This window comes from Ciconia boyciana, chromosome 18 (assembly GCF_034638445.1).
Source record: "Ciconia boyciana chromosome 18, ASM3463844v1, whole genome shotgun sequence".
In the NCBI taxonomy this organism is placed as follows: domain Eukaryota; kingdom Metazoa; phylum Chordata; class Aves; order Ciconiiformes; family Ciconiidae; genus Ciconia; species Ciconia boyciana.
Window position 1 is genome coordinate 10192370 of NC_132951.1, and position 59245 is coordinate 10251614.

Below are 59245 nucleotides of genomic sequence, written 5' to 3' on the forward strand. Positions count from 1 at the left end.
TAGCTGCAGAGCCTCTGGGCTTGCCAAGGTAGCAAGGGTTGCACTGCCCTCGCTTCAGCATTGGTCATCAGCTGAAAAGTAGTCACAACAGCTAGTGTGGATGATCTTTGTTCAACTTGATGTTGCTTTAGTTTAAGTAAATTTAATTAAACCTCAACTAAATTAATCAAACCCAAGTAAGCCGTGCACCAGTTTGAAACAGGAGGGACAACTGACTCCATTGAAGCAGCTGGAAATTTCAGATGTCTGGAAACATTCAGAGCACCTGTAAAGGTGGCTGTAGGGGCTGGTTAACAAACTCGTCTAAAGAAAACAAATGCAAGTTCAGGAGGGACATGCTGAGTGGGGCATCATGAGAAGGCAGTACCAACTCCTGAGAGAAATCCCATACTAGGGGGGAAATCCCATACAGGACAACCGCAGCATGGTCCCGAGGGGCAAGGAGGAGATGTTCCTTACCAAAGTGAAGCTCTCCAGTTTCTATCCTCTCTCTAAACTAATTAATCTGGACACAGATACACTATGGTAGCTACATGGGGCTATTATTTCCCACAGTATTTTGCACTGGTGTATCTGGTGCTTACTCCTGGCTTATGTGAGATAAAGTTATTTAGATCAGACCTGTGCTAGTCCCAAAAGTTCCTCTGTGTTTCTCCCAAGCCATTGCCAAGCCCTCCTGCAGGTGCTCAAGACAAGGCAGCTATAGGAGCCATCCAACCTTTGCATCTGCTCAGCCTCCTGCTGAGAGGATGATCTGAGATCAAAGATTGATCCTAATTACCAGGACATCTGGGAACAGAGAGGCAACAAACCAGTTCGGATTTCTTCCAGGAAAGAGCAGTAGGGACAGCTGGGAATGAAAGAGGCAAATCACATGCAGCCCTGGAACCATTTAGGTTCATTCATCAAATGCCAGAAAATGCATGAACCCCTCCCATCCACATTGCAGACTGTTGAGGAGATGTGTGCAGACATGACGAATGTGTTCAGGTGAAATATGCCTGAATTTGTATCAGTTTTACTCTGCAAACACGCCAGGGGCAGCTGTTTGGCCAGGCGTGTTCTTGTGCAGTGCAATGTGCAGCGTGGAGGAAACTCCCAGTGCCCCTTGCCAACCATTCACAAAACACTCAGATTAATTTTTTCAGTGTTTCCCTGAATGACCCTTTGGGGAACTTAGCTTTAGATTTTATATTTACTTGTAATATAAATAGGTAATATCATGTCATAAAGGAGAAGAATAACCTCAGCTAACTGCCAGCTGCTTGTGTGAGAGTAAATCCTTGTCCTTGATGATTAAAACTTCCATATTGCTATCAGCAGTGGTATCTCTCTAGTCTTGACAGTCGTAGCACTAACATTAGGTTTCCAGCATGACAGCAAGGTGGGCAGACACCTCGCACAAGCTCACCTTAAAAAATCTTTAAAAAAAAAAAATCCTTTCTTTGCTCAGCTGTCCAGTTCCCTGGTGGAAGAAAACCCTTTCTGCTTCTCCTTAGGTGATCAAAATAGTCTGGCTCATTTTTAAACAGTAAAAATGTAGAAGGAAGCCAGCATTTGGAGTGCAAAGTCCAGCTTGTGGACACCAAATGCCTGAAACGCTGACCTGAGACCCTGAGAAAATCTGCTTCACACCTTGTTCTTGTTCAACTGACAAAATCAGCCACTGAGCTTAAAAGCGAAAGAATCAGCGCTCACACTTGTTTTTGTGGGTGAGAAGGGAAAACTAAGCAGTTAACCGTACCAACCATGCAATGGCCTTAGGAGCTCATGCTCCAGCACCTGCTGATGTGTGAATAGTCTCCATGTCCGCACCCGTCCTCACCACAGAGCAAGAAACCACTGTGCAAAGATCTCCCGAGCCTGACTGAGAGCCTCACTGGGTTTCCTGTCATCACTTCATTCACCGCTGGTTGAGTGAGAAGGTAGTGGAACACTCCAGGATCGGGGCTATGAGAACACAGCTCTGCTCATTTACCAGCCTGGAGGGAGAAGTGGAGATAACCCCTGAAGAGATGTCTTCAGAAAGGAAGGCAAGATGCTGAAGGGCTGATTATAGAAACAGAGATCCAGTCCTGAAGACCTTCACTCTGTCTACGCAGCAGCAGGGGAAACCACGTAAGGAGACTGCAGTGGTATTTCTGTTCTCATTTATCTAATGGGTTTTATGGAAGCAGGGCTGGCTAAACTTTTTACTGTCAAGAACTGAGGCTGGTTTTGCACCGCTGCATACCCTTTGGAAGAAATGCATCTGTGCAAAACAAGTGTGAAATGGTACTAAATCAGAGCTTCCCACTTCCACTGGTGGGAGTGTTTTGCATGCACTTTCTGCCCATGCTATTCATGGCAGATGGGCAAAGCATTAAATTCAGGCTTAATTTTCATTTTGGGATCAATAAGTCACCTCCAAACTTGTCTAGATCTCAGCTAGCCTGTTCCCAACAGAGACCTGCTATTTGTGTGGTGTGGATAGCTGTGTGAATAAGTGTTTCTGCACCCTGAATAAATGATTGAAACCATGTAAGAAAGCTGAAATAGATGAGAGAATAGTTACTTGTGCTAATATTTGTAAAGTGTTTCCAAATCTGTAGGAGCACGCAGCTGTACTGCAGGAATCCCTATGCCCTGTCACAGCAAACTGGTGTTTTCATTTCTGACAAGGCAGGTAGAGTTTGTGTAGTTCAAGATTATTGCATGTTCTTTCTAAGCATGGCAAGGAGACTGTCATGGGACCCAAGAAATTAACTTCATTTTATTCTGTGCGGAAAAGTGTATTTCAAGGAAAGGCGTTAGCAAACCTTCCCTCCACCCTCCTGTTCTACAGCGTGGGATTTGCAAACTGTGAGCTGTTCAGTGTAACTGTTTGAAGGGATTGTCTTTCCTTCAGAAGAAAATTGGAAGATGTATTTCTATATATTCTAGAGAGACAGAGCACCCAGTAAGTAAAAACAGAGATGTCTTTCCTTGGAGATATATAGGTATGTCCCAGTAAATGGAAACAATAAGAACAGGGAATCTTGTGAAAGCTGGACAATGCAGCCTAGGGCTTTGTAGTTTTATACTTTGCTTACACTGCAAATTGCATTTCCAAATGCCTGTTTCCACTCAATAACCAGGATCTCCTTTGCCCATCTGAGATAGTTGCATCTATCAGGGTTCAACCTCAATGGCTCTCCAAGTGCCAGCTGGAGAGGAGGATCAACTGTAGGATGGCAAACCCTCAACATAAAACATCACCAGAAGCATCCTGAGACAGTCAGGGAAAGCTTTGTCAGTGGCATCCACACCTGCTTTTTTGAAGCTACCACCCTCCGTGTGCACGACAACTGCCTGCACAGAGCAGTCACGCCAGCAGCTTTGTTTTCAGTTGCCAGGACTGCAGAAAGGTTACCACCAACTGTACTTTTCGGAGTGACTTTGAAGTTGTTTTTACAAAGAAAAGAAAAAACAAACCAGCTTCACCAGGAACAGGCACAGCAAGATGTGACAGTGTGGGAGGCCAAGCCAAACCCAGCAGAGAGGGCAGCACCAGCACCGCACAGCTCTCACTGGGACTGAGCTGGTCCCATTGCTGTGCGATACCAGGAAACGACCTTGGTCTTGTTCTCTGGGCTGGGAGAGGCTCTGGCATCAGCACCTTTTGCCCAGGCTCTGCAGAGATCAGCTAACAGCAGGGCTTACAGAATATGGGGAAGCAGAAATGGTTAAAATATGGGAAGAAAATGCAGGTAGGGCTGATTGGCTGAAGCCAGCAACACTGGGCTTTACAGCTAAAGGGGAGGGCGAGAAGGAAAACAGTCAGAAAAAGTTTGGCCAAAGTTCAGAGTAATGAAGCTGAATGTTGGGCTAGTAGCTTTATCCCAGCACAACCCCAGTTCCCTTTCGGATGGCCACCACAGAGGTAGTACAGGAACATAACTGGTGACTTTGGAGCTGTAGAGCAAGAAAGCAGCATCTCGACCTCAGGCATGTCTACCAGCATGTGGAGGAGGGTGTCCCCAGGACAGTCTAGCACAGAGGATGGAAGAAGCTGTTACTCTGGCAGAGAAGTAGCTGAAGGAGCAGGTGGGGGAAAGAAACCAAGAGAACTATGGGTTTGATTCTGCTTCTGTTGGTATTGGTGTAAATCAGGGGCAGGTCCATAGTGCAAGAGCAGCAGAAGACCAACAAGCTCTCAATCATGGTGGAGATCTCAAAAAAAAAAAAAAGAAAAAAAAAGGTAAAAGAAAAATTCAAGAACTTAATAAAAAGTTTTGAGACTTATTAGGATGGGCTTTTTTCTTTGCATCCTGCTATGTGGTACCACCTGGATCATCACAGCAAAAGAGGCAATGGTTGACAGGGATGCTCAATGAAGTAGCAAATGCTCAAGCTAGTCACTGCCAGATCTGGTTGCAAGCCACCAAGTCAGCAGAAGACCAAAGCAGCCTTGTTGCTGCCTACAAACAGCATCCCAACTGACATTTCACTGCCCACAGCCTCTGGGCATCTCAGCTCCAAAATTAAACCTTCGTTAGAGGATGTTTGCAAAGTGGGGCATGGCCACTTGGATTAAAAGAGTTCTGAGTCAAGTGAACGGTGGGTGCATCTTGTAATGGAAATGCTATTTCTCTAATTGAGAGAGTTTCCTGGCTCTGATGTAACTGGGAGAATTATTTCTCAATGCGTCAGCTTTACTGTCAAGCCACAGCCACATGCTCACTGTAAAGGCTCAAACTCGTCTTGCTTACGCCATAAGCATGACAGTTATTTATAGATGGCATTTACACAGCTGCCACTCCCAGAGTACCTGACACCTTCCCAACTGGATGGTGTTCCTGCATCCTCTGTCAGGGACGCAGCCGAGGGATGGAGGGACACAGAGGCTCGGACTCAGCCCCTCACCCAGACTGTGACAAATTTGTTATTTTCATGACAGCCACCTAAATCCTAAATGAATGCCTTAGCCTTTCATCTCTCTTTGCTGTGGCTAAAGGTAGACAGAGGTGATGGGAAACGATGAAGAGGTACAAAGTTTTGGGCACTTTGCATGTTTACCTGAGCAGCAGAATCTTCTAGAGTTTGCAAAACGAGTCCAGAAATTGCTCAATTACAAAATTTCTACTGCTTTCTACTTCCAGTCAGGCTAAAAATAAAATAAAATCTTGTGCCAGGCTCATTTCTGCTGCAACCGCACTCGTCTTAGCAGAGTTAAATGGGGGTGAGAATGGGCCTTTACCATGTTATTTTTCAGCAGCGCAACTTCCAGTCACGGCCAGAACAGGGGAACGGAAACCAGTGATGAGCTGGCTGGCCCCAGCACCGCTCTGCCGTGCTCCTCACTGGCAGGTCTCCACATCCCCAAAACGCTCCCCATCTCCTCCTGCTCAGCACCAAGCAATTAGCATTAGCAATGTGTGTTTGAAAGACCTGAGGCAAGACCCCGTTTATTCCCACTCTTATAAGGTCCCGGCCTGGTGTTTAGGCAGGGGCTGGATGCACCTTGAGGTGGTTTGAAGTTGTTTTGTTTTTGCAGGGCTCTGTCCCACAGCCTTGCCCTTCCTAGTCTTCTACAAAGTTGGCATATTATTTTGGTTTTGTTTGCTTGGAGAGGATTCATTTCTCCTGGAAGTCCCATGCAGCATGTGCTGCAAAGGGAAGAAACTCTCTTGTTTCACCAAGGGTGAGAGGCAGTGTTGATCAACCTGCCAGACAAACTGCATGTGTTTCTGCCCCCAGCAGGTTTACAGCTGTAGGTGTAACAGAGCTAATGCTATTCATGGTATTCCTGACCATCATGAGTGGAGTTAGGAACGAGGGATACCAGCCAAGATACAGGGCTTCTGCCTAGATGCTCTTTTTCCAGGTATTTCTCAATTCAGATACAATGAGCTCTCCCACAGTGGTTTTTTTTTTTTTTTGGGGGGGTGGGGGGGGTTTGCACCTGAGATACCCATCCCAGTAGCCTCCCTCAGCAGAGCTCAGCGGGAACAGGCAAAGCCCACAGCACAGGGCTGTTTTGCTGCAACAGGTCCTGCAGGCATCAAGGGGAAGGAGACCTTCAACTCTGGTAGCCCTAACTCCTGCTGGGAACAAAACACAAGCAGCACAAGGACAGGCTGGCTGTCCCACTGGCTCCACATGGCAGCTGTGTGCACTACAGAAGGCCCTTAAGGGTCTCCTGAGAGAGTTTCGGTTGTGCTGAGAGCTGGCTGCATCACTGATGTAAGGGGAGAAGGGAATAGGTCCCAGCTTAGGCATTTTAGAAACTGGTGAGGCAAGTATCTTTGAGGAACAGCTTTGGTATGGCCATGAGCCAGGGCATGGCTCTTCATTTGGAGCATCCTGTGAACTCCTTCCTACCCCCACACTGCCTCCCCATCCTTCAATGACATATCCAAACATCTAAGGGATGTCAGAGAGCTACACTCAAACACAAAACCTTACAGAGTTACTTCAAAACAGACCTTTGAGAGCCCTCATGCTCTTGCTGCTTGCAGTAGAAGATGCTCCCATGGAGAAGCAAAGCCACTCCACTCCAGAATCAATTGACATCCACAGCATACCTCTGCAGCCACCACCATACTCACAGAAACATCCCTGAGCACTGCAAAAGAGAAACCTCTACCAGCATCATACCCCTCCAGCCTGTTTTGGCCTGTTTTGTACCCAATCCTCTCCACCCACCGCCAGGTGAGGGATAGGTTCAGCCAGGTGAAGGGTTTGGGTTTCCCTTTCCCAGCTGCTCCATATCAGCACAGCTCTGCCCAGGGCCAGCTGATGGGGCAGCTCAGGCAATCACCTATGGACCTTGTTGTGTTCCTGGAGGCTGCATGCTGAGCCTTTCCCGGGGCCAAGGGCAAACGTCTAATGTGACCTGGTCCAGCAAAAGAAATCAGCCGTTCACAATCTCTAACCCAGTGGCAACCTATTGCTGTAAACCTTAAATAACTGCAACCAGTCTTATCCAGGTTGGTGGAGGCACCTGCCTTCCCTCTGCTTTTAAAATATGGTGAAACCACCAACATTTTGGTGTTGGGGCTCTGCCAAGCTGGGTTTGATGGTTAGCGTGGTCCCAAAGTCAAGTCAAGCTCAGAAATAAAAGTAGTCCCACCAGACCGAGCGTACCTTAGTTTCTATTTTGGGTGTGGACTTTCTGCTCTAAGTTTAGCGCAAACAAGAGAGATGCACCTAACAGGATTGGACTTTCACTCTCTAATGAGCATTTTGCTGAGAGGTTATTGCTCTGCACTGTGTGACAGGAGAGCAAGAACTGAGTCAATTAAGTGACAAGCAAATTCCTAATAAATAAATGGGAACAGGTCTACGTGGACTGTGTTGTCAGCACACTGGAAGGAGATAAGGCTCAGCTCCCATTGCAGAGATTTCATGAGAATTGATAGTTTTAAATCAATGTCTAGCAGAGGTAATTATATTTCACACCTCAGATGAATAGAAAAGATTCTCCAATACATTATGGTGTTTCTGACGGGGTGAATACGGAGCTGTGTGTTCCCCTAGGACAGGACGTGCAGGTCACTGGTACAGAAAATATCGGATAAGGTTAGAATAACATGCCAATGCTGAAATTTCTCCAACTTTTACTTATTTTTCTAACCAGTTCTGAGCCGGGGAGGAAAAAAAGTTTTTAAAAAAATCAATCATTTGAAACAATGGGCTGGAAAGCTTACAAAATCAAAGCAGCTCAAGTCAGGCTCCTGCCTATGTTTTACTGAGACCGTTCTGCTGCCAGCTTGACTTTACAGCCCTTTGGGAAGTATCTCCACCGGCCAGCTGGCAGCAGGGCTGAGGTCTCTGTCCTTCCCCCTGCTGCAGAGGCTGCGCTGCTGCTTTCAGCGGCGGTGCCATTGCTGCCTTGAGACTTGCTGACACCAACAGCAGAGAGTTTGTGCCAGGCCCAGAATTTCTTGCATTTGGTCTCGTACCCACTTCCCAGATGTCTCGGCGCACATACAGTGGGCAAGGCTTTATATGTGGCACTGGGGGTATCAGTGCAAGGACACTTAATTTATGCATCCAAAATGATAGGGTCAGGACCTTGGGAGAGTCACATAATTGGACAATTTCTGAGTCTGACGCCTCTTACCCATTTACAGCAAATGACTTCAGCAGCCATTCATTAAATCATTTCAGAAAATGCATGGAAATACTAAGCAACAAAAAAAATTCCACCCCATCTTTCCATTCAGTCAGATATACATACACAAACATATTTTTGGCTGAAAAAAAGCAAATGACAAGTTAAAACGTCATTTGTACCTTTGCGGTCCCGGCAAAAGTCCCCCATCCCGTCTTCGGCTCTCTCAGTTGCAAGTTCACAGAGAACAGGTACAGAGGCCAAAGCTTAATCAGGAAATAAAAAATTAGATAGAGGGGAAATTCAACAAACAATGCATGATTGTTGTTCTGAGGTTAGGTTCACTGCTGAGGCTTGGGACCACTTCCCAGCACATCGCGCTGTTGTGACCTTCAAGATAACCGCATGGGAAAGGGCTTTTCAGCACTCTGAATCCTGAAATGACTGACTCTGCTTACTCAGGCAGCATCCTCCTGGGCAAATTACTCACTTTGTCACTTGTTCTGGTTTCTTTGCTTTCTCGTTCTCTCTGCAGCGTGACACTGGAAGGCACCTCTGGGTCAGGCCCTGTCGTATCTTCATCACCATCATGCTGCTCTCTGCTCAAAGGGCACGTTAGTCACTTGGGTACAGAAAGAATTAAGCCCAAGACTCTGCAGGACAGTTTTGTGCATCCTGGTCTGTGTTTGCTCATATGGGGGATTTCTGTAAAGAGGCTTTATTTTCCCAGCTATCCTTAGCAGCTCTTACCATTCACCCTTTCCCAGAAATCCACCTGATCAGAGAAATACCCACAGGCCTTGCAATAATTGCTAATAAATTTATCTCTTCCACACCTCTGTAAAGCATCAGTCTCTCTGACATGGAAAAGGAAGACCAGGGTTTAGTGGCAGAGGAGTGGGATGCAAGAGCAGAAATGAGCCTTTTACCAGACATCCCACCCAGCCCATCCTTGGCATTGACCCAAAACTGCTTCATGGATCTCACCTGGGACCCACCAGGACACTGCGGGGAAGCTCCCCCGCCACAGCCTGAAGTGAGCTCCCAGCTGTTGGGCACATCTGGGTTTTGACATGGATGTTGCTCTCACGCCACTGGGAGCCGCAGAGCTTCAGGGCACGGACATCCCTTGCGTGCCAGAGACAAAGAAGAAGGCTTCTGTCACCGAGCTCCCTCACCATGGGAGCCCTCAGTGCCATCCCTTGCTCTGGCACATTCAGTGCTCCACTGGCCCATCCCTAAAGCCCTTCTCCTGATACCTCCCTTCCACATGGCCAATGTTCAGCCCTGGGATGCTTCCAGCCGGCATCTTCATTCCAGGAAGCTGAGCAATAGTTTCCAGTCAACCACCCATGATGGCTTCATTAAATGATTCTTATCCCTTCAAAAATGGCAGGCCTGAACCTTTTCTTTGGGTTCGTGTTTTTCGTCTTATCACTGCTCTGCCATGACTGAGCTTGCTGCTGGAGGGTTTCAGAAAGGTGGAAATGCATTTTTAAAGATGTATCTGAAAAGTTGTGTTCCCGCAGGTGTCCCATGGTAACCTCTTGGCAAAATTATGTACAAACCAGTAATTAATTTATGCTGCCCTTGAGCCAGCACTGTAGTGAGAGTCCTGCAGCCCTCAATTTTCCTCTCACTCAACTTTTAAGCTCTTAAACAAATTGTCTGAATTCAGCACTGAGCCCAAGAGAGATGTCCTGTCTCCCAAAACAGCACCTCTGGAGAAATGCATCCCCTGAAGAGCTCTGCAGACCCCCCTCCACCAGCCCTCCCCGCTCCCGTGCCTACACAGGGCTGCCTGGAGGAGGCTCCTGCCCCACACGTGGGCAGGGATGTGACCCCCAGATCAGACCCCCATGGGGGGGAAATACCTATTTGCTAGTAGGTATTTCAGCTCCACCCCTAGTCCATGTTATCGCCATGCTGGACTAACATCACATAAAAACCCTATCAGCTCACACCAGATTAAATCTACCTTGAACCTTGACTTTCCTCAAGCGTCTCTCATAGCCAAGGCTACAGGGAGGGACCTGCACAAATCTGCCCGTTCAAACTCAGCAGCAGCCACAGAAACCTTGTGCTCTTTTCCCTCTTTTACAGTAATACAGTTTTGCAAGTAGAAAGGGCTGGTCAGGATGGTCTAGTCAGTTTACCTCATCAGCCACAAGATTTTCCTAATTTGGCTGAGATTTGAAACCACCCCAAGAAAGCTGATATACTATTTTGTTTGGCTCTCGGTGCTGGCTCAGATTCTCTAATCAACTGCCTGCTTTAACATGAGCCAGAGGTGTCTGAATGTTTGCACATGAGATACCTGGAAAGGCTGATACACAAACAATTACTAATCTCAACTGCGAGATATAAATTACGCCTGTGTGCTTTGCTACTTGACAGTGGCAACTCTATTCATCAGCAGATCAATTATGCTAATAATGCTCATAAATAACTTTCCTGTTTATTATAATTAGATATTGGTGTGAATGTGACTTGTCTAACATGTGCAAGACCATTCACACAGTGTGAACTTGGGTAGAGCTCTTAAACCTGATTTTTAACCTTTAGCTGGTATAAATCAGGGATAATTTTTTCATCCATTTGCCTCTATTGTTCTGCATCTGTTGTAAGTTTTGAGAAACTTTATGACTGCCTTTTCTTTCCTATCCATTTTGGTCTTTTCCCCATCCCCAAATACTGCCATATCATGCGGGACTCGCATTAGCACCCAGGCACCGCTTGTTTGCCCCCAGAAAACCTATTTGAAAAGCACAGTTGGTCTAAAATACTACATCTCACTGAGGATGAGGACTGAACTCCTGCTTTCATCACCAGTTTCCTCCGTGAGCATAAACCTGTCACTCGCTCTTGGTATGCCTTGCTTTACACACAGCTGTGAGAAGGAGGTGACGAATTTTTCTCACTTTGGTGATTCACATGTGATGAATCCTCTTGGGGCAGGGACCTCTGCTTGCTGACAGGGCACCGTCGACTCATCCAACCCAGCCTGTGACCTGTGTGCCTGCGATGGGGAGCATGGCTGCCTGCACTCCCTCCTGACTCAGAGGGAATCTTACCACCTCCGGCGGGTGAACAGGGTTGCAGAGCACCGGACTCACCCCTCGCTCTGCCCTACACCCCAGGAGGGCTACGGTCCTGCCTTCAACTTCCCCTTTAGTGCTAAGAGTTCAGGGCCATGGAATTGGGAAGGCAATCAGCTCAAAAGAAAGACCCTGATAACAGCCTAGGGTGGCTAATTGAAGTTGATTGACTTGTGTGCAAACAGCACCGAGGAGACAGCAGGCTGAGTTTTAACTTGAATCAGCATCACCAAACCACCCCATGGGAGATATGGTACCCGCAGTGCCCTGAGCAGCCAGACTGGGCCCCGGCTGCTCGCAGAAGTCCTGGAGACGTGGCAGTGCCTCCAGGCAAAAAGCTTTTCTGTGCTTGGAGTACATCCCAGCAGCTGTACATAACAAAAAGAAGAAACTGCACATCCTCCTTTTGGATTTTAAAGGTGTCAAACAGTCTGTTTGGAAGTGCTGGTTTCTTCTCACCTCTGCTCTCAGTCATGAAATAAATATCACCAGCACCACCAAGCAGCCTTTGTGCTAAAATTCAAAGCTAACCCTCTGGGATGGAGGCAAGTCTCTGCTCTTAACTGTACCCTTGCAGATACACATCTGGCCACTTCACTGAGTGTTTTTCTGCAGTATTCGTAAGGTGACTTGCAAAGGCTTGATAGGATCTGCTGGCATCCCGTACCGGTGATATTTTGTGTGACAACTTTGCACAGAGGTAACACACCATTCTCCCACTGCACCCACAGTATCTGTCTTTTCCCTGCAACCCCCCGACGTCCCATCCTTTCCCAAATAGGCTGATTTTTTGCATACCCAGCTCCTCTGGAGAAGTGCTATAGACCTATGCAGAGAAGGGGGATTTTTTCTCTTCCTCCTGCCTCCTAATGGTGCAGCCTTATCAGCACTGTCTTACAGTAGTCCTGACCTGTATAATACACCCAGACACGAATGTGTCAGCAATGCTCAGTGCACTAACGATAAGGCTCATCATAGATACCTCATGGGCTAAAGACACAGGGATGCGTTTATTAGCCATTTCCTACAGATAAGGACCTGAAACACGGATAAACCTGGCGTGCCCTGGAAGTCCCACGTGCATCACCTGCCACCGCACATGTGGCTTGTTCTGTTTGAGGAGTGACTCCACACGGCAACTTACTTTTTTGAAAGCATCTGTATGACTCGTTGAGCGCATCCCTGAGCATTATGCCCATCGCCGATCAATGGAGGCACATTTCTTTTCCATTCATCCCTCAGGGCCAAGGCCTGAGGAAAACAATGTTAAAAAGGATAGCTTTGCCCTTGGCGTCCTGAAAGACGAGCGCCTCATCTCTGATGCAGGGCATGCAGCCTGCTTACACGAGCAGACCTGGAACAGACCTCTGCTCCTGCAGGACTTGTTTTGCCTTCAGGACTCTCTCCTGGCTGCATCGTTAACCTGGGATTTCTGCTAAAGCACAAAAGCTATATGAAACTCAGCTTATTTGCTTTTCAACCTAATAAATAAACCTAATTTCTCAGATTGATGTTTTGATTAGCCAAGTGGAAGCTGGTGTTTGAACAGTAAGGTGCTTATCTGAAAACATAAAGCTCTTGAATAAGCGATTCCAGAGTGGTGAGCTCAGATCCGGTAGCCTGGGCTATTTTTAAGTGTCTGTTTTACTTAATGCAGCTAAATTTTCACGCTAGCCCAGGAACTTGGTGCTGGATCCGGGATATAAATAGAAATTAGTCTAGCAGGCTCTGAAAATAAACCAGTTTGAGATGCCTGGTTCCAGCTATCTGTCTATAGCCCTCGCTCTTGGCACCTGGACAAGCAGCCAGTTGGGAGGAAGGACTCGAACGTCACTGCTAACGTGGCCATCTGCTCTGCCGCTTGGCTTTGCTCACCATAAGCAAACTGTCTCTGAAGAGGTCACCTGCTTATAAGGAAAAAATATCTTACCCAGACCAAAAAGAAGCTTGGAAACTCATCCCCCACATAGCTGGGTCCCCGCTTTGGGAAGAAAGGGCCCATGCTTACACCAAAGTCTGCTCCATTTCTGCTGCAAGCTTCTTTGGTTTCCCAATGTCCCAATGAGAGGGACTGGGGTACACAGAGAAAAGGATGGTGGGAGCAAATAAAATCCAAAAGCTAAAGCAAAGCATAGGGAAGAAAATATTATATGAGCATGGGACCAACAGCTACAAGAAAATTGCCAAATTTCATCAGCTTCCCAAAAGGCCTGGCTATTTCAGCAGACATGGCTGCTCAGAGGATTAGTTTCCCTTTTCCAAAATTAGAATAAACAAGGGAACCTGGAGATCCAGGGAAAATTCTCCACGGGGACACATCCACCCAGCAGCATCCTCCAAAACAGCTGTTTTCTGGAGCACATCATGGGAAACCACCACATCATGCATGTCTGGGTATGTCTCACCGGCAGCAGCCAAGCACATCTGCACCAGCCCTCGCCTGCGCTTCCCCAGAGCTCCCACCCGGCCCCAGGAAAGTGCTTTTAGGTGGGTTTGTATCAACAGTGGTCGGGTGCTCCTGGGTCACCTCCTTCTGCTACACCAGGATTAAGGTCGGGGGATGAAAGCAGCTCTGCTCCCTGCAGAAGGCACACAGCATGCACCGCTGGTTTGGTTCTCCTCCTTCTGGAACAAATTATTTGCACTTCCCAAAGACCAGCCTCTCCCTGTTCATTCTTTGAACTGGCATCCCCCAGCCCAGCCACAATTAGCTTTTGCCAAGGGGTTGGACAGAGAAGTAATTAAAAAAAGGGGGTCACTGCCTTAAATGCTTTGTAGGTGGGATCCAGTGGGGGAGGCAGCGTGCATGCTTCCACTTCAGAAACAGCAAATGGAGAAGAAGAAATTGTAGCCATGTCCCTGCAATCACCATGGGCAGAATACCAAAGCCCCCAGCTCCCACACAGTCCCAAAACACCAGGAGGATTTTCAGAGCGACTGGCTCCCCGTCACAGAGAAAGCCTGTGATAAAGCCTGGATGGAGCCCAAATTGCCCAAACCCTTGTAGCCACAGGGCTCTGCACTCCCTGACATCAGCGGCTTCAGATCTGCAGAGGGAAACCACACTGATGAGTTTTCTCTGCCTTTTGAGTGTGTTACAGTAACTTCTTGCCACAGTAATTTGTAATACAGATTTTCAATACTATCTAGGAGTTAATGCAACCCTGTCTCTAGTGCCAATGGACATGATACAGCAGAGCTGCTGGAATGGATTATGTACAGAGCTTTTTTACCAACAGAAATATGGATGAATGCAAATTTTAAAAACCCCTCTGTCTAGCAGCCTATCATAGGAAATGAATTCTCAAGCACCCTCCAAGAAAGTACAGTGTTGGCAAAATTCATAAGAAAAACATTTAATCTCCTTGGTATTTTGTCATTTTTGTATCCCATTTCTGAATTTCTTTTTGTTGGGTTCTTACAAAAGAAGAATAAGAACAATAATAGTGTAAGGTAGCCAAGGGAAAATATGAGCTAGCTGGGGTTATTTCTATGAACAACTATAGTAATGGGCTTGAACATACAGTGAAGGCAGATGAGACCATAATTCTTAATAGGTATATATTTAATAATCTAAAGTCTGGAAGGAGATGATTAATTGCCTTTGTAGGGAATTACTTACTAAGATTTATACCAAGGAGGAAATAACATTTTCCTGGAATCAATGCATCTTTACTAGTATGTTAAAAAAAAAAATTGTGTTAATAATTTGAGACCTCTCTTCTGACAAAGCCTATAAGAGCCCAAGCCACAACAGCCATTTAACTCCCAGCTGTGCCCTCTTTCCCTCTCCCATCTGCGTCCTGGCCTACCCATTGCCTCTTGCTAGCACCCAGGGCCCAGGAGGGGGGTTGCAGGGATGCAGGAGGAGCAGCAGCAGCACCCCAGGGCCTCGAGATCCTGGTGCCTGGGATCCTGCACAGGCACAGATGAAGACCTGTAGTGGGGTCCATGCCATAGGGCAGTGTGAGGCCACGTGCCCTGGGAGTGAGCTGCTCCTTGCACAACTGCCTCAGGCAAGAGCTGCAACGTGCTGCATTTTTTTATCCCATCAGCTTCCTCCAGCCTCTCTCACAGGGGCTGCCTTGCCCAAGCAAAATACAGCACGTTCCCTGCCCAGAGAATTGCATTACCTAATCAGATGTGAAGGAAATGGAGAAATGAAGCTGCTTGCGTAAGAGCACAGTGAGAGCAGAGCCAAGGAGTGGAGCTGGCATCTCCTGGCCTACCCTGGGCACCCAACTGTTGTGCCCATTTAGGAAACCTCCCACATGATTTCTCACATCCTCCGTGTCTGTCTTGTCTCATGGTGAAGGAGAAGAGGGAGGATGAGAAGGAAGGTCGGCTCTGCGGGGGTGCTGTGTGGCTCCACACAGAAGAGCTGAGCACAGACGGCAGGATGGCCTCAGGTTACCTGCAGAGCAGGTCAGGTACCAGACTGTGTCAGGTACCTGTGGCAGGTGGCAGAGGGATTTTGGCATTTCTTTACCCCATAAGACATCATCTGTCCCTTATAGGGGTGACTCCTGAAGATCTTTTATACTTGAACTCCCTCTTTCCTGTCCTGGGAAGTTGGTTCTGGGAAAACAATCTTTGACATGGAAATCAGATAGCAGAGAGGAGAGGCTGGATGAAAAACTTTGCCTGGGAAGCTGAATGAGCAGGCAGCAAGAGGAGTTATCCCGTGGTGATAAAGCACAGACCTGGGAAGGACCAAGTGCAGCCTAGCCTCAAACAGGACAGCACAGGCACATCTCACAACACAGACCTCAGTCTTTTCCTCAGGCAGGAATCTCTGCCTGATTTCTTCTCGTTACCCCTCAATAATTATTAATCCATTTTTCCTAGAAACACTTTACTCAGTGACACCAGGGGTAGATTTCAGGATCAGGCAGAAAGTCCTGGCCCAGAGACGGGATGGACATCATCAACTGCTGTTACCTGCAAAGGAACATTTCCTGCAGTGCAACAGGGAGAGCAAGAGCAGTCTCGAGCTGGCCCACGTACCAGCAGTTTTGACTCAGCAACTGCTTCTCAGTGATCTGGAACAGCAGCACTGCGTTCCCTGTACTTGCAACCAAGCACGACCGATGCATGCCTTGAGGTCTCACGTAATCCCGATTTCCTGCCCTGGTTCAGATAAGCAGAGCATGACTCTTGCTCAGCCCAACTTTTCTCACATAGCAAGAAGAGGTCCTGTTTTCTCAGGCATTGGGGTCAATCTCACACCACAAAGCTTCAGCTGAGACAAGCATCAAAAATCATTTTGACCATCCCTTTTGCAAGACCCATCGTCACCTCCATGTGCAGCACTGCACTCTCAGCATTTGCAAAGGGGTAAGTGACTGCACGCAGCACAGAGCAGGCAAGCATCAGGTCTCATCTCCATGGCCACATTTGGCACCATTGCTGCTTATCTGGGGTCTATCTGAAATCTCTGCAAAGCCCCCGAGTTGTGACTTTTTAAGCAAATTTTCAGCACTTCCCAATTCCGGTCAGGCAGAACATCTGACGAGAAGCAGCTTTCCTGCAGTCAGCCTTTTGGTTTCAGGCACTGCAGGATCCGCGGTGATGGGGATGACGGGGCTGAGAGTGGTCCTGTGCCCCGGGTGCCCTCCATGGTGCCACATTCTGAATCTGCATCTGGGTGGGATCAGCTTCTGCCCCACAGCTTTGCTCATGGACCCGTCTCCTACTGCCACATCCCTGTGCAAAAAGGGATGTTGATTTAGGCAACGTAATTTAGAAAGTGGTTTAATCGACTTGGCCTCCCTGTGCTAAGGCTAATGATCACTTGAAAGCAGCTTGCCTTAGAGGGGTTAATCAGACCTTTGGGATTTTCAAAGCCTCACAACCCACAACATGAGTCCACTGGAAGTCTGTTAACTGATTCTGAAAATCCCACTCTCCATCCACTCTGAGATTTCAGTATTGCAGAAGCTTTGGCTGGCTGGGCTCTTTGCAAAGACATTAATTTCACCCTTTAATAGGCACAGAAAACTTGATTTCAGCCCCACTTACAGTGCTGTAAATCCAGGCTAACCGTATTAAAGTCAAGGGAGCTGACACTGGAGACTTAAAACTACTATGAGTAAAAGTCACATCAGGACTATGCAGTCAACAGCCTGGCCTACAGCCACCCCGGGCTGATTTGTAAAGCAGCCCAGAGAAATTTTTCTATAAATGTTCCATTAATGTTAACAGCTAAATCCCTGGCCTGCTCTAAAAAGCTCACTCCCATCTAAGTTAGTAACAACCATTCTGATTTAATTTGCTCCCAAAGCTGACAGACCACACCATCAGTGGCTGAAAGCTGATGTAGTTCCTTCCTGTCACTAGCAGGAATATAGTTAGTACCCTGGCTAAGGACCAAGTTTTTGTACCATCCCCTTTCAAGGTACTGAAAAAAATCTGATCAGAAAATACCAAAGACCTTAGTGCTATGACTTCTCCCTCTATTTTTCATCTAAACTTCACCTAGTGGAAAATTCCCCATGAGTGTGAATTTTGGTGGGTTATTTTCTTCTTCAACAAAAGACTTTTGAGGCTTTCTAGTATTCTCCCACCACGAGAAAGATTTTTAAGTAAAGCACACCCTGAAGCTGATGCATCGGTCCCTGCGTTATGCCCAGCACACCAGGTATGCTGGGCAATATTCACCAAACAGTGCGACTTATTAATAGGAAGAAAGTGGCCTTTTTTTTCTGAGCTAAAAAGCAGCAACTGAGCCAACAGCCGAGCACAGCCCTGGTCCATCCTGCACTTAATAAATCCTTTGGCACCAATTTCCCTGTGGTGCTTTGTGATGGTGGAGGGAGCCCGGGGTGCTCAGAGATGCCAGGGCAGGGTGAGGCAGGGCTCAGCAAGGCGCAGTTCACTCCACACCACTTAAATCTTTCCCAGTCCCTGACTAACCACATCCCAAACTTGACTAATACCCAAAGCAATGGTTTCATTCAGGTGAGAAGGAAGAATTAAATACGATTTCATGTAAATAATAAATGGCTTTTTAAACAAGACATTTCAACCCAGAGGGAATTTCTTGCCTCGCCAAGAATGCCCTGGCATTTCCTATTTGCAGCCCAGAGGATCCTTGACTCCTGTCTCACCTGCCCTGTGCCCTAACCACCAGACCGCATTGCCCCGGGTGTAAAAATAACCCAGGAGCTTCAGATGCTCAAAGGAAGAGTGCAGCCATTCATTACTGCTATCACTGATGGCTCCTGATGCAGCTTTCTCATTTTTTCAGCCTGAAAAAAAAAAAATCTGTGGTCCAACCACACAACAACATACAGTGTCATCAGGCGAGACACTTCCCTCTCCATCCTGCTGCTGTAGTCTCTCTTTTATTACTGGAAGCTCTACTGTGCGTTATGAGACACGGTTTATCATTGGGAATGAATCTGGGGTCACAAAAAACCAGAAGTTAGAATACTCAGTCAAGAGCCAAATGTCCTTTTCTCATTTGGCTGCCCTACAGCATTGTAGCATGATTTAACCGCAGCTGCAATTCCTTCCTAATAAATAACTGCATCACATGAAACCCATTACAAACATAGCAGTAATACCCAAGGATTGCGGATAAATACTTTCTGCTTGAATATTTAAGGATCCTGATACTACTTTTGGCTTCAGTCAAAAATAGTTCATCTCTTGGAGTCAGGAGCTCTCATTCTTGGTGATAGGGGAAACCGGATGCCGGCAGGGAGGGAGGAAGAGCATCTGCATCACACTCTGCCATGGCGTGCTCCAGGCAGCGCCTGCCGACCCGACTGACGGACGGACAGCCGGCTCCCTCACTCTCCCACATCCTGATAAATCTAGCCTGCGGACTGGTGCATACTGGTGTGGTTGCACTGATGCCCACGCCAAGTGAAAAACACAACCACAGCTTTTTAGAGAGAAGGCAAATTTACACTTCTAAATTGTTTCAGATCATGTGAACAGTCAGTTTTAGTTTTAGTTCATAATGTGAACTGACTGAGAACCTGAAACTGGAAAGTAATCAAAGAGAAGCGGAAGAGTGGGCAGCTCGTAAAAGAAAAATAAAGGCACAATAGCAAACCATCCCCATGCAGAAAAATAGAAAGTGTTATGAAGAACCAGCATAGTTGCAACAAGAAGTCTTTCAGAAAATCAGAATGAGCAATACAACACCTAGAAATGAAGATATATGGGTAAATACTGTGTAAGAGAGTGGCACAAATATTTAGTGATAAACTCAAATGCTGAGATGCAAACTGAGATGTAGAAAGGAAGGGTTAGGAGAGACACCAAAAAAAGCTTTTCTGCATTCATCAGATCTAAGAGGAGAAGAAAAGGAAACACTGAGAGCCACAGGGAAAGCTACAGTATTAGATACCATTCTTATTTCAATCTTCAGAGAAAAAAACCAAGCTTAATTCTCCCCAGCTGCCTAGCAATGAGGCAGGAATACAGCAAAAAATAAGAGCTGTATACATTAAAAAAACCATCAAATATTCAGTAGTATTGAATGCTCTGGTATTTAATGGATGAAAGGCTCTGAAGCGCTAACAGCCATCCCAAAAACTCCTTGCAGACAGTGGTGACCTGGGGCCCAGAGGAAGGGGAGAGATGAGCTGGTCACCCAGAAATGCAGAGAAAAGAGAAGAGTGGATGGTCAGGAAGATGCAACATCAAAAGGCTGAACAGTCTCTACATGAGCCCTCTGAGGACACCACAACAGCAAGAGACAACCAAATAGCATTTTTCAAGAGAAAATTGGGTCCCATAACAGCCTTTCTGACAGATAACTGGCTGGGTGGACAAGAAGGAAGCAGATATATCCAGTTTCAGCAGGGCTTTGAGCACTGTTTTACATGTATGCCTTGTTTGTATATGTTTTTAAGGCTGCCCTACACGAGAGCAGGCTGCTGAAGAAGACACACACAAGTCCTTGCAGCTCTGACTTGCATGTTCACTCATTTATGTGCATCCGGAGAAGAGGCAGAGGAGAGTGATCTTTATCTTCTGCTTTGTGGGCAAATCATCTCACAGTACTGTTCCTTCAGAGGTTGCCAGTAATCGCTAGAAACGCCCAGCCACGAATGACAACTGCAGCAAGGCCCGGCCAGGTGATGGCTCCCATGCCAATGATTAGCAAACAGCAGGAGATGAAATACACCCCAAGGGATATCCTCCTTTGGCTCTGTTGCCAGTGTTTGCTCAGAGTGCCTGAGGATGAGCCAAGCCGGGCTGGCATTGCTGCCACCCATCTGCTCTTGCTGCATGGACAATCAAATCTGCCATCTGTCCCTGGGGCTCTTACAACCCTTCCACCCTCCTGAAACCCTTCCCACGATGGCTGGGCACTTTCCATGTCACGGTTATCAGTTTCTGAGTTGTGTTGGTGTCTCTTTTCCCCCTCAGTAAGGATGTCACCTTGCCAAGGGCTGGGAAAGGCACAGGTAAACAATTTTGCAGGTGTTTTGCCATGGAAGTCTTGCAGTCACCTTCGTCTCATCAGACTTGCAAATGCCAGGACCAATTATTCAGAAATATGCTTTTTGCAATGACTGCATCCAGGCTGGAGAGGAAGAGCTGGGCTGGGCCAGTGGCATGTGCCCGCCAGCAGAAATGAGCACCATGCCACAGCAAAGAGGTCACCAAGGTGACAAGAGCCAATCCCACCTGAGGAATATTTGATTCAACAGGAATTCCCCAGCACCTATGCCAAGAACAAAGCATCCGGAAAAACACCATGCCAACTTTGGGGCCAAAATAACTTTCCCTGTCTTGTTATCCATAGTCATGAATAATTGCCATTGCAAGAGTCTCACTGGCTCCTGTGCACCAAGACCCCCTCCAACCCTGTGTGCCGGACCTCTGGAGGAAAGCCTTGATTGGACTTGCTGACATTTTGCTTACACCTTGACTCCTCCTGGCGCCGATGAGGTCTTCTGACACAGCACATCAGTCTGCCTGTGGTTGTTTTTCAGCACTTAAGTAAACAGCAGCAGCACCATATTTACAGAAGCGCATTTTGCCTCCTTGCTGCCCCGCAGCCCCCTGAGCTGCTCCGGAGCAGCAGCCACAATGCTTGGCTGCCTTGCAGTGACCCAGCCCCCTGGGTGCTAAATGTCACCCTTCCTTTCTTCTGAACTGGACCAGACCCCTAAACCCTTCTCTCCCAGCTTATTTCCTCCTAAGCAAGCAGGTATTCAAAGAAAAAGTGCAACTATGGAGCTAAGCTGAAGTACTGGGAGAAGGGCAGCTGCAGCAATGCTGAGGGTAAAATCCACCAACAAAACTGGGAAAATAGTGAGCGTTTAGCTGTGGCCACATCGCTCCTTGTAACAGCTCTAGTTTCATTCACGCTAAAGGTATCTTCAGGTCTACCTGTAGAACCCACAGGTCACAGAGGTGGCTACAGCGGAGATGCTCTGAAACGGAGTCAGACTGATGGCTGGAGATGAGGTCCCTCATTAACTTCACAGGTTAATGTTCTGTGGTCATGGGCAATATCAGAGGTTTTAATGGATGATTGGTTGCCTGCAGTCCATGGATTAATTTGAGGACTAATTTTTTCAGAGGTGCATGCATTTCTTGAGAAGGACAATCAAGAGGCTGAGGTGTCTCATCTTCAGAAAAGCTCAGGTCTCACATCAGCAGTTAACTGCCCTGCTTTTCCCAAGATCCTGGAGCACTGGGTGCTGTGCTTTACAGAAAACATGGCCTTGAGTAGCCTGATATCAACCGCAAACTGCTGAGCACTTACAACCATAATTTGCTACTTACAAGAGGACTGAGCTGTTCTGAAAGCCCAGCCCAGATTACGGGTTTCAAATACTTGAAAATCTGTCCCTAAAATCTTAATCCAGTTTATGGACTCATCATGAATGGAGCTGAGCCATTCTTGGAAGGAAAACTTGGCAAAAGCAGTCTTTCTCCACTGTATCAGTAGAAACCACATTCAAAGCTCAGGCCAATAAATCTAGATTGGGGACTAATTAAAACCTGTAACAGCCTTTCTCCATGACTGAGGGGAGCGGTGATATCAGGGCAGCAGCCAGAACATTGTAATTGCACAGGAACAGGATCGACACCAAAAGTCACTTCTAAGGTTGCTCTCTAGGTCACACACATGGTTGGGAGCTGAACGCTCCTCGGCTCCAGTCAAGCTAAGCCTACTTGTGCCAAAAAGCTGTCTTCTGCAGCCCTACCCAAAACAGCAGGTTGTGCCTTGATACCATCAGTGTGTACCAACATCTTTTCCTCCTGCAGAACAAGGCACGGGGAGAGGAGCTCAATTCTCCTCTCCCAGCAGCATTACATCCATACAGTGTTATTGAGGTTAATGGAGTTGTTCTTCCCCTATTTATACTTAGTGGGAAGAAAAACAGATGTGAATGTGGCTATTCTTTATAAAAAGTCTTCTAACAATAGCTGTCTTTCAATAGCTTATTTACTGCCCATCGGTGACTCCAAAGTAAAACCTGTTCAGCTGTTGATCTAAAAGACTTCCCCTTCACGGCTAATCCTCAATGATCCTTGCTGTTCTCTGGCAGCCAGGCTGAATTGTCTCTCAATTGCCCACATCAATAAATCATACATTATCTATGCTTGAATTTGGTTAAGACTCAGGCTAATGATGCATGAGATAGAAGAGGACTCAGCTGATGTAGTTTTAGTTGTGCTGCTCAGTAAAACTGGTCAAAGTGGAAAAAATAGCTAAGATGGATTTTCGCCATTAAAAATCGACTTGTCTGATTTAGTGCACGGATAGGAGCAGATGCACTGATTAAAATCATGATGTATTTGTGGAGTCTCACACATCGGCAAGAGAAATATGAAGTGGCAGAAGGGCCTAAGAAATATTTGCTGCAAATAGACATGATGAGCACCATAGCAGAGCACCTGTACAAATGCATGGGTGCCTTGCTGGGAGCAAGCAGAGAGCTGAGATGTTCTCCTGGCCCAGGAGACCTCAAGCAGCACCAGATGTGCAGAGGCAGTGCACCGCAGGACAACCTCTCCTCCAAGGCCTCTTGCCACCCACCTTTTCTCTTTAGCTTAGCACCATCTAGAGGGACGCATCTTCAAACCCGAGGCGTCAGCTCTACAGTGCACATTTGACACAGGATAACACCCATCTGAAACACATTGGTTTTGGAGTTGGGGGAAACCAAACAATTGAAAGCAAAGCCTCAAAAGAGCAGTTTACTCCTCCAGCCGCCTTCACTATTTGTTAAAGCACATGGCTGTGCTGCGATCATTCCCCTTGTCCTGGTGAGCTCTTCTGTGAAATGGAAAGATGGGTCCTCCAGAGAGGGGTGGAGGTTGGGGAGGTAAGGGGGGGAGGACTGGAGGGGGATGCTCAGGGTTTGGGGGGGGGTTCTTGAATTATTTTTTTTTAACACTTACAGATCTTGCATCACATACTCCTGCAGGCTTCAACGACATCTGACGATGTGGTGGGAAGTCCTCTATGGTTTAGAGCAGAGGTCATTCTTCACGTCCATTCAAGCCTTTGCCTTTCACTAACACCACACAGCAGCGTGACAGGACACCAGCTGAACTAAAGGTTTCATTTGCTGCATTTCATATGCTGCATTTTACAGTTTTCTTTCAGCCCAGTGCATCAGAGCTTACTCAAATCTCCCGACATGAAACACCAGAACAAGACCAAGGGCAGGGTGCAGTGACGTTAGCTCCTCTCTATCTCACACACTGATCTTGCACGTTCTTCTGCAGCAGTCCAGACTGCTGACTTGCAGTGCTGTGAGATGCAATATCTGCACTCCATCAACCACATCTCTGGCCAACCTTATATAATCCCAAGGCAAGGCCATCAAAACCAAAGTCCAACCTGCCTGAATCAGTGAGTGCTTGGTCTGGAGATAGGAAACACGTTGCCTTGGTCAAAGGGCAAAGCAGAAGCTTTCAGAATTCACCCGACTTTGAGACTAAGGAATAAGTATCAAGCACAAACAGCAGCAAAGTTTTGCAAAGGATGTAAAAAAACCTGCATTTCTTTAGTAACTGGCTGCAGTGACCCTGAGGACAAAAATCAAGCACTGCTCTGGAGGTGGTACGTGGGAAGAACCCTGGAGAAATCAAGGCCAATGCTACTGCCTACATCTTGTCTGCTAGGGATGTCACCCTTACCTTCCCCTGCATGCAACAGGACGTGGTATAAGAGGGTTTGAAGGTACGGCTGGGGGAGGGAAGGACATTCACATCCCTGCAGCATACAGACAGCAGCAGGAAAGGAGAGGAAACATCACTTTCTCCACCCCTGCTCCATACAAGCAAAGTGCATGCTGCAGCACTCCTCTCCAGCTCAGCTTAGAGATGGCAGCACGAGATTTACCTCCCCACATCTCAAACCCAGGTCCTCCGTCTACAAAACACCAACAGCAGCTCCTCCAGCCAAGGCCAAGCCGCCTTTCCGGCATGGTTGGCTCAACCCTCGGTGCTGCTGCCCACAGCCAATGCTCGGAATGCTTTCTCCATTCCGGGAGGTGCAGGGATCCCAAGCCCAGCACGGTGCAGCCCTGCCCGGAGGCAGCACCAGGCTGAGCCTGCCTCCCCGCGCATGACCGGGTGTTACTGGAGCAACATCCCCGCGGGAGAGAAGGAAGGAGGAAGCCGGGCTGTAAAGAAATAAAACCACTGCAGAGCTGACTGCAAGAGGAGAGAGAGGAAGAGATAGGCTGGCTGGAAAGGACAGCTTTGCTGAGCCTGGGAGAAAATGGTTTGAGTAATTATCAATGGTAAGAAAACTTCTCGTTTGAGGCTAAAGAGCTTAGAGGGATTTCTGCATGGTAAATACTCTGCATATTTTATGGCCTTGGCTTGTGGGGGGATAAAGGCTGGTGCTGGAGTGGTTTGAAACACAGCCAGGACGCCAGACACAGAAACTCCCTTTTAGCCCGTTAAATCGAGTCCCCTCCATTTCCTCTGTTACTTTTGGCCATAACCTGCCATGGGTCCAGCGCAACCTCCAGCAGATCCTCCCCTGTGAGGATTCCCAGCTCACGAAGCGGTCCTGCTCTGGGCTCTCTGGGAAGGGTTTTTTGAGGTAGCTGGTGTTTTGCATTGCTGCAGCAAGCAGACCGGTCTCCCCTTTCCCACCAGCCTGCCGCTATGTGGCCAGGAAGATGGGGACCCTGTGCAGCCGGGAGCACCAGGAGCCGCCACCCTGCCCGGTGCAGGCAGCCCCCCGCAGCCGCCACCAAAGTAAGTCTGCAGCTCGCTGGGGATGAGGACATCCACGCGCCCCAGCCCCAGCCACGCTGGGGATGGAGGGGCCAGGGCTCGCCTGGGCTCACAGGCTGGCGGGGCGGGGGGGTCTGGTACCTCCTGCTGCTGCCCGCTGTCTCGGGCAAGCTGCTGCCCGGCCCGCAGGGGAGATACGCTGGGTCCCCATCCCTCCCTGCCTGTGCTCCAGCCACCATAGTCTTCCTCAGAGCCGGGTACTTTGTCTGAGGAAGAACCGTAACAGGTAGAAGCTGCAAAAGTTTATTTTCTTTCCTGCTTTATCTTCCCTCGCTGGGTTTTGCCTTTAAATGTCATGGCTGCGTCCCAGCCCCTGACAGAGAGGATGAGCAAATAGCAGCCTTTGGAAGGGAGGACAGACTTACTCTGGGGGTAATCAGAGGGGTGAGTGGACGTAACCTGCTGAAGCACCGCTTCCCCAGAGCTATGTCTCCCTGGGGCAATCTTTATTATTTCAGGCACCCTGCTAAATACCAAAATGCATCACCATGCACGCCAGCTGGCAGCGAGAGATTTCTGTCCTTACTGCCAATCTTCCCCAGCCCCTTCCTGGCCCTTTTAAAATGCACAAATCACTATGACTTTGCAGATCACCCATGCGATGCCCCCGATTCAGCATGGCGGGTAGGACAAGGACCTTCCTGGCTCCCCGTCCCTGCCCCAGCCTGGGGCTGCTCCCTGCGAGGAGGGCTCACCGAGGAGCTGCTCCTGCATCACCCGGCTGTGCTGCTCAGGCGTTAAAGCTCCCTGTCAAAATGAAATCATTTTTGAACAGCAGACAGAGGAATCTCAGCATGGGAAAGATCTGCCCCACCAATACCAGTTTTGCTGGTCCGGCTGAGTCATTCCTGGTTGCTCTTGTGCAAACACGCCCAGAGCTGCACCCAGGCACGGGCGCATTCCCAGGCAGGTGCCACATGGGTCAGGTCGTGCCCTGTGGGCTCCTACCTCTGCCTAGGGTGTCACAGGAGACTAGCAGGGAAGATGCAGGGCTGAGCCCTTCCCTTTCTGCTGCTCCCATGTGCTGTGTGCAAGGCGGGGGAAAGGGAACCGCACGCCGCGGGGTGCTACAAAATCTCCAGAATATCACCTTTCCCCTAAAAGAACAGCTGGATCCTTAATAGGGGGAGAAGGTGGGGGGAAAAATGTTGTCTCCCTTCGCTAATGCCTTAATTAAGCACATATGAAGGAAAAGCGGAGCATTAGTCATCTGGCCTGCCATGGGAGCCAGGACTTTGCAGAGGCCCCAGCTGGGAAGAGCAGAGCGGGCGCTTGGGTGTATTAGCAAGAGGAATCCAACTCCTCCTTTGAGCAAAGAAGTTAAGCTCCTTCTCTGCAGTTAATTGCTGGGTGTTTAAAGGCAATCAGGGGAGCTGCCCCAGTTGGCACCAGCAGAGGGTCTGGCCCTGTGCCTTTCTGGCAGGTCGGGCACGCTGGCCCCGCAGCTGCTGCGGATGCAGGGGCTGCTGCAGTGCGCAAGGCAGCGGTGGTCTGTACCTCTCCTCAGCGCAGAGCAGCCCACAGCTGTGAGCTTTGCGGCACCCCAGGGAAAGCTGGCCCGGGGCAGGGCGTGAGGTGCGTGCAGCTCAGCAGAGGACACATCTGGCTGGGAAACGTGGGTGATCTGGAGGCACGGGTGGTGTCCAGGTCACAGCTTGGAAACTGCAGAGCTTTATCCCCTCGCTGCAGCAAGGTGGGCTCTGCCGGAGAGCTCTCTGTCATAAATCTGGCCTGACTCCCTCGCACTTACCTAGTGTTATTTACAGTTCCCATCAGGAGGTTTTCCGAGCAGCTTGCCAGTTCACACCCCAGCCTTGTCCCTTCAGTAATAATCTTTCCCCTTGGATAACCCTGAATCCCCCTCTTTTCTCCGATGCTTGTGCATTTGCAGATGTAAAGGCAGAGGTATCAGCAGACCCCCAAGCAAGAGCCTCGCTTCCCAGGAACGACGACCCCATCCAAGACCAGCCCTGCAGGTCCTGAGGGTAAAAGCCCTCGTGGTCCTCCCCTGAAGGCCGCGAGCTTTCTTCCCACAGTTTCCTCAGGGAATCCGTTTCCTGGGAATCCTGCAGCCCGGGGACTGGAAAATATCAGCAAATCCCCCCCTGTATCTGCTCTCAACACAAAAGCACGACGATAGAAAATGTCCTGATCGGTCTCTTGTTACCAGAATTTTCTAGCTGGCAGAAAAAAAGATTGCCAACGTGTATCAGATGCTCTTGGCACTTTTGGGCCATGGAGCGCCAGGGGAAGAGCATGAGCCATTGCATCCTAGCAGCAAATTGGATTTTTATACTGTGAAACCAAATTGTGCTCCCAATGATTTTGGTATACATTCAGACAATTTCCATGAAGGTAAAATCAGCTCCTGAGCTAGAGTAAGGAGTCTTAGAGCTTAGGCCTGTGGAAATCCTATGATGTTTTGTACAATCCCCTTCCCCATGCCCAGTAAGCTGGTGAAGCTGTGCTTACCGGGCAGCCAGCACCCTGGCGTGATGCGCAGCACCCACAGAGCAGAGGGCTGCAGGGACGGCACTCGGATCCCCCCTCCAGCAAACCCCGCGCCGTCACAGAGAGCAATGACAGCAGAATCGCAAACTCCGCTTGTGCGGGGAGGAATCTGCCCGACCCCTTCCTGTGACAGCCCAAGCTGAACCAGAAATAAAGATGGATGAAAAAAGGCTGGTTGGCAGTGTGGTGGTTTTTCTCCTGGAAGGGGTCTGCCGTCATACCGTGTTTGAACAGACTGATGCTTTGGATCGTACATTGGCAGCACCGGGGCTCATTACTGAGGCTTGCCTTGCTGCTCACGTAGGAAGAGAAGGACCTTGTCTCACCTTTGCTTGTGATTGATAGAAACAACAGGGGAGGGGGCAGAGGCATCCCGCACCCCTGGGCACAGCTGGCACTCAGCTCCTGGGTCTCCAGGGCTCAGCCTCTTGCTGCCACCCTGAGCGATGGTTTGGCCTTCGGTACCAAAGACTTTTCTGGTACAATACCACGTGAGGGGGAGATGCTCGGTGGAAGGATGGGATGTACGCAATGGAGGGATGTGCACAAACTCGTGACCTTAATTTTAAAACCCTCCTGGCTTTGTGCGGGGCAGGTGAGCTTTGTTAAGGCATGCTGAGCTTTGTTAAGGCAGGAGAAGCACAAGCACTGCCCAGGGGAACACGGGGCTCTGCGGGAGATGGGGAGGGAGGGAGGGAGGGCAGGCAGACTGGGAGGTGCAGAACAGACCCGAATCTCCCATACACGCTTGGCCACAGCGAGGCTGGAAGACACAGACCTTAGGACTCTTCATTCTGACTATTGCCGCATTGTAGGACAGCTATCACCACCAAACCATGTGGTTAGGTGGTCAGGTAAACATCAGTGCATGCAGTCACCTGAATTTTATGGAAATGCCTGGCTCTGGGGACAGAGGAGGACACCAGCGGTTCCTGAACCATACAGCAGCTCTCCATTCATGGGCACCACCTGAGCACGCAATCTCCTGTGGGCTTGCAGCACTTCATTTTCCATTCCCTCATGGACTCCACACAAATGCAGAGGTCTCCTGCACACCACCAGCTCCTCTTACATGCTGCGTGCAAACACAATGGGTGGAAAGGAGGAAAGGAAAACCAAAGGAAATCAGCCTGTCCCAAACTGGAGCAGAAAGGGGAGTCTAAAGAGAGCTGTGCTCCAGAATGCCCTACACAGTGCGCAGTGCCTTCTTTAAGGCCCCATCCCATGGATCATCTAGGTGTCCATCACCCTCCTCCCAGGAGCAGAAGCAGCAGGTACTGAGCACCATCTCAAGCTGGTTCTTAAAAGGAAAGTTTGCCAAGTCATCAGCTGAGATGTTGTCCACGTCTGTCACAGGACAGACTCTCTGTCACAGGACAAAGCTCACTGTCACTGACAACTACATGACACAAAGATAATCCAGAGCAAACATCACATTTAGAACACTGCTATGCACAGATTTTCCCTGTCTTCCTTCTACTAAAAAAACCCCACGTACTTCATTTTGAAGGCGTGGAGCTGGCACCCACAGGTATTCCCTGGGGCTCTCCAAGGCACCCAGGTAGCAGTGGGAAATTTCCCAAGGAAGCTCCAGGCTGTCCCTGGATTGTTTCTGCCCCCAGAGCAGCTCCTTCACACCAAGCCGGTGGGCAGGCAGAAGGTCTCAAAGATAAGCAGCTTTCTGGTGAGTGTCTTGCATGTTTTATTAGAGTCATATTTCCACTCGTTCATCCAGATAAGTCCAGGATGAGCGATTACAGCCCTCTCCTCTGCCCCACGGCTTCTTCACTCTGTTGTGTATGGACAGCTTTTATTTCAGTGTTTTCCAGCTCCCCTCCGGTCACCTGCCCATGAACCAGCTCTGGCGTGTGTTGAGCACGGTGCTCTGGATGAACTGGCATAGACAGGGCACGCTGCTGTGCACCAGGTGCCCCCCTGCCACGGCCCGAGGGAGCCGGCCGGTGACCAGGAGCCGGACGTAGCATCCACTGAAGATCACCAGGAGCTGCTGGGCCATCACCTGGAACGAGCACGAGAGGTGTCAGAGCAGAGCATCTCCCTGCAGGAAGAGTGGATGATACACTAAATACCATTTGCTCCCTCATTCAAGGACTGTCCTCATCTGAAAGAAACAGGACAGGAGCCAATGGCATATATAACTGTCCCAGATCCCCTTCTGGTCAGCAGTGCCGGCACACTGTCCCCACGGGGGAGTGACATGAAATGACCACTTGCCGGTGGGTGGCTGGGGAGCCAGGCTGCCTGGGGACCTGCCTGCTCTGCCACTGCCTCCTGGTGCTTTTTTTTGTCTGTAGACAGCCAGAGAGCTTCAGTCTGCAGGGATGTCACCTGCACTGAATTCACTTAGTAACAGCAAGCAGAAAACTGTAAAATAAATCAAAATCATCCCTTTTGAAGCTTCTTGCTGAGCGGGAATGAGGACACATTTGTTGCTCAGCACGGCACAAGTCTTTGAAGGCACGCTCCGCAGAGGAGACAAGGGCTGAACGTGGCCGTGCCTCATCCCCAGCCCGGACACAGGCGCTGGGTCCCTGCATGGACCCTGGGGAGAGGTTGGCTTCCAAACGGGGAACCCCGGCCACCAGCAAGGAAAAGCCTAATCCATGAATTCCTCAAGGAATAAGCATTAGCCGCTCAGCAAGCATTAACTGCTCAGCAAGCATTAACTGCTCAGCAGTGCCAGGGCTAGAGAAGGTGTGTGTGGACCTGCAGGTGCTCCTACTGCTGGAAAAGGAGGTGTCCCCATGGTTGGCCGCTGCTGGGACAAGTTTGGGAGTCGAGGTGCCTGGGGAGGTGATTCGGCACCTCTGTCTATCAGGGAGGGATATTTCTTATTTCTCATTACCTCTGGTGGGCCCTCGGGCACAAGGCGGAGCAGCTCGTTGCATGTCACAGTCTCTTTATTTAGGTTCACTCTGCTGGATAAAAGAGGGGACTCTTCACATGAAGCCTCCTCCTCTGTCCCCGGGTGGGGCTGAACCACTGCCTCCATTACCACGCAGAGCTGGTCCAGGCTGTGCCGCAAGCCCGACTGGAAGAGAAAGAGATTTTGGGGTGTCCAAAGGCAGGCAGGAGGGCTGTCCTGAGGACAGCCTTTAAAGAGCACAATTTCCTCCTGCACGTTTTCTACTCCTGGGAGTTATCATCCCCAGCGTAAAAACCAGCATTGGCCAAAAGCCATGCCCAGCACTTGGAGCTGAGTGTCTTCATCCCACAGCCCCGCTGCCATCAGCTGCCTCTTGTGCCGGCAGCTACTCCCAGCACAATGGTCACAGCCTGGCACAGAGAATCTTGTCTTTAAAAACTATACGAGTTGTATCAGCCAATATGTGAATTGGTGTGTTACTGTCCATCCCCCGATCTGCGACTGTCGGTTCATCCAGGGAGATGAGCATTCTCGAGATTTTCAGAGGGTTGTACCCCCTCACCTCTCATCCCGCGGCTGTGGTCAGCACGGGCAACTCAGTGCAGGAGAGTGCGGTGTTTGTATATTATACACCCGCATAGAGGAAAACATTTTCTGAAGGCCAAGAGGACACAATTTTTATACAGTTAACTCAGCGCAGTGTTTACTTGTTCCTCAGGCTATCCCATTTATTTCAGGAGGACAGCTCAAGGTGTCAGCTATTTCAAGTTGTGACACATGCTTTCAAAATTTGCCCTTGATTCTTGATGACTTTCCTTTATTAAAGTTGTATGGTTAATTATCCAGACATGCACATACCACAGGGCCTAAACAAATTCCTGCTGAACTGGGCACCAACAGAGGCAGTTTGTCCACCTCCCAGTCTGTCCAGCTCCCAGATCACAGCAGGGGATGCCCAGGAGGACACTCAAACCCTCGGTTCTCCTTGCCCACCTCCATCCCACCAAAGCCAAGGCATAGGGGTGGACCTGCATGTGCACCACCTGCATCTGCCGTCACTTACCTCTCGCGTCCTCTGCAGGTCCATGATGTGGGCTGACAAGGACTGGAGGCAGTGCTCCGGGCTGAAGTGCACGAACCACAGCTGGGATGGGCAGGGTTAAGGAAGGGGTCGTTCCACGCTTCCCCCTCCGCAGCCCTCCGACTCCGTGCAGATATTGGTAAAGACCTCGCAGGAAGGGGAGCAAAGGCAGGTGGTGCCCACGGCGTGCTCAGGACACAGGAACCAAATAACAGGGCTAATTTTAAGCCAAGAGGGTCTGGGCTAAGGCAAAACCTCGAGGTAAAGGGGAAGAGAAGAGGATTGGCAGGGAAGGGGGACATTGCCCCAGAGGGCAGCCAGTCCTCCTTGCACACCTCCTGCACCCTGGGGTTTGAAAACTGGGACAACCTAGGGCCATTTCCCATCCCTCACCTCTGGCTTTACATCTAAATAAACTGGTGGGTCACCTTGACTCCCCTAAACTCCTTCCTCCTTTTTTTCCTTTGTTTCTAGGGATTCATTCCATTTATTTTTTCACAAAATTTACTGTATTTGGTGCTTGTCTTCAGGTCAGAGGCACTGTTTGCAAAGAGTCTACCAAGAGCAACGTGTTGGGGATGAGAGTCCTGCCAACTTTGAGAGCAGCATCCCCCAGCAGGCAGCCAAAGGTCTGCCCTTGTATATCTACTCAAGCTGCCATCATCAAGGGCATTCAGGAACAGCGTAAAAGCTAGAGGGTTAAAACGGATCTGACATTGGAGCAGACTGAGAAATCGTAAATCCTTGGGTTGTTTTCTGCTCTCGTGCAGTTCTGGGACACGTAGTGTCCAGGTGGAGGCTCCTTGGATTAGTCCTCACTGAGGTGCAAAATTGTGCTGGTCTGAACAAACGTGTAATTCAGGTTCTTAAGTGTTTCCTCCTCATTGACTTCACCCCTGCCAGCACTCCTGCGGTATTCCCTGCCCCTTCTCTGCCCCTGTGTTTCAGCCTTGGTTCCCTCTTCATTTCTATTTCATACCTCTCTGTATATGGAGGGGGGGGCAGTGAGGTCCACCAGCAAATCTGGGATACCATCTCTCTCACCTTCTTTTAACACTTTCATGCTGTCTTAAAATTCTCCTCTTTCCCCTGAATCTTTGTCTAGTCCAGATAAGGTATATTTAAAAAGCAGCAAATGAGCCTCCCCCTACCTGGTTTCTTTAACCTGCATTTTTAAAAGGCCATGAAGGTCAGAAGTGCTTAGCAGCTACAGACCTGGCTGCCAGGCAGGGCCCCATGAAATCAAGTTCTCTAATGTGCCTGAAGGAGGGAGCCCAGGGCTACAGATCACCGGGAGAGCAGAGGCACTTTGATGCTGCTGGGTGAGTTTGTCTCTGCAAGGCAGAACATGAGCTCCCAGGGACCGGGACTCTGGTTTTCTCCATGCTGGGGTTTTTTTTTGCCATAGGCACATTGCTGTCACTCTGCTCATAATAAGAATCATCACTGTCATGTAAGTATAATACACTTTCAGGAATAATTGCCTGCCCAGAGGACTAATCTCAGTTCAGTCTTTTACGCTAATTATTTCCAATTGCCTTTGGGCATATCTCAATCCCCATTTATAGGAGAAGAAAAAATACCCAATCCCTCATAGGAGAAAAAACAAATCCTAGAAATCCCACCCGCTGGAAATCCTCATAGATCATAACATCAATAAATACCTCCACATAATTAGCTACCCAGGAGGGGTACAAACAATTCCCTACAGAAAGGATACTTGTAGGATGTTGTGTGGCCCATCCAGGGCATCTGTAATTCCCAGTATTAAACTGTGTTTGATAAATATTTCATTGACAGCTGCCAGCCTCACGTCTGTATTCATATTTATCTATTAAAGAATGCAGGAAAAATTAACACGCTCTACAACAAAAGTTGGGCCAGCCTACAGCTACAAACTGCAGCTGGATATCGCAAATACCATGTCTCTGAAAGGAAAGCAGTGACAAGAGCAGTCTGCAGTCAGGCAGGATTGTCACCAGCCATCAGTATTGGCCTAGCCACCGCTAGTGGATGTCTGTGCAGCCCGAAATCTCACTAAGATTTATTTCTCTTATAGACAAGATGCCTGAAGTGGAATCAACTTTCAGTGTCATGTTCCCCCTTCCTTCCCTGAGTGAAGGACTCCTTTCCTGAACTTCTGTGCACCTGCACGTTTGCCATGTTTCCCTTTGGAAGAATCATTGCACAGCTGTCATTAGACGCTTGCTCCAAAATCCATTAAAATCAGTGCAAAGACCCCTCTGGATTTTGAATCAAGCCTTTCCAATATTATTCTTCAGATCACTTTCCAATATTATTCTTCAGATGACTCCTTAGAAATTTCCATACTCCTGTGATTCCTACAAACAAAAGCTGACAACAACCAAGCAGTGGATGCTGCAGGCTGGTTGCTTCTCGTGCTAACGTCATCTACCTCTTTCCCTCTACTGCCCAGTCTACCTCGGTTTTATAATTTTATTGCAACTTCTATGGGTTAGGAACTGCCTTTTTGTTCTGGACCTGTTGCAAGCTCCAGAGCACTGCAGTGACACAAGTAAACGATGCTATTAATGGCTGCACACAGCCGAGACTGCAAGGGCCATCATCAGAAGCAGGGCAGGAGCCAGCTCTGCTGGAGAGCCCCTGTGGCTTCCCACCAGCCGTGGGAGTGCAAACCACGCTCTGCAACTGTTGCTTTATCTCCAGCAACAGCAGGCACTCTGAGCCAGCCTGCCGGGCTCCAACACCTACTTTTTAGGCATTACGACACCTAACTTGGCTGTAAAAACATCCCTTGCCTGAACTTGATCTCCGAGCCTGCTGTAAAAATATTCCTTCCTCCCCAGATAATTATGTTCTTCATATGCATCTAGGACATGACCTGGGTCCCAGCACTTTGGTGGGAGGGAGTCCTGCTCCCCGCGCGCCCGCACACAAGCAGCCTCCTCTTACCTTCCTCTGACGGTGGTCGATAACCAGTATCACCACTACAGTGACTGCTACGGCAGCCAGGGTCACCAGCACGCTGGCCTCCCAGTAGCGTCCGAAGGAACACAGCTGGACTGTGGAGTAAATGTTTGTCCAGAGAGACATGTAGAAAACCTATAAAAACCCAGAGAGACTGATGATCCTCACGAAACTATGAAAGTGAAAAAAGTCAAGGGAAGAAAAAAACTACTGGTCCCTTCTCCCAGGGTAACATCTTACCATAAATTAAGTCACATGAGATTTCAGAGGGTGAGAAAGGACAGACGTTATTTCCAATAATAAATAGGGGAAAGAAAGGACTAGAAGGACTGAGTGAGCCCTAGTTTATTATAAAAAATTACCAGTCATCAAAGACAGAGAGTGAATTATTTATCATGATTCATACCTAGGAAGGATTTCAACAGAGTTCTTCCATTTAGATATGAAATGCACTCACTGAGGCATATTGATAATACTGCTAATAGTCCCTGTATTTAGAAAGCTCCTATGTCAAAGCACTCAAGGTGGTGCAGAGACTACTCAATTACAATAACGCTCAAATGGTGGACTCTGACACTGGGCTCAAGGACTATGCTAAGGACTGGCAAACTTGGCCTTTGCATAAAGACAGGCAAAGCTGAATTCATTTGGCCTTTACTTCACATAGGATGCATTTGGGCAGGAGACTGCCTAGATGCAAATGTGATGTGTACAGCACAGCATGTCACAGCATCAACTTACAATAATATAACTAATTTGCGCTAAACAGGCACCAAAACCCTCAAAACACTGAGCACCAATTCCTGCAATATTAGTGAAAGAAGGAGAACACATGTATAACGGCTATCCAAAAAAACTAAATGCAACTAAGACAAAGGAGTCAGTTTTTAATCACACCCTCAGCACACTGCAAAGTGGCAGCCTTATAGTAGATGCTAATGGTTGGGGTCTCTAGAGGAGCTTTTCTCACCAGAAGAAGCCAAGCAAGACTACACAAGCAACTCAGTAACCAAAGCTGACTGGTCCACTGGTTTGAATTAGCATCAGAACCAAAACATCTTCAGGTTTTGAAAATAAAGTTTAAAAAAAATTCTTATGTAGGTACTACTACCTCAGCAAATGCTGGGTAACCAGCAGTGGACAGCCTGCTTCAGTGGGACTGCCAGCAAGGGGTTGGAGAAGGTGCCTTGCCTTGCCCTCCATCTACAGAAAGTCTGTGAACTGGGATTTCCAAAGGAGCCCACTAGGATGTGTGAAAACCAGTGTCTCCTCCCCACCCAAACCTCTCTCCCTCCCTGAGCACAAGAAGCCCAGGTGTAGGTCTTGAAGCATCTCAGCAAGTGCATGTCTATGGCAAGCCTGTGAGAGACCCCACCATCCTTACCACGGCAATGGCTATCTGGAACGCCCTGGAGTTGTAGAACATGTACCGTCTCACTTCAGGCTTCAGGACAGCCTCCTGGATTAACCTTCTCCACTGATCCGCTGCCACCTGCTCAGGGAGCAAACAGCAAACTGGGGCCACCCTCCAGTTTCGGGCTGCTAGTCCCGTCAGAACTAGCTGGGGCAGTCACAGTGGGGCCAGGCTGGCACTGCAACTGAAAGCTGCGTCCCAGAGCACCCTCCCACAGAGTGCACCTCCAACCTCATCCATACAGCTGTCACAAACCAAAAACTTGTGTTCTTGCCTCATTTGCAGTGAGTAATATCTCCCTGGAAAGCGCAGGGAAAGTCACAAGAGAAAGCCACCTTTTTATGACAAAGGAAAAGACAAGACAGATTGTCCCAGAGATGCTCCATCCCATCAGAGTGACTTTCAAGCAGTTCACTAGATCCTATGTTGAATGGGTTTCTTCACGGAGGTTTAAGCCAAGATCATTACAGTTGACTTGCAGTCCATGGGGAATAGACTGAAGTTGAGCTGAAGCAAGAGACTCTCCAACCAAAAAAGAAAAGCTGTCTGTGATGTGGGTGCAAATGCAAATTATGCTAATCCAGCTCGCATTCACTCCTACAGTGCCCCAGGGGAGAGCACACATGAGGAGCTTACCTGAACCCCAAGGGACTTCAGTTTCTCTGCACAAAGCTCCATGTCAAAGGAGGTGGCTGAGCAGTTATTGTCCATGCTGAGCACCATGAGCACCTGGCCATTGAGGGGTTCTGCAAGAGCCCAAAGGAGTCATGAGCATGGTTTTGGCATGGTTTCTTCTCCCAGCAGCTAAGGAGCACATGGCAAAGGGAAGGCTGAGGAGTGCAGACCACCCTGATGTGTTTTAAATGGATCCAGAACCCCCCTTTGAACATTTCTAAGAACATCACAAAGAGCTTTGGAACCAGCACAGCAGCCTGATGTCCCCTGCAAGGAAACAACCTACAAAAAGGGAGGAAACCCCAAACACATGATGCTCTGATCTTCAGCAGGATAATGTCATGCCTCACTGATCCCTAACTGAAAGGACAATGGACTCAAGCTGCTCGGTGTTGTTAAGGCTATCTACCTCTTAGAGAGATCCCCCATTGTCTACCCACCCCACCCACCACAAGAAAAAGCTTGAGCAATCAAATCAAAGTACTTTCCAATAATCACGTCCTCTGGGATGTGGCAGGGCTGCCCTGAAGCATGAGCTCCATAGGTCCTCCAGCACCCAGGTCCCTGCTCTCACAGTGCTCCTGGGCAGCATGCCTCTGCTCAAGGCTCTCAGCTTCCCAGTTTCAGCTAGGGCTGGGATCAGAGATGTAATCTAGAGACCCAAGCTGCAGCCAGGAGCCCAGAAAGTGTGAGGACAGCCTGCCCTAGATGTGAGGAGCAGGCTGCTCGCAGCTGAAGCAGAGCAGCCTTGGAGTGGCACAGAGAGCTGTGATCTCCAGACATCCCATCTGGCATTCATCTAGAGTTTACACAAGCTGTGCTACATCAAGAGGAAGAGATCGGGTCTAAGGAAGTGGCGTGTTCAGATGAGATCCTGTTTCTCTGAAACATTTCGCCCAGCTTTCCTTCCCCATTGCAGTCCCGGGGTCAGCCAGGTGTCCCCTGGGCTGCCGCTGCCTGCTCAGTGCTCTCCCAGACTGCTGTGCTGGCTGAAGCACAGCGTGCACTCACCTTTCCCTGCTCTCCCTCTTATGCCCTCCATCCTCATCTCCTCACCGCTCAGGAACAGGAGATGCCAAGCGAAAGGAGGCAATTATATTACAACAGGATGTGACTGCATCGAGTCCAAAAGGGAAGAGCAGATGCATCTGAAACCTCCAGGATAAGAAGGTCCTGTTTGTTTGCCGAGGCTGATCTCCTGACACAGAGCAGTGGAGGCGGTGAGTACAAAGCAAGAATAAAACCAAATGGCCTCAGCCTTGGGCTCGGCTGTCCTGTTCTCCGTGGCTTTGCTCAAGTTGCTTGGCACAAAGTCTAGTAAGTTGGGTGCCAAGCTCGGACACCTGAGATTTGCAGAGGGGCTCAGCTCCTTGACCTCTGCTGGAACCTGCTGGAGTGACAAGAGCTGCTTCGCCCCAGCAAAAACTGAGCACTAAGGAGGGGCCATGAACGGAGCAAGCAAAAAGGCTGCCCTGCTGAATGGTGCATGGAGGTCTCGGTGCAAACAGCCATCCATGGCACTGCCTTCTGCCTCTGCACAGGCCGTTTCTGAAGTAGTGCTGCAGAGAGGGAGCAAATTGTTACCGGTGAAGGGAATCACTTGGAAAACACACGTCAAGGTTCCCAAATATTCCCTGACTTTTGAAGGCTAAGAGAAGAGGACTTCCAGGGTCCTGATTTTCAATAGGTTGATGCCCATTCATTCCGACATATCAGGGTTTCAAGAAAAGTCAAAGTGTGTCCATCCCCTCCCCAAAATGCTGAAACATCCATAATCTTTAGTTACTTTTGCAAATGAGATGCTGTTAATGAGTATCTTTGAAAAAATCTGTCTTCTGTTATTTTAAGGGCGCTGTACTCAGTACTGCCTTTCTCCTTATCATCAAGTTGCTCACTTACCTTTCATCCACTGCAGGGATCCTTCCTTTAAATCACTCTTACAATAGAGGACAGAGGAAAGTGACCCATTTTTCTCAATTCCACCAGCTTGGCTTTTATGAGCCATGCTGAAGGTGCCTCTCCTTGAGGGGCTCTGTCGTATTGTCAGAAATTCAGCACTTTGTATATCCGCCTTATCTTTCACTGTTAAGAAACACCAATTTAGCCCCAAGGCAGCAGGCAGCCGGCTTGCTCTCTGGCTTGCTCTCCTCGCTGGGGACCAGATTGTGAAATCTTCATTCACACTCCCACTGACGACTTCCTCGAGATGTTACTTTCCACAAGCAAGGAGCCATTTTCCAGCCCTGAAAAGAGGAAAAGAAAATCCCAAATCTTGCAGAGACAGCAAACAGAGGGTAACAGCACAGACCACCTGGGTGTACTCTGCTCTTTGGACCTCGCTCCCTGTGGATGTTATCACCAGGTAGGTGTTAGCCAGCCACGAGTGCAGCACACACAGTCTCGCCTTGTGCTGCAATTACATTTTTTTTTAATAGGTGGAAAGATTATCCTTAAGTATTCCTTAAATTATCTTGACAGCCTTAAATATTCATATTTTGTAAACAATTAGTCAAGGAATAGGCAGGCTTTCTCCTTGCAAAGCCAACAGGCTTTTCGCTATTGCTTTCAGCGGGCACTTTCAGAAGAAAGTGGAGCCGGTGTAAATGCCCTTCCCTGGACGCGATGCACCCCGCTCACTGACACGGTGGATAATTCCCCACCATACGAAGGAAGCAGTGCAGATAAGGAAGAAAAATGCATCCACCGAAGGCAGAGGCAAGCAGAGCTCTCACCCAGCAGCAGCAAAGCCTTTGAGGGTCTCTGCTTTCCTTTCCCCTCTCCTCTCTGCTGCGGGCAGTGCCAGAAGTCGACAGGACACGTCCCCGCAGCAGGCACCGTGCCCACGGCTTTTCCAGGCAAACACTGCTGACGTAGGTCTCTAACCTACTGCCAGGACCTGTGGGTGGCTGTTAAAGCAAGTGCTTGGAAGACTCTGAAGTTTACTTTTCAATTATCTTCCATTCACGTGGCTCAGCTGCATCCGCGCTGGCTCTCCAAAACTATCATTTACTTTTTAACCTCCGCTTGGTCTTACTTTTGCACCAGGAGCCTGTTGCTGTCTCTTGGTGTAAGGGTCCCTCACAGAGCTCATCTGTTCTCCTTCCAAAGAAGATTGCTTTATTTTTGACTGATGGTTGTTGCTGCAGCTACCCCCTTGCACAAAGCCAGGATAGTCACCGGTTGAAGAACTGTCAGAAAGGAAATGGAGGCAAGAGAGACAACACAAAAGGTTCTTCTGATTGCAGAAAAAAACCTGCAGAGGGCTGGAAACTCACACTTAAAGGAATCAAGCCATGCTACACGTTGCACAAGAAGTGTGCAGTGAGTGTGTGCGCAGGATGGGCACAGCACCGCTCTTCACCAGCGCAGGCGAGGAGCGATTCTGCTGTAGGTTGACCGCTGCCCTCCATTGCGATTTCCTTGCAGAGCATGGGCAGGCACGCGTTACAGAGCACGTCTCCCAGCACCAGAAGGTGGATTCAAACAGTGAATTTTCTCACTGCTTTCCCCTTTTGCCTTCAATGCCTTCAGGTTAGCATCAAGCAGAAGGGAAAGTGAAAAACAAGACAGAAAAGCGCACACAAAAGAGCAGCAAAGCAGAGAGTGAAAAATCAGAGGAAACAAAAGGAAAACCTAATTAAAACCTACCACCCTGTCATTGCTGCTGTCACGTTAAGTTAGAGATGAATCAAGGCTCTCTGGCTTACATGTCAAGCATTTTGAGCCCCTGGAGGACAGTACCCACGAGATAACAGCAAATGGTGCAGCAGGGTCAGGACAGCTCAGCCTTCCCCAGCCCGTCCAGGGGCTGCAGGAGGGAAACAGCCTTCCCCAGCCGGGACGACCTTGTTGGCAAAAGCAGCTTTGCCTTTACCTCTTTGTGCAGCATAGACCTCGTTTGGCTCTGTTGACTTTTACTGCAGAACAACTGCCCATTTCTGGAGACGGGTCCCCCCAAATCTTCCTCTGCCTCCTCCTGTACTAACACGAGGGGCATCCCTTCATCTCCTGCGCTCCCCAGGCTCTGTGTCTCTCTGCATCTCTTCTTTTTCTTTATGCAATACCAACATCTCTCTGGTGACTTTGCCGCTTTCAGGCTATGGACCTTCTTTTTAGGACACCTTCAAGCCCTAGCTAAACAGCAGAGAAGCATTCAGCAAGTCCTTCTGCTTCATTTCCAGAGCAGCAGGCAGAGGCTTACCTGGTCCAGCTCACCTCCTGCTCCTGGGGAGCCGGCTCAGCTCCCTCCTCCTCCTCCTCACTGTCCTTTATCTGCTGTCGTCCCACTCTGCACTGCCCAGGCACCACGCTGTCCCGCTGCCAAGCCGGGACGTCTCCGGTCCCACAGCCCCAGCCTGTGCCCGGGAAGGTCGCTCTCTTCCCTGTGTCTCCCAGGGACCACGGACTAACCAGGCACAGCTCACCCAAGGCAAGAAGCCTGCACTCCAGCGCTTGCTCTCATTACCCCAAGCTGCAAGCACCAACTTGCAAAATCTCCCTTGTGCATGTGACTTTTCCCCTAGGCTGGTTTCAGAAATGTGGTTTTAACCCTCTAGAGTTCCTCAAAAGAGCTTCCCCACCAAAGGCACAGCCGTCGGTGTAGATCCCACTGCAGGAGTTATCCTCACCTTTTGCAGAGTGGGGGTCCAAAGCCGGAGCTGGACCCATGCAGGGCTGAAGAGTGGCACAGACAGAAGGCTGTCCTTCTCTTCCTCCTCCTCCTCCTCGATCAGCGAGGCAGGACTCACGAAGTACAAATCCCAAGGTTGCGTCAGATGAGTTGCCGTGAATACATTAGTGAAAGCCAAGCACTGATGATAGGGCTGGAGAAATCAGAAGAGGTGAAGGAAGATCTCAAGGCTGAGCACGGGTCACTGTATATTCAGGAAAAGGTCATGGTAAAGCACAGAGAAACAGGGGCAATGCGCAGGGTGGGAACCGTAGCCCTCCTCAACACAGGAGGCTGTGCTGATATGGAGGGCGAGTGCGAGTTTCCTCACCAGCCACTGTACTCCGAAGAAAAGAAGTAGGATCACAGTCAGACAGCTTCACATGCTGGAGAAGTCATTCACTTTCCTGCAAAGAGGTAACGCTGAGACACACCACAGGAGAGAACACTCATTAGCTGGGGAATCATGGTTTCACAGCTCACCAAAAGCTAGAGGATCCATGGAGGTTAGGAACAGAGTGAATCAAGTATCTTTGTGACTGTTAGTCTTAATGAATAGTTTAAAAAAAAAAAAAAAAGCTTCATTGCAGTGCCTGTGTACACTTCCTGAAGAAAATGCCGTTCTTCTCTTGGAGGGATGAATTTCTGCAACCCTGCTTGCTCCAGACATTGCTGAGCAATGTGTTCATTACATCACATGGCTGCATGGAGAACAGAACTGACTTGAAAACCACTTACCCACATGGGATCTTGTTACACTGGAAACTGGCAACTCACACAGTAACATTGTCCAGGTATTGAGAAAAATCAGATAAATCCTCTTGCAGTTGTCAGTAGCTCAAGGCCCAGCTGAAATCCCCACCCAAGATAGGGCCATGTAAAGCTTTAGGTTCTTTCGCAAACACTCCTCATCAAAAGCTTTGGCTTTGTTTCCACCTCTTCTCACCCACGCAAGGATCCTGACGGAGGGAGAATATGACGACCAAAGTGCTTAGAAAGAGCACCGTCAGCTCACTGCAAAAAAATGCCCGAGGCAAAACTCTGTGGGGGCAATAAACTTGAAAGCAACACTCATAATTACCTTCAGGTGTACACTGTACACCTCGTGTTTAGCAAGACGCGCATGTGTGGGCTGAGATTGGCATCAACACCTCATCCCATCAGCACAAGCAGAAAAATCCTGCTCATCTGGAAGGGGTGTTGGGGGGAGGGAAGAAAAAAAAGAAAAAAAAGTAGTTCCAAGTTCAAAGCAATCCCAGTTTTGCTGCTCTGAAGCAGCAAAAAAGGCCACATGCTATGAAATTTTTAGAAACTTTTAGACTAACAGGCTTTCCCTCTGAAGGTTTTCAAAGCATCTGTTTCATGCCTATCTAAGGAACTGAGGAGGAAGCTCCACAGCAGCTTAAACCAACCTAAATGGAAGGCAAGGTTCTCCAGTTATTTTTCTGAGATCATTTTCCACCCAGCTGCCTCCCTGACCTTGCAGATCTGGCCCAAAGGAGATGATGGATCTGCAGGTCGGGTTGTGTGGAGCCAAGGTCTCCTAGCCCGACTCTTCCTGACTTCAGCGGTCATCAGGCCACGTGCTCAGGAACTGTTGGCAGGTGTTAGTTTTCTGATCATCTTATTTGGTGCACAATTTTGACACTTTTGTTAGCCAGGCAAGATCCTACCAGGTATCTTCTCAATCCAAGCAGGTATCCTGTAGCCACAGGTCCCACAGAATAGTCTATAAAATATTCAACGATTAATATATTCCAATAAACAACACATTTTAGATTCTAGCTGGACAATAAGCTGCTATCATATTTGCACATATGCCTTTATATCTGGGCTTCTGAAATGCAAAGATGTGTCTGTAACATTCCTATCCCACCTACTGATGGCCCTACCAAAACTTAAGCATTAGAAATTTAACCCTCTTAAAGCCAGCACAGAGAACGGTAATTAACAGCAAATATGAAGTCAATCAGTAAACTAGAAAGAAATTTGGAGAGAGGCAAAGGCTCACAAGAAATAGGGAACTATTTGACTGTAAAGCAGAAAGAGGACACCAGCTGGATCCCAACACAGACTGGAGGTGCTTCTGTTTCATGGAGCCCAGCTGATACCCTCTGAAACTGGCCCTATTTAAAAATGAAGGTCTTCCAAAAATTGAAATGAGAATGAATGAAATGAAAGTGAATGAAAATGCAGACTTCTCTGCTCCGGTAAGCATCATGTTCGCTGTACGTTCAGCTTGTGCTGGCTGGCAGGGGATCTGGGGATTTGTTTTATACAAATCAGAGTTAAGGCAGCTTGAGGTTTGTCTTGAGCTTCATTCACCGGCATCTATGAAGAAGCAAGTCCTGACTTAACATAAACCCATGGCAAAGCTATTTGCAAAGTCTCCCTATCTTTCTTCACTTGCTCTTTGCCTGTTTTCTGCTTCCCAGTCTTAACTCTCTAATAATTAAGTGATGAGCTCCCACTGCAGCCTTCTCACGAAGGGACACTTTCACCCTACTGTCAAATGAGACCTCACCCTTGCTTCCAACATGATGAAACCAGCTGCCAGGGCCAACAGTTATCAGGGGACAAAACCAACTGCACAACCCCGGGACATGGGGACAGCAGGACTCCAGCAGTGACAATGCTGGAGCCTCCGCAGCCGTCTGACCCGCAGCCCCTCAACCTTCCTGGTAAAAAGCAGTTAAAAACTAAATCTTTCCCTTTTCAGATGAGGCTGGTTACTTCTCCTAGCCTCAGTGAATCTGGTGAAAAATTAAACGTCTGTCCACTTTGAAACAACCTCTAAGTTATTTCAAGACTTCTCCACTATCATGGAGCCTCTAGACTAAATAATCCATCACCTCTCCACCACCATCGCTCTGAGCCGCGTTTGCCAAAACTCCCCGGGCCCTTCAATGCTCTATTCAAAGAGCAATTTATTTTTATCTCTTTCAAAGCTCAGCGTCCGAACAGGACACGGAGACCTCGCCACATTCACGAGCCTAACAACTCTCTCTCTCTTTCTCACCTCCATCTTACGTAGGACGCTTGTATCAATATGCTGTACAGTGGTGATTTCATTTCAAAAACAAAACATTTGCTGAGTCTGGGGGAGTTCACCCTCATTTTCACAATTTCTGCGGTGCTGTACAGCTGGTCACTGATTACCTGGGGTTTGGATATTTTATTTCATCTTTCTTAGTTCAGTGTTACACTTCTCTTCAGGGATTCTCACGCTATTGGTTTCAGATCATTTCTCCCATTTATCAAGATCATTTTGAATTGTACTTCAGTCCTCTGTACCGTTTGTATCTCTTCCCAGCTTGGTGCCCCAGACATATATTATAACTGCACTCCCTATTCCATCATGCTGCATTAATGAATATATTACAAGGAACCTGATTCCAGGAAAAAAAATCTGCATTTGAAGTGCTTTCCCAGGCTGACAGTAACCACCGATACCTCCTGTCCTCCGGGATAACCTCATCCTCTGTCATGTTCTCAGTACTATTTCTTAGATCACTCTTCACTACTTCAAGTTCCACTGCTTTAAATACTGAGACGTATACTCATTAGTCTGCTTTTTCCTATTCTGACTCGAAAGAACATATGTTCTCTGTATATTTATTACATCATTTGATACACTTTTTTGCAATATTTGAAGGGCTGATAACACATCACTGTTATTCCTGCTTTATTTGCAGCGGTCTGCATGCGATTGCAGTCTCTCCCTACATAAGTCTCGTTTGTGGCTGTGCACGCTGCAGCGGTGAGCAGCGGCCAACACAGGCAGATCTCATTTTCTTGTGATGAAACTGCATTTTCAGTGGATAACTGTTCCACCTTTTTTTTTTTCCAGTGAGCCTTAATTAGGATAACAAAGTTGTTGAAAGCCTTGTCTTGCCCTTCCCCTCTTCCTGCACACAAAGTCTTCTTCAGGGACTCTGGGTTGGGTGTTTTTTGTCAAACAGCTCAGCAAAGCTGACAGTCATTAAACATAAAAACTTTATTTCACAATATCCCTAAATTACATGTTTCAAATGAAGAATGTCACTTGCTTAAGGCATAAAGTGTGGTTCTTGGTTTTTTTCCCTACTTCTGCCTTTTTCCTATGGAGACTTAAAGTATTATTCTTTTTATTATGGTAATGTAAAAACCTCTTTCTTGCATCTCAAATTTAAAGAGGGAAAGCTTGCTATGTGCCTTGGATAATGATTCAGCTATTGATTCAGCAGATGCTTTATTAGATTATTTTGAGACAGCAGAATGTAATTTAATACCTATTTATTTTCTATTCCTGTGCCGGTCCGAGATACAATCTTTTCTGCGTGAAATTAGTACTTTCTCCTTTCAACCTCAAAGAAAGACTACACTATGCTCCTTTCTTGGATTAGTTTGGGGAACTTTTTCAACAAAACGTTGATCTTGAGGGTCCTTGATAGTCTTTTCTTTTAATACTTTGAAGCCAAAACCTCAGCTAGGATCACTGGGTTCTAGGCTTGTCTTTCCTATTATGCATTAATGCAAGAACTACTGATGTCAGGTAAAAGGGAAAGAGATTCCAGGTGAGGACAAAAAGACAAAAAAGGAGACAAAAAGGAAAAATGAGCAGGTTTCATACAGGCAGAGAGAAGGAAGAGGAATGGCATTATTTTTACATAGTTATCTGTAACCTACAGAAGGGACTGTGCGATGGGACACCAGAAGGGCGAGAGAGCACAAGAGCGTTTAGGTCCGTCAGCATTAGGGTGTGCTTTTATCGCACTGAGCCCAGCGACTCTGCATGCGGCTATTGCTGGGACACACCACCTCACTGTCCACATCTCCCACGAGCTGCCTCGCAGGCCAGGAACTGCTGCCTTTTCTGTGGGGTTCCTTACGGCCAGCTAGCCCCGCTTGCTGTGGGGTGAGGCGGGGAAAACGGCAGAAGCCCAGAGCTGTGGGCGGAAGGGAGGGGAGAGGGACTGCCAGCAGCTTGATGGGCTCATATCTAGCATACAAAAAAAGCCCCAGCTTCATTAAAGATCATCAGGAATTGTGTAGGGACCTCACAAAAGCAGAAGAATGAGGAATTTAAGGTTGCCACATTTGGACTTACACTCTAGAATACCTCGAACGATTCGTATGAGGCACATTGGCATGACCATCTGACAGCAGCCTGTCACCGCAGGGCAGAACAAGGAACGGCTCCTCGATCTTCAGCAGTAGCCACAGCACTGGGAAAATTTAGGGTCCTCTCTTGTGGTTCTGAAACTATCCAAATCAAGCTGCTGGGGAGTTTGTGATAAGGCACCGGCAGTCAAAATTGCTCCCCTCTTAATGAAAGCTTCCTCAAACTCCTGGACTCCAGATATGGGGCTGGGGCTGATTTCCCTCCTTTATTTCTCTCTTTGGACCCTGGAAAGGGAGGAAGGGAAAACGGCGGGGGGGATCTCTAGAGGGGAAAATTACTTTCTCTGCAACAAACAAAAAAATTACAAGTTAAATATCCCACGAAATGGTCCTATAAAAATAAGTAAATGAGGATTGTTCTTATGTCACCAGAAGCACCATGAACCACACACTGAAAGAAGCACGCTGCCCTGCCATTCCACGCTGTCCGAACGAATCTTCCAGCAGCGGCACTGCCTTGCCCTTTGCCTGCTCTCTGCAGCCCCTTGCGGGATCACCCAGGCTGTGAACGGCTGGGGAGGGACCCCCCCGCCACCACTGCACGCACCACGTTTCATCCCTCCTGTCCATTACTAGGCCTTTCCCTCATGGTTTTGGATTTAACTGCAACAAATGCACTGGGGACCAAACCCATGCTGGCTCTGAACTGCCCAAAAAAATATCAGGCATCATCAGACAGAGCAGAGGTGGCGGCCCTGAGCAGGATCGGGGGCTTCGATTTCCCCTCCGCCTCCCCTCCCAGAGGGGTGCTGAGCTCCGTGACTGCTCTTTAACTCCTTGCTTCAACAGGCAACAGTGAGAAGGAGATGCCGACCTTCAGACCGAACAGTGCGAGCTGAGTGGGGAGCAAGCTCTGTCAACACAGAGCGTCCCTTAAAAATTGAACTCTGGCTTCAAGCAGCACAAATGCGTGTCCTAATTGCACCTCGTACTGCGTGTTAAGCCATCCAGATGACACTCATATTCTGGTGTTAATAAGCCATTTGTCCATCTGGTGTTTGCACAGATGACACGCCTTCTCAATGGTATTTTAAAAGCAAAAAGTATTAACTCTATAAACATACAATGTCTGAAAAGAAATCCCACAAAAATCAACTCCAAACCATTGTTGATGAATGTGGATGTGACTGGAGCCAAACTGCACTGCGTAAATCCTCATCTGCCTGCGTTGATTCCAGGAAAGGGCTTATTTGCAAGCAGTTTTAACTGGGAAAAATCAACAGCAGCGGCCACTCACTTGACAGTGCACGAACAAAACAAGACACAAGTGCTGACCAGTTCTTACCTCCATATGGCCCCAGGACCGTGCCCGGGCTGGCAGTCGGCTGGTATTTCCAGGGATGAGAGCTCAAATAAAGGGAATCAGACAGGGTTATATGTGCCCAAAGCAGCTTCTGGCCCTTTCTGTGGGCTCGTGTACCTGGGGCCACATCTGCGAGGAATTACAGAGGCAGATCAGCAGCAGGGAGAATTTGGAGACGGATTTGTACTAGCAGCTGGGGTGGGTTTTACTCTTACTAATCAAACTTGCCGCAGAAAGTCTAGAAAATCAGATTTCAGAGGCAAGAAGTCGTGTGTCCAACTCCATACCTCTGTCAGTAGAAAACTGTTCCCTGCAGAGTATTTTTCTGGCACAGCCTGGCATAGGGATGAAGATAGCAGTAGGTCTCCCTTTCCCAGAGCATCACAGTGTAAGATGAGAGAATCTCAGTTTAAAACAAAATAATCTACACTGCGAACAAAGCCAGCCTTCCTGGAGAGCAGTAATTGGAAATACTCGCTTCTGTACAAAGTTATAGAGTCTGGTAATTCTAAGCAGTTAAGTTTCAGGGAAATATTACAGAAAATTGATATTCTTGCAACACAATGTTCTAAAGGGAGCATCTTCACACCGCCTTTTGCCAAGAAGAAATAATCAGGGAAGGATTTTTCCTGTTCTCCTGCCTCTTACTATTCTAGAGAGCAAGGACAGAAAGTCCTCATTAACAAAGGGAAACTTATGAACCAACATGAGAAAGTGGGGCGCGCACTCTATTTTTTCTGGACAGAGTAGCAGTCTTTTACTGATAAAGAAACGGGACGAAATTGCTAATTACAGCCTGGAGCTAGGAGGGCTTCTATGAGGAATATCATGCTGGAGTCTGAGCACCTGTTCTCAACAGGAAGAAGTGTTTCATCTCCAAAGGACAGACTGGAATTAGCATGGCTGCAACCTTTTATGAGGCCATAGCACCTCTCCAGTCATTAGACCAGACTGATTAAAACTGCTTTGATCCTGTTCTCCTTGTACTGACCTGGCTTTTTCCGCAGCCTGGCAAATTTGACTTTACAGGAGGCTTTCGTTTCCATTTTACAACCCGTTTAATAGCTTGAATTCCTAAAGAGAGCCTTTCAGAACTCCAGTACACTACCGTAAAAATATTACAACAGGAGACACCATAGCAGTCTCCTCTTTCATTGCCCTGTGGGACTGCAGGCAGACGTTCGTTCCTTGGTTATGCCTTCCATTCATCCTGCTTTCCTCCCTCCCAATCACAACCAAACTCTACAGGTCTGAGAGGCTTTCCAAGGCTACGCTGAAGGTGTGTGGAAATACAGGATGTTCTGTCTGAGGAACAGCATCAATAAGGCTTCTTGCTTAGACCCCCAGCTGCATGACTTTTGGGTCTGATCAGGTACGTGCTCATCGAAGTCTCTTTTCTGCAAAAAGCCTTAAATTGAACTCAATAAAAAAGCAAAGCTACATTTAGTATTCCGCTGGTGAGAGAGGGAAGAGGAAGAAACCGCTGAAACATGAAACCTCTTGATGTATTCATGTGTACTTTTGGTTAAAGAGCTAGAAAGCGATGCACGGACAACCCCAACACACTTATTTTGCACTGTTCCCGGGTACAGCAGGATGCTGCAGGATACAGTATGATCTTGGTATAAACAACCAGTGACCAGTAATTGACTAAAGGAAGGATAATTACTGCACAGCGCCTGGCTACCAAACTACTCTAGTGAACTGGCAACATTTCATTTCCCCTAATGATCACAAGCACATTTGTTCCTGAAGGTTTTCCGAATGATCTGGCAGGTAAAGCATCAGACTGGAGCCAAGAGGAGGAGCTCTGTAATGGGTTTTTAACTTACCTGCTGTGACCTTCAGACATTTGCTCTATCTCCTACTCTTTATCAATACTTGATACTCATTCTTCAGAGTCCAGACTCCCATGCAACACAGTGAGACCTGTCAGTACTCTCAGAACAAGTTAGCAGGAACAAGACGACTGACTAGAGACTTTGGAGTTAAATAAGTGTTTTTACTTTCAAGTGTCATAGTGCCCGACTTCTAACTCAAGCTAACAGCAGAATATACAGAGGATATTCAATACAGAGAAACTCAAGCACCTGAAAATTATCAGCCAGCACTGTACAGCCAGATAATTCTTCTTACAAGGTTTAACCCCTGTACAAAGGTTAACAACACACCGAAAAATGCATTTTGGTCATCAAGAATAGAGTTATGCAGGTCTAAATTACTGACACAAGCTCTCCATTTAAACCTGGCCAGCACCTCTCTCCCCTTTCTACTTCTCAGAGGAAAGCCTCTCACTGAATACTATCCAGATAAAAAGGGAGCATTAATGTGCCAACTTGAATATATATTTAATAACTCAGCACAGAGTTGGGACATGGCCATTTAATGTTTGAATAAGCTCTGAATCAGTGTCAAGACAGAAACTAACAGAACTCCAAGAAGATATTGATGACCTACAACTCACTGAAATAATTTAACACATTTACAAGAAGAACAGTTAAGGTATGGCTAAGAGCTGTACATTCCACTTGAAGCTCAGACATTACTATCAGCATTTCCAGCACGCTCATTCCTTCTTCCACGACTACCCGTTGATGCGGTAATTCACATGGATTTCAGGTTTGATGTCACACACTAGAGACAACAGCTGGGAGAGGACCACCTCATGGTTCTTCTGGAAGTTCTGCTGGATCACGCTCATCTTTTCCTGGGTCTCCTTCTCAACTTCAGTAGTACAGCTGCCATGAGATCCAAGTGCCTACAAATACCAAAGGAAAGAGAAAGCTCACATGCAAGTAGTTTGACAAAGAAAATGCCATGCCTAGCTCTGGATTCTGTTATTCTGGACTGCCTCACTGCATCTCAACCATTAATCATTGCTGAGGGAAGAACTGCACTTAAAAAAAAAAGGTACTGCTGGATTCTCTGCTCAGATTTCCCACTAAACTTGCCCAAGTTTGTATTTCATTCACAGCCCATGCCTTTTGTCCTCTCTTATTCATTATCTATCAGTTTAGAGCATGGGCTTCTAAAGAATGCCTGAAATAAAGGTCCTGCTGTACTGGTGACTGGAACCGGGAAACCCTGGGCACTACTGTACTAGATACTGTTAGAAAGGTAACACCCATGATTCAGTTTAAGCACAGTCTTCACAGCATCCCATTGCTTCTACCCTTGAAGAATCTCTGTAAAAATCTCTGCCTTCCTAACGGGACCGTGGGCCACGTGATACACACAGCAAGGAGTGTCTCCCAGCTTACAATGTCCTTCTTGCCCCATAAGCAAGGGCAGAGAGGGCAAACTCCCATTATAAGTGGCAGGAAAAGGCACAGAAAAAGTACGCTGAAGGAGACTAGCACTCTGGGACTCACATTCAAAGAGCTTCTCTCTCTGGAGAAGGATAAATAAAACAGAACCAGCTGACAGGCAGCGAAGTCCACTTTATTAGCCTGGAATTGGCTGGTATCATAACGCCTAGTGAACCAATCTAACAAGTGATTGCACAAAATTAATCTTGACCTACTGGTACGAAGGAGATTATGCAGGAGAACAGAGGAGGTGGTATTGTGCTAACCAGAAGATGCACAGAGGGGAGGGTTGCCAGGTCATTTTCTGACTATTCAGAACTGACAGGGGCACACAGGCAGTGGAAACTCCCTGATTGTGCTGCAGCCCTCAGCTGGTAAAGGGCCCCAGTTCTGCACCTTTGGGGAATCCCTCCTCTTGCTCAGAAGGAAAGGAAAACACACCCCTTGGGACACAGCAGGCAATACTGCTAAGCAGAATACAAGCCTTACAACTGCTTCAGCAAGAGAGCAGCATCTACAAGGCAAGGAGTTTCTACCACGTTAGCATTGTAGAAACCAGCTCGCTCAGAAACCAGGGAAAATGAGCTTGGTCTTTTTTTGACACTGCTACATACAGCAGGCTTTGGGAGGCTGCCACCCATCGGGGCACCAGCCGGTACGTGAGCTTATTAAGCTAATTCACTGCTAGTCAATAGTTCTGGCTGTTGAGATGCAATACACCATGTTCTGATTCACTTCCACTGGTTTTTCCATGACACGTGGCTGTGCATCAGAGGAAGGCAGTTAGGGAAGTACTTCTCCGGCAACATGTTCCGCCCCGAGGGCTGCTCTCAGGGCAAGTAAACCCAAACGCAAGGCTAAGGGACTGGGTAGGTAACAGTGAATGATCTAGAAAACAAACCGCTGCTTCCTTGGCCTTGAACTCCTTCTCCCTCTGCAGGCGGTACTGCTCAATCTCTGCCTGGGCTTCTTCTTTTGCCTGCTTCAGCCTCCGATTCTTTCCTGTTTCCAAAGAACATACCAAACGAAATAAAGAAGAGAAAGTATTGAGAGCGTATTTCCCCACACCCCTCCAGCTACCCGATGCACAACGATCACTGTAGCTTTTACTATTGCAGCAGCTCCTTCTGTAGGAGGCATCAGCAGGGCACTGCACACCCTTGCAGCCCCTCCAGCTTTGCAGCGTTAGCCGACCTCAGGAGCACGAGGTCGCCCTGCGTGCCACCAAACCATCACCGAGCTCACTGCGCAATGAGCTGCCACCAGCAAGAACTGGAGAGGTTCTCTGAGCCAGTGGATGCATCAGACAACCTGCAGGTCTGGCCTTGCTCACATGAGCGTGCAACATCCCTGAGCGATCCCAAAGAGCACAGGAGAAAGAGCATTAAGTCTTGGTTTTGTCTCACGCAAATTGGGCGACTAGTAGAAAAACTGGCTGCTGCATCAACTTCCCCTCTTGGACTTTCCACCACACGCTCCCCTCCGAGGTTATCATCATTACAGTGAGCCACAACAATCTACTTCTCACAAAACTGTTCAGGGGGTAGAATTGCAACACAGTGCACCTTCATTTAAAAAAAAAAAATAAATGCTTGAAGCAGGAAAAGTTTGTAAAGGTGGGGATCTTTGTAACCTGAATTTCTCTCATTTAACAGGAAAAGCTAACTTGGATCCCCAAGGAGTAGCGCTCTCAACTCTATAAAACGTCTAATCACCAACATGGAAATGCACTGTTTCCATCAAGAAGAAAAGAAATTAAACGTAGGAAAGATGCAGATAAGCACAAGCATCCCCCAAGTGAAGACCCTGCTGCCACGAAGGGCCGGGTTTCGATGGTGGTCTCCTCCTAGACGCAGTCCCCCTGGGCCAGGGGTCATCGAGCTCCTCCCAGACCTGTGCAGGCCTCGCCAGCTACTGGAACGAAGCCTCCCCGCTGCTGTGCTGCCGGGCTGCAGCCGACTTCACTCGCCATACCTTCACACAGCAGACGCGTTCCGGAGGAGCGGACCAAGGCCGCACTCCCAAGGAGCCCCACCGCGCTCCCCACCGCCCCGTGCGGCGCCTTCGGCCCCGCTCTCCCCGCCGAGCCCCGCGGCGCTGCCGGCGCCGCTCACGGTCCCCTCCCCAGCGGCACGGGGCGGTCCCCGCCGGCCCAGCGGCCCGCAGACACCGCTCCTCCGCCCCCCGCGCTGCCGAGCGGCCCCCGGCGACAGCACGGCCGGGCGGGCCGGCAGCCTCCTCCCGCTGACCGGGCTCCAGCAGCCCTGCGGCACCTCCGCGCCCGGCAGGGCCGCACCAGCAGCTCCCCGCTCCCCCCTCCCCCGAGGCGGCCGGGCCTGAGAGGCCTCAGGCGGCCGGGCCGGGCCGGGCCGGGCCCCTCCGCTGCCTCAGGCCGCCACGGCGGCGGGGCCGGGCCGGGCCGGGCCGTACTCACGCTTGCGGGCCTCGGCCACCTTCTCGGCGGCGCGCTTCTCGGCCTGCAGCAGCTGCTGGATGCCCTGCGACTGGCTCGCCATGGCGGCGCGCTCCCTCCCCGCCCCTCACCCCGCCGCCGCCAACGTCCCTGCGTCAGGCCAGGCCCCGCCCCGGGCCCGCCCCCAACGGTCAGGCCCCGCCCCTGACCCGGTCCCGCCGCCCGGGCCACGCCCCCTGGGGCAGGGGCTCGGCGGCCGCCGCTCCCGGAGGGGGGGGATCGGGTTGAAAGCGTGAGGGCGGCCTCCCTTCAAACCCTTCAAACCCTTCCGGAAGGCAATGGATGGCATTTATTTTTGTTTATTTCGTGCTTTTTAATCTTTGGCCTTGCAGCAAACCCAGAATGCACATTGCCGTTAGCACCGGACTCCCCCACGGGAAGCTCTGCTCCCCTCCGGGCAGCAGCAGCAGCATCTCCTCCCGGCTGCGCAGGGCGTGGGGTCTCGCCCCCGAGCCCGGAGGAATGTCGGGTCACCCAGGACCATCTTCTCTGGGCGCTCCCGGGAGAGCCAGGCCCCTCTGCCCCAAACACACACACCTGCTTCACCCCAGCGCCGCTCCAGCCAAACCCCGCTGCGGCCCAGCCCTTGGCCATCACCTCCCAGGGATGATTTAAAACCCTGAACGCGGCTCCCCTGACGCTTTCGGAGCATAAATTGCAATTATTGCCACGGACGAAGCGTCAGAGCCGTGACAGTGACTCACATCACTGCAAGGAGGAATGGGGGGCTGCTGGTACACCTCTTCCGTCCCCCGCGATGAAAGGGCCAGCAGACAGTGAATCAAATGCATATTTATAGTGCTGAATGGGAATTATGAGTGTTTGGCAGGGTGACCTTCGTCTGGGCCCGGCAATTAACTAAATGGGCTTAGCAGGCCTGTCCATCAAGTGTTATATTCGCTTCAGTAAAAGAAAGATAAAAGGAAAGATGGGGAGAAGAGCTCTGATCATAAACCTGTGTTTTGAAGCAAGCCTGGGAGCCGGCGGTTCGGGGAGCAGCAGCGGCGGTGGGTGCGGAGGGGCGAGCAGGCGCCCGCCGCGGCACCGGCTGCTCCCGTCGGGCACAGGATGGCTGGCAGGAGGCAAACCCAGCAAATCTGGTCCTAAGTCATCTGTCACAAACGGGGCAGGTTCGGCCAAGGGGATCGGCTCAGCGGACGCACCGGTTATCGGTGAGCGCAGACAGGAAAGGACAGAAGACACGGGTCCGATTCAAAATATGCCGCAGCTCCTTGAGAGGTGGTGGGGCTCAGCTGGGCCAGACCCAAGCTGTTTTACAAGAGAAATGGCCCAAAAATAGAAGTCATCTCATCTAGCTCCAAATCTGAGGAGCACCCTGCCCTCCTCTCACCTCAGACCTCTGCAAAAGCCACCAAATTAAACTCTCCCACTGACTCCTGCAGCCCTCGGATGATGCCTCCATCCCCTTCCCATCTAGAAACTCCATTAGCTGCCCAAAACCAGCCTCATTAGCTGCTGCCATTTTTTCAGGGATGTTCATCTGCTGCCAATTAAAGCACCTGAGCTGAACCCACAAATTACCCCGCAGCAGGATGCTCTGAAGGCAATGTAATGCATCGAGCAGGGTTTGCAGCAGAGTGGCTGAAGCAGGCTCAGCTCTCCCCTGAAGTCACAGTGGGCACCAGGGTATTATTTTCCTCCTGGGTGATTGCGATTTTCAGACTCGCTGCTTCTATTTGTAAGATAATGATGATAACAATGCCCGTTTTTGCCCCCAGAAATATCCTGGCTATCATCACACTAAGTTTTCAGGCAAAAATCCCTCCCAAAGTACAGCTTTGGGTTGACCAAAACCATTTGATGCATTTTTGGCGATTTCATTTTGATGGTTAACAAATGAGGCAATAATAGTTGGTATTTAAAACAACCTTTTCTTTGGTTGCATTGCTTTTTAGTTTAAGATTGCTCAAAAGCTAATTGAAACCTCATGGTGTGCATCACATGAAACACGTGAATCTAAAAGCTGTTTGAGCAACTTTTCAATTCACTTGAAATTTTGAAAAATCGCTTCTCACTTGTTGCAAAAAAATGTGTTTCCAATTCTCAAACGTGCCTTTGCATGAATAAGACAGCTGCTTGTACAGCTTTAATTCTACCGGCAATGGATTTATAATTAATTAGCATCACAAGTACTTCTGAACTTGGCTTTTATTCCCCCCAGATTCATTGTACATGAGCTTGTCACTCGCTATTACAGAGAAAACAGCTATTGCTGAAACTGATACTAGCATCCCGTTATTTGTCCAGCACTGATTTCTTAATACCATAAACTTGACTAACCCTAAATTTCATGTACCTCACATTCAACGAAGACTGGAGGAAGAACATCTTTAGAAGACTAAGGCTAGTCCTGCTCTCTACCACGGGAAAATAAATTGCTGAAAATCTTTCTGGCACAAAACTACTTCCCCTTGTGCTCCTCTGCCTGGGCTGGGCTGACGGATAACTCAAAGCACGTGAATCCTGCCCGCTCGCTGCCTTCCCCCTCCCCGCTTGTCCTGACAAGACTCCAGTCCCTCTGGCTATACATAGAGATATTTAAGCAACATGAAAAGTTCAGTATTTTAGAAATATCACCTCCGGATCTGGAGTCTGTCGGGATCTGAAACGTCCCGATGCCCGAGGAGAAGCTGGGGCTGGAGGGGTGACTCAGGGCTCACATGCCGGCTCTTGCCAGAAAGAGACGACTGTCCTGCAGAGCTTGAAGGAAAGAAAAGCATTTTATTTTTCTTTGGCTGTTTCTGCAGATCACATTAATGAAATTGAAATTAAACACATTTCTTATTTAATTTTCTTTTTTTTCCCCAAAAAGCTTTTTTTTTTCCCTTGCAAGCATTGAAGACTGATTCTCATTTTGGAGCGGCGTCTTTCATCTTCCTGCTTTTGTTCTACACTGGGTCATAACTCCATGCATGTGTTACACTGGTTTCTGAAATATCAGAAGAGGTTTCTAGAATCAGGAAGGAAAAAAACAAATACAGATTTCCTTTATCTTTGTTTTTCTTTTCATTTCTAAGCACAGAAAACATGTGCCATGTCTTATGATCCTGCAGTCATTAATGATTCCAAGACAGGTTTTGTAAGAATGAGGTTTTAAACATTGTGTCTGGCTTCTTTCCAGATCAGGTAATTACATTTTTCCTCTCTAAACTCCCCTGCACTTTCAATTGGATACGTTACCATTCTCCATTCCCTGACTTAAACCATTATGCTCTGCATTTATCTACTCTTCTAAAGAGGTTTTGTGTTGAATACCTGGGAACCGAACTGGTTTCTCTCTTCTGAGGTTTAATTCGTTAACACAAATCACTTTGAGGCATTGAGATGATGCAGCTGTTGGTTGATGATAAATGATCATTGGTTGATTGATAAAAGACTACCAATGAAAAATTATTAATTAGAATTCATAGTTTGGAGGGATATTTTAAATGATAAACTGAGTGTTAGAAATCTAAGCACAACATAGCAGTAAAATTTACATCGAAAAATCAACCAAACCTTCAAGTGCACAAGCCAGTACCGCTTGACTGTACCTGGCCTACACCAAGAATTTGGCCCAAATATCCCAAAATAAGAAAGAATCTTTCATTTTTCATTTGGAGTTTCTTTGTGATCAAGGATAATGTAAAGCCTGGAGTAACCCGATTGCAGTGATGGAATTACAGCAGAAGAATGGACTTATGTTTATATTGTAAGAATTGATTTTTTTAAAAGCAGTTCAAGAAGCCATACTTCTTGTTGCCAGCTCTTATGATCTTTCTTTGGGAAAAGTGGGGTGCTGCTAGGCTTGTTTCGATGCTTTGCCAGGCAGCCTGGGGCTCCCCAAGGTTCAGCCACTGAGCAGGGTGCTCCCCCGGGTTCCTCTCTCCCACAATCACATCTTCATGGCACCAAACTGTGCTGCAGCCCCTTCTGCCGGGCTCCCATGGACCAGCCCAGCTGATGAACGTGTTCCCCCAGCACTACCCAGCTGCATTTGGAGCACGGTACCAAGGAACAGGTCACGGTGGTGCCACTGGGCTGTAGCACAGTCCTGCTGCAAGGCACCTTCTCCTGTAGGGCCCCATCCCTGGTACCCACCACAAACCCACCCCTGCCTCACCACCTATAGCAACTAACTGAGGTCTCAGTTTCATATAAATCGGGATCTTTTCATAAGAGCCAGGGAAGCTGGCAACTCCATTTATGTATTCTTCTGCTGTGATGAAATGTCAGTAGACCTTATTAATTCCCTGTGTACCAAAAGAAATCTCCATTCATATTTCCTTGACATCTACTGCTGTCCATTCTTAATCAGAGGTCAAGTGTCCTTTGCAAGGGATGTGCCTGGAAATTTTAATCTGTGGTTTGAGGAGTGACTGAATGTTCTCCATGGGGCTGTTGCCTCCAAGTTACCAGCTGCTGGTGTGTCCCATGTCTGTGAAGCCATTGGGGATCCCTGCATTCGGGAGCACAACTGAGTTGGCTTTCATGGACTCAGCCACATCCAGAGCGTACAGGCTGTCTGGACCAGGATTTTTAAGACATGACAGCAAAATAAAGCAGGTCCTGTTATACACTAATAAGTAGCTTCTCCTGTAATGGGTAGCACCAAAGCTTTGGCTGCTGAAGGCAACTACCAGTTCTTCATCAGCTTCTGCAAGAACAAGAACATTACTTCTGCTCCACTGGGAAGAAACACACAGTTCCATATTGTTTTCCCTACCATAAAAGGTCTCTCTTGGCTTTTCCGTTCAGCTTTCTCTGCCCCAAATCACTGAGTAATGTCATTGTGTACCATGGTACAGCCACTGCTTTCAGGTGGCTTAATTTCAGTGATGGATGAAATAATCCCTGCATATGTAGATTGTTTGGTGCTTTGAGAGATGTTTGAATAAATGACACACCACAGTATAAGACTCATTATCTGTATTGCTTGGGAATATCAGAAATGTCTGAGGCCTCAGTTTAATTTGGATGCTTATCACAGGCTCTAGAGAAATGGAAAAAGGTGACAATAAGAAAACACTGCAGCAGTGATGCCAACCAGCTTCAAGCAGTGGTGGAGAGGTGGTGTATTTCCAGGCCACATGGGAAGAAGATGTGGGTGCTGGGGGATCCTTCTCAAACACTTATTCATTCGAACAAAAGTGATGCTGGAAAGCGTCCAAGTGACAGCATCTGGGGCTCTAGCAAATGCCCTGCTTGCCCCTGGGGCTGGATGAGATGTATAACAAGAGTTGCTGATGTGCAGGTTCCTCGCAGGACTGCTCCCGTCAGTCAGCTACAGGACTCCTGCCTGCTAAATGAAGCAGATTTTCTCCATAAACAGTCAGTGGGGTGATAGACCCTTCAGTGCAGAAGTTCAACCAAATACTCCGACTTGCCCCAGGACA

The 59245-nt window shown here is 48.4% G+C and overlaps 2 protein-coding genes and 1 long non-coding RNA gene across 10 annotated transcripts; 1 reads left to right on the top strand and 2 right to left on the bottom strand.

Annotated features, from left to right (window-relative positions):
• The first annotated feature begins 24684 nt into the window (after window positions 1–24684).
• Window positions 24685–28107, top strand: LOC140661215 (uncharacterized). The gene is made up of 3 exons (XR_012045667.1): window positions 24685–24911; window positions 25276–25377; window positions 27308–28107. It is a non-coding gene; the product is annotated as an uncharacterized lncRNA (long non-coding RNA).
• A 1486-nt stretch (window positions 28108–29593) lies between these two features.
• On the bottom strand, window positions 29594–42879 carry TMEM268 (transmembrane protein 268). 8 transcript variants are annotated; one of them, XM_072883307.1, is made up of 12 exons: window positions 42684–42879; window positions 42341–42561; window positions 41934–42009; window positions 41562–41807; window positions 38833–39176; window positions 36895–37004; window positions 36229–36336; window positions 34830–34979; window positions 33616–33726; window positions 31878–31958; window positions 30794–30979; window positions 29594–29947 (listed from the first exon to the last, which is right to left on the bottom strand). In XM_072883307.1, the coding sequence occupies exons 5-12, from the start codon at window positions 38936–38938 to the stop codon at window positions 29768–29770; spliced, it is 1032 nt and encodes a 343-aa protein (XP_072739408.1). In that variant the 5' UTR covers window positions 38939–39176; window positions 41562–41807; window positions 41934–42009; window positions 42341–42561; window positions 42684–42879; the 3' UTR covers window positions 29594–29767. The 8 variants fall into 8 exon arrangements, with proteins under 8 accessions (XP_072739408.1, XP_072739411.1, XP_072739407.1 ...); XM_072883310.1 differs by lacking the exons at window positions 42341–42561; window positions 42684–42879 and adding an exon at window positions 42086–42264 and having other exon boundaries at window positions 41562–41756; XM_072883306.1 differs by lacking the exons at window positions 42341–42561; window positions 42684–42879 and adding an exon at window positions 42086–42264.
• A 7518-nt stretch (window positions 42880–50397) lies between these two features.
• ATP6V1G1 (ATPase H+ transporting V1 subunit G1) lies at window positions 50398–53950 on the bottom strand. The gene is made up of 3 exons (XM_072883282.1): window positions 53811–53950; window positions 52278–52378; window positions 50398–50826 (listed from the first exon to the last, which is right to left on the bottom strand). The coding sequence occupies exons 1-3, from the start codon at window positions 53890–53892 to the stop codon at window positions 50653–50655; spliced, it is 357 nt and encodes a 118-aa protein (XP_072739383.1). The 5' UTR covers window positions 53893–53950; the 3' UTR covers window positions 50398–50652.
• Between the last annotated feature and the right edge of the window lie 5295 nt (window positions 53951–59245).

Excerpts from the sequence above, each read along its gene's own strand:
- ATP6V1G1 (XM_072883282.1), bottom strand. The coding sequence starts at position 53,892 with ATGGCGAGCCAGTCGCAGGGCATCCAGCAGCTGCTGCAGGCCGAGAAG. Across the intron at positions 52,379-53,810 it reads GGTGGCCGAGGCCCGCAAGC|GAAAGAATCGGAGGCTGAAG; the intron begins GTGAGTACGGCC and ends CTTTGGAAACAG. Across the intron at positions 50,827-52,277 it reads TCAAGGCCAAGGAAGCAGCG|GCACTTGGATCTCATGGCAG; the intron begins GTTTGTTTTCTA and ends TGGTATTTGTAG.
- TMEM268 (XM_072883307.1), bottom strand. The coding sequence starts at position 38,938 with ATGGCTCATAAAAGCCAAGCTGGTGGAATTGAGAAAAATGGGTCACTT. Across the intron at positions 31,959-33,615 it reads GGCCACACAACATCCTACAA|CTGTGGTTCGTGCACTTCAG; the intron begins GTATCCTTTCTG and ends TGCCCATCCCAG. Across the intron at positions 30,980-31,877 it reads ACCTGCAGAGGACGCGAGAG|TCGGGCTTGCGGCACAGCCT; the intron begins GTAAGTGACGGC and ends TTTCTCTTCCAG.